Source organism: Ambystoma mexicanum, chromosome 5p (assembly GCF_040938575.1).
Source record: "Ambystoma mexicanum isolate Mex_15411 chromosome 5p, UKY_AmexF1_1, whole genome shotgun sequence".
Classification (NCBI taxonomy): domain Eukaryota; kingdom Metazoa; phylum Chordata; class Amphibia; order Caudata; family Ambystomatidae; genus Ambystoma; species Ambystoma mexicanum.
Genome location: NC_090930.1, coordinates 1283516365 through 1283588453, shown reverse-complemented (window position 1 = coordinate 1283588453; position 72089 = coordinate 1283516365).

Sequence of the window (72089 nt, the reverse complement as noted above, 5' to 3'; positions counted from 1 at the left end):
CCAGTAAAGGTGAGTGGAATGCGGAGCTGCAGCGATCGACGCGATGAGCTTTTAAATAAAAGTCTTCCTTTTCAGGATTGTCGGCGAGATGTCTCCGGGATGCGGATTTAGCAGGTAAGGACTTTTCCTTCTTCTGTTCTCTTCTTCTCTTCCTTTGCAGGTGATCCAGGATGCTGGCAGGCGTGGCAGAAGTCAGGACAGGAGCATGGTCTGCATCAGGTAAGTGCACCCAAGCACTTCCATAATGAGCCTGGCGCCTATGGCGCCAGGACTGATGTCTTTTATGAGCCTGGCGACATAGGCGCCAGGACACTGTCCAAAGGGCCCCTATATGGGGTTGCTGGGTCCTTCCTTGGGGACTGGATGTCTGCTTTCGGGGACGCAGGGCTTGAACCGGCTCCCCGGGAGCGGGCATCATGACAATGAGAGGCAGATTGAAGGCAAGGTGTGTGTCGGTGGAGGAAGAGACCAGGCATAGGATAGGCAGAGGAGTGGAGTGCTGAAGAGTTGGTAGCAGAGTTGGAGAAGCGTTTAGGTGAGGTATTTTCTGTGAGAGAGAGTGGTACAAGTTATATGGAGTGTAGTGTGGTGAAGAGTGTGTGCACACATTAAGTGAGAAAGAGAAACAGGCCCTCATTCCAACCCAGGTGGTAAGTTCCCTACTTTACCACCATAGTGTAAACTCCGTTTACACCATGGTGGATGGCGGATTTACCGCCCCATTCCAAGGTGAGTGGGGCGGTAAATCCCCAATCCCCATTTACCCTTCCCCATTCCCATTTTTGCCCCATAGGGCATAATGGGAGTGGGGAAGGCGCTAATTACGGCACCGTAAATTATGGGCAAAAATGGGAATGGGGAAGGGTAAATGGGTTATTGGGGACTTACCCCCCCACTCACCTCGGAATGGGGCGGTAAGTCCGCCAACCACCATGGCGTAAACGTAGTTTACGCCATGGTGGTAAAGGTACGACCCAGGCGGTAACTTACCGCCTGGGTCGTAATGAGGCCCAATAACACATATTAAGCCTGTCAAACCCTTCAAAGTATGGAAGACTAGTGGGAAGCAAAACTAAATTGCTTAGTTACTAAACAAATGCACAGATGGACTGAAGGAAACATGTGATACCCTAACTTTACTGTAGCCTCAATATATGTTCCTTCAACAATACAGATTACCAATATTAAGTCACCATAAAATGTACATCTCGGATGTAATTGAACAAAATGAAACAAATATCACACTAGGTATTTTGTGAAGATGAAGCAATAGGCCATAAATCATAATGAAAAAGAGAATCCAGACAACCTGCAAAATTCCTGTGTGAATATATGAAAAAAGACTCAGCTAACTCAGAGACCACACCATACCAAATGTCCATACCTAACATAAATGGGAACAACTATTTTGTACATCATACTTATATCAAAATAAAACTAAGGACGATCATGACAGGTTCTTGCTTCATCTGTTTTGAAAAACAGAAATCACTATTGAGGGAGGAACCCTAAAATGAAAACCAAGATAGAATGAACACACGATTGTCCCTCTTTTATTGCCTAAGCAGCTCAGGATGCAGCTATATTTGTAGGATAAACCACTAGACTGCTTTAACTGTACACCACCCGTACCTAATTGATTCTTAAAAACTGGTAGACCCTCTTTTGCTTCTCACAGCAGCACAGGAGATTGCCATATAGGAAGAATAAATGGCTAGGCCTATTTAATCACTTCTATTTAGATACATTACATTATGTTTAAAAAATAATAATTATGATCTATTTGTTTTTTTAACACTATTTCTCCTAAAATGTACAAAGCAAACATGTGTTAGGATCTTCCCAAATACAACAACAAGTGAGAACAAGAATATGCAACTCCACTCAATGTCAAAGGAACCACTATGTAATTCCCATAATCAGTAATAAAACATTCTTATTTTCTTGAAAACGAAATGGTTTATACCAATATTTTCCTACCCTACAAATGTTACCTCATGGGCTTGTGTATGTATCAGTTGTCGGAATACCTACCACATGTTCTCTAAATATCAAAAATGATCTCCCTTTGTAGAATGAAATACTCCTCTGTACATTCCACTGAAAATACATCAAAGTATTACAATATCTCACAGTGACTATTCCAGTTCATCAATAAAACCAATAATGTTTCTTTTAGTTTTAAAATTAACCTGTGTTTCCACTTCCTCAGGGTCTGTTTGATTTTTTCCATGGCTTCACATCCACAGTCAGCCATAGTACATCATCCTCATTGTGACCTGCTTTAATGCAATTCAATGTCAAAGATGCACTTGTGTTATTAGTGCATAAACAGATAATGTGTTCTCCAATTCTGATCATCACGGATTGTCTTGTCAATCTGATGTACTTCTTTTGGCATGGGTATGTGGTCATGTAGATGAACCTTTCTGAAGTGCTACTAGCAAGCTAATTCTGTCTCCATATTGTATCCAAACCAATATATATTTCCTCACTATTAGAAGTGCATTTACACACCACCGAAGACCCACATGGAAAATGACCTTACAGACCAGGCAATCCCCATATCTCGGACATTGTCTTCCCTCTTCGTTTCCTTTTACATTATTGAAATTTGTATTCCTTTTATACACAAAAATTGGTCCGCCATGATGATTAGGCCTTTTTCAGGAATTTTCCAATGGCATTACATAGGGTTCCTGATCTTAACACAAACATTGAAGAAGGTACTTGCTTTGAATGTTCTGTTGTGGTCTGCATCTCTAACCCTATTGTGTAAAAGGGCCTCTCTTTGATTATTCCTTTCCATTGTCTTTTCTTTAAACAATATGTGCCTGCTAGTGCAATTCCTTCTCAATCATAGAAATTGACCGTCTGTGAGACCCCCACCCCCAATGATTTAGGATAAAAGGGTTCAATTACAGAATTCTTGTCTATGGGCTTCTTCCTATACCCAACTTGTAGCACCCCCCTCCCCACTTGACATAGAGCAATATCCAAAACATTGGTCTCACTATGACTGCTATGTTTTGTAATCCTCAACTGAGGGCAGAGTTGAACCATCTACAAAACTCCACTGCCTCAGTTTTTCTACCTACTCAAATTATATTACCAGGATTTACTCAAAGAATCTCTTCCATATATTCTCATGATATGAGTCTCAGCAAAACATTCCATGCATAAGTTAGATGAACAAGTTACTTACCCCAGGTAACGTTCTTTCGGCTGGATGTTCCTCCCACATATTTCTTATCTTTTGATGTTTCCAATATCCAGCTTTGCAGCTCCAGCAGGGGGTGCTGTGCGTCGATGCCTGTCGACTCGATGTCCCTCGGAGGCCTCTGTCTCGATGTCGATGTCACCAAAGGTATATGTAGCACGCGCAGCACTGGCAGGCTTCAGTTCCATTTTTACAAATGAAAGATTTATCTTATACCCGACGGGGTAGGTTGTGAGGTGCGATAAGGTTTACGTGGGAGGAACATCGAGTCAAAAGAACATTACCTGGGGTAAGTCACTTGTTTTTCGAATTGATTGTGTCCTCCCACGTATTCCTTATCTTTTGATAGACTTCCAAAGCAGTTTCTAGTTTTACTGGATGAAGAGTCCGAATTCTATATGACAGTTTAATAGTTTTCATGGGTGTGTGTGCACAGAATGCAACACTGCTTCACCAAATACAGTTTCCTGACCTGAGGAAGAGTCTAAACTATAATGTTTGGTGAACGTATGGACAGAAGACCATGTGATAGCTGCACAGATTTCATTTATTGGTACTCCTCTCTGTAGAGCAGAGGAAGTTGCCATGCTTCTGGTCGAATGAACCCGTAGGCCTTCTGAAGGATCTTTTTCCATCAGTCTGTAGCATTCTGATATTGCCAATATAATCCATCTGAATAATGTCTGTATGGTGATATCCATACCAATTTGTGGCCCGAATAGCCCACAAATAATTGGTCATCATGTCTTAACTTTGCCATTCTAGTGATATAGAAGCTCAGTGCACATTTAGGGTGAAGCCTGTGAAGCCTCTCCTCTTCCTTCCCAGGGTGAGGTGGAGGGTAAAATGATGGTAAAGTTATCTTTTGTGTGATATGAAACTCAGAGACATTTTGGTAGAAAGGTGGGGTTTACCTTCAACACCACCTTATCGGGATAAAAATTAGTGTAAGGAGGCTTGCATGATAAAGCCTGAGACTCAATCACCCCTCAGGCAGATGTAATAGCTACTAAAAAAAGATGTTTTTTAGGGTTAGTAGCCTCAAATGACAGGAGTCTACAGGCTTGAAAAGAGTACACATCATAAACTTCAACACCAAGTTGAGATCCCAAACTGTGACTTGAAAAGGGATTTGAGGGAAAACATTTGTCAATCCCTTTAACAATTAGATTATTAGAGGTATCTTAAAGTAAGAAACTTCTTCTGAAGTGTGCTTAAATATAGAAAGTGCAGCCAGATATATTTTAATGGTACCAATCTGGAGCCCTAGATTATCCGGGTGTAACAAAAAGGATAACACCATTGGTCTATTCTTATCACTACACCAGCTGCAGAACTTGTTCTAACGGCAGCGGTACACAGATTTACTTGCTCCATTACGTCATCCGGGAGGTCCCAATCCTTGTATCTCAGTCTCTCAGAAACCATGCGTGAAGGTTAAGCGTGCTGATATCCGGATGGAGAACCCAACCCTCCTCTCGCTCTAGAGAAGGTCCTCTCTTTGTGGAAGACATATCGCAGGGCAGATGGACAAATCCAGAAGGTCCGGGTACCACATCCTCCTGACCCAATCCGGAGCAACTAGGATCATGGATTTCCTGAACATTTTCAACCTCCTGATTACGTGAGGAATGATGGGGACTGGAGGAAACACATATAGGAGTGGAAAATCCCAGTCCACTACAAATGCCTCTCCTAGAGCTCCTCTTGGGGGAAATTCCATTGAGCAGTACATCTTACACTTCCGGTTGGCACTAGTCATGAATAGATCCACTTGAGGGTTTCACCAAAGATCTCTTGAAGGACTTCCTGAGCTAGTTCCCACTCATGGGAGACTGTGGCCTGCCTGCTCAGAGCGTCCGCCATTGTGTTTTCCACTCCAGCTATGTGAACTGCCGATAGGGAGATTCCTTCTTGTATTGCCCAGAACGAGAGCTGCATTGCTTCTCTGCTCAGTGGTAGTGACCTGACGCCTCCTCTTTTGTTGAGGCAGTACATAGCCATTGTTTTTACCATCATTATTAGGACATTTTTTTCCCTGTACAGATGGCAGAAAGGCCTTCACTGCTAGTCTGACCACCCCCAAAAAGGTTCTTCTTTTCTAAATGTTCTCTTGGCAGGCCCAACACCGAAGGTCCTGTGAGATTCTGCTCGGATTTTGCAGAAGGTCCGACATCCTTCCTGGAAATTGGGAGCACTGAGCCCTGAAAGCCCATTGGAGGGATATCATTCTCAGCGAGCCTCAGGCACCAGAAAAATGCAGGATGCCATGAGGCTGAGCAACCTCAGAAAATTGAAGGCCGGTAGATGCTGGGCATTTTGGAATTTGGTTACCATCTGCAGAATGTCTTGAGCCCTCACCACTGGTGGCAAGGCTTTTACCAGGGATGCATCCTGGATTGCCCCAATGAAAGTCTTTGTGATGGCATCATGTGGAACTTCTTGAAGTTGAGGGAGAAGTCCAGTCTGTGAAGGGAGTGACAGGTATAGCTGAGATGTTCCAGGGCCTGTTTTGGGGAACTGGCCCTGATCAGCCAAACCTCATAAGGTAATCCCCCCCCCCAAGATTCCTGAGTCTCGCTGCCACAACCGCCATCAATTTGGTGAAAACCCTTTGGATGGAGGTAAACCCAAATGGCAAACACAAAACTGATAATGAGAACCACCAACGGCGAACCTTAGGTACTGTCTATGCTTGTGATGGATAGGCACATGAAAGTAAGCATCCTCAAGGTCCAATGTACCATCCACTCCTGAAGCTGGAGGGCCTGAAGGATCTGAGAAAGAGTTACCATCTTTAACTTGTCCTTCCTGAGGAACTTGTTCAAGTCTCTTAAATCCAAGATGGATCTCAATTCTCCGTCCTTCTGGGGGATTAGAAAGTAAGGGATTACCTACCCTTGTTCCTCTCTGCTACAGGTACTGTTTCTGTCGCACCTTTCTTTCTCTAGCACATTTCAAAAACCAATATTAAAATTATACTCAAACTTTTGCTTTGAGTTTGGGGCAATGAATACATGTCATACCTTTTACTCGCACATATCGCTATTAACATATTTTGGATTAACTTCTTATTTTTAGCATGACCCCACTTCTTCTAACCCAAAATACCCACTTCACCTAGGGTGCTCCAAATTAGAAGAAGCACCAGGTGTCAAGTGACTGTCCTTAGCGATAGGGACCAGTGGAACATACATATTAATAAACCTGGGATCTATACTCCAGAAGACCCAGTATTTAGAATATGATAGCCCAAATTGAAGGGCCCGTCTGAAATATATTCCTTTGAGAAAATCACAGAGGTACATTTAATGTTTGTTATGTATTTCCAAGGAAAATATAATAAATGCACGGACACTGTTAAGCATATCCTGCCATCTTCTTTATTCCTTTTCAACTGAACTCCCCTTTCCCTTCTTCTAGAATTTCCCTACCCTTATCATTCTACATTCTATCTAATCTAACACTACATTAACTTCAATACATAACAACCCCCTCCGTTACATATCATGTAGGTTCATATCCAAACACAGTAAATATTACATTTGCTCTATCAAATGATTCGGCTTAGGAACAACTCTTTGAGGCCTACATTGAAAGTACAATTCTGGTGAGTCTGGACTTATGCCATCACCTAGAGAATCCCTAGGCTCCAAAATTTCACCTCCCTCAATTAGACCACCGCTCCCCAATTGTCCAGCACTAAAATTAGCTACTTCCAAGTCTTCTTCATACAACATGCTTAAGTCAACATCAGTGTCATTTTACCCATTTGGTTTCCCCGAGACATTTATCTCACCATCCTCCCCCTCCTGTTTACTCTGAAACAGTCTTTTGAAAAAGGATACATTTCTGGTCAATTCAGGATCACCTCCTTCAGCAGTGACCATAGACCCTTTGACACTCTTGATCTTCAGTGGTATTGGCCAATATTTAGAATTCATCTTCCTTCTTTGTTTCTGGCGAACCACCACTGTGTCTCCAACCTGAAGATTGCTTTCCCCAGCCTTCCATTTACGATCTGTCAACTCTTTTATTTTCATTCTTTTCACTTGATCTCTTTCTCTGATAACACTGTCCTCTTCAGCCGTATAATCTTCCACACATGGGAGTCTTGTATGTGGCTTATATTTTATCATCAACTCTGAAGGAGAATGTCCAGTAATTTCATGAGGAGTATTTCGATAGCTTCTTAGTATCTGCGACACTGCCTGTGGTAATGGCACATTGTCCTCAATTGCTTTCTGCCGCGTTCTATTTAAGTTACTCATAAATATTTCGACCATCCCATTTGCTTGGGGCCATAACAGTGTTATCTTTTGATGTTTAAAACCCATGTGTAAAGCAAACCTGCTAAATTCATGACCCTGGAACGGCGCCCCCATTATCTGTTTTCACTACTTGAGGAACTCCCCACTCACTGAAAATCTCATCCAGGACCACTACCACCTGATGAAATGCGGTAGATCCTACATGTTTCACTAAAGGAAACCGCAAATACTCATCTATAGCCACCAATAAGTATCCTCCTTCATCTAGTGGCCCAAAGAAATCAATAGCAAAAACAAAGAGGTGATGGCTGGAAGGTTTAGACTGAATCTTAACCACTGGCATTGCTCGGGGCAACCCTCCAGACCATCGTTCTTCGCCTGCCAAGCCATTACAGAAGGGGAAAGACCATATGCAAATCAGGCTTGGCCCCACCCCCAAAAGGGGAAGTCCAGCCCGAACTGCTAGGTCACATCCCTTCTGCACGAGACCACAAGCATCCCCAAACATGTTTCACCCTTGTTGGGGCTCATCAGTGAGGAGTAGCTTGGGTCTCTAGGCCCAGCAGGCACGGGACCCACGTCTGGGCATACCCGTCCCACTCGGGGTGACAAAGCAAAAACAAAGAGGTGATGGCTGGAAGGTTTAGACTGAATCTTAACCACTGGCATTGCTCGGGGCAACCCTCCAGACCATCGTTCTTCGCCTGCCAAGCCATTACAGAAGGGGAAAGACCATATGCAAATCAGGCTTGGCCCCACCAAAGAAATCAATAGCCACCCGATTCCAAGGGCCAGAAGGAAGCGGTACCATTTGAAGAGTTGTTGCCTGAACACTGGATGTAGATAATTGGCAAGCCAGGCAATTTTGTAAAATGTCTTCCACAATGACATCCATGCAAGGGAACCATACTTTGTTCCTTAGAATTTTCTTTGTGTTCACAACTCCTCTGTCTGTGACCCTCATGTGCCAGCATCACTAAGGTACCATAGACTAGAATGTCATCACTGTAATTAAATGCATTCTGTACCGGCGCAATAACCTTCCTTATTGCTTCCTGAAATATTTCTGCTGCCGACGAGATCCTAAAACTGAGTCTCTTATATCTAAACAAACCTTCATGGGTGCTAAAGGTGGTTATGGGTCGAGGCTCTGGATCAATCACTAGCTGATGGTATCCATGATTTAGGTCCAGTTTGCTAAATCTGCTGGCCTGATTTAGCTGTATTATCATGTCCTCTATGTTAGGTCCTGGGTGCCTTTTTCTCATGATGGCCATGTTAGGAATTCTCATGTCTACACATAGACGAAGACGTCCATCCGCTTTGGGTACAACCACAAACGGGGATAGCCAGCGTGTTGGACCATTTTCAACCCTTTCAATGATATTATTGTCCCTCAGCTGTTTCAACTCCTGTGACACCCTTGCTTACAGGTGGAATCCTAAGCGTCTTGGATGCTGGGGAACAGGTTGAATTGTCTTGTCAATGTGTAAATGTACCATATTATTTTTCAGTTTCCCAACTCCTTGAAACAAGTTTGGAAATTTTACTTTCAACTTTTCCAAATCCAGCACTTCTCCTGATATGAATCTTAAATCATGATGTCCTGATGGAACACCATGTATTATTTCTGATTGTCTGTATCACACATGAATACGTTTTAGATCTGTGGCAGTCTTGCATCTAATGAGACATCTACCCACTACAGGACTTTTGATGACATGTATATTAGTTGGCACACAATGCCCTTCATGAATCTAATCAGATTGAAACTGACCTTTGTTCAGAAGTGGTTGTTCCGCACCCCAAGGAAAAATTTCAGCCTTTGATACATGTAATGGACATTGGTTAGCTATCTTTTTTTATGCTTCCTCACTCATGACGTTCACTGTTGATCCAGTATGTACCAAGAACGGTATTTCTTCTCCACATAAGTTCACTATCACTCTTATGGCAGTCTTACCACTTTCTTTGTCAGATATCAGTCTTACATATTCCTTACTGTATCTATCATATTCCTGATAATGATTCATTGTCATTTCTTCTACTTCACCATGTACAGGTGGGTTTTCATATGGATCTTCATATTTTATTTCTTCTTGGCTTTGAACTTGATGAAATGATGTTGCCCTCTGGTTCAGTTCTGGGTCACCCTGATCTGTTACTTCGATTTGTAAACTGTCCATGGCTCTAATGAATCCCGGTCGGGCTATTTGTTGATTAGGTCTTGAAATAAGGTTGGGCCTTGTTTCTCTCTCTGTATATATTCGCCCTCTTTGACTCCTCTCATTATCATATCTTTTATTAGATATCAGTTGATCGTTGTAATGACTCATTGGTGTTGTCATTCTTTCTCTACACATCATCTGGGAGTGATTCTCCTGTCCACATCGTAAACATAATTGACCCAAAGCAGGGCATGGGCCCTTGTGGAGAAACTTCAATCTGCATCTATAGCATTGCCTTTCCCCTGCACTTCTGTGCACTGATCCTGGTGATGCCATGCCAGGATATCTTCTCTGCCATTGTGCATTCTTATTCATGACAGCGATGGTATCCATCCTCTTTGGATTTTCCATGTTAGCTGCTTGTGTATCTATTCTTTCATATATTCTTGCAAGCTCTAACACTTCTTTCAGGGGTAAAGGTTTTTTAACAGATGTTTTCTGAATTGCGATGATAAACATCCCTCAATGACCCTCAGACGTATTGCTTTGTCATCATTAAAGTTGATGAATTCACAAAATGTTGCTCTTTTTTGCAGCCTCAGTACGAATTGGGCTATGGTCTCATGTGGGCTTTGTGAGCATTGATTGAATACATATCTTTCATAATCTCTGTTGAGCAGAATTATTATTTGGGCATTAATTGCTGCTATTAATGACTGATACGTTGCCCTGTCTTGTAATGGTATTGTTTTAATTATGGTCTTCACTTCCTTTCCCACTAAGTTTGTAAAAATATCCAATTTATTTGAGTCATTTTGAGGCCATATTGCTCTTAAAAATTCCTCGAATTCATCAGTCCACTCCTGCCATCTTGGGCCTTGGGTTTCCCCGTGGTTCCAAGCTGAAAGGATTTAGGCGTCGCAAATAATGTAATGGATTAGCTGCCATGAGTGTACTCGTGGTACTCTGAGATGTGCTTTGCTGTCCATTTACATCTCCACCTGCATTATCTGTGTACATGCTTATATGTATAGTCAAACCTTTCAATATCTCAAACTATGTGTTGCTTTGTTTCTTGTGAGTCCCACAAGTGATCCAATATCGAATTCAACTCCGTTTTAATGTGGCTCTTTTATTGTCCTTGTATTACTTGTCGACAGTGTATTTATAGTTTGCAAAAAAAAATCAATAGCACAATACTTCACACTTGTATCCTCTTGTATATATCAAACGTTTCATATTTTGTGCACTTAATATTATGGACTGATAGTCCGCTTTATTTTGTGTAATGTGCATTTAACATTCCTCAGATTCCGATTCAATTGTGCCTTTATTTCTTTTCCATCGTACGTGTCTGTGTTTGTTTATGTTTATATCAATTTGTTTCGTGTTTTCGTATGGTAACAATTTTTCTATACTCAAAATGGTGGCACGTCGATTGACGCTCGTATGTCCTTTTTGCTAATGCTTCAGACTACTTGTTTACTTCCACAATCATCACGTATTTACGTGACATAGGGTCCTTTTCTCTGTGCTTCCTGACAATGCGTACCAGCCTTCACGCGCTGCCGGTACGTTATTTACTATTTAAAAAATGCTTTGATGTTTAACCCCAGTTATAGTCAATACTACGTTATTTCTGTCCTTTCGCTGCGTGCGCCTACCTTACTTGTATTTTGGCACAAGATTCATTAATCCTTTCCTTGTGCTCTTTTTTTCTGCTACTATATGTTTATCTCCTTCCAATCGACCCGCTCTATTTCTCCAGACGTGCTCCAGCTTTGTGGACTTTGTTTCCTTCGTCGCCACTGTTATGTATTTCAAAGGCAAATATAATAAATGCACAGACATATTTATGCATATTGTAGTAGTATATAGCGATTTATAGTGCCTTGGAGTGTGCAGCACTTCACTGAATGCAAGAAATAGCGCTTCATAGTGCCTTGGAGTGTATAGCGCCTTATTGAATGTGATGGCATTTTGTTGCCAGCAATAATGTGGCATACACATATAGCCAGTCTATGTTGCCAGCATAACATGTGAGTATGTGGCTGGAGACAGGATTTATAATACAGCAAAAAGCAATGTGAAGCTGCAGGTTTAAAAGTGCACCAGAATTTTTTTTTTCTCTGTTCTTTGAAATACCTCATACATAGGAGAGTACATTATTCATCTAACTAACTGACTTAATTAATAATTACTAATTACTAGAGCTAACATTAACATTATAATGTAATCTCTATGTGCACAATGGGATGAAAATACATATTCTGAAATTTGTTTTTCAAACGTGTACTGAATTTTTTTCTCCCTTATTGTTCTGTGTTTGCAGTAAGCAGAGAGCCTGCATACCAGGAAATGATATTAGATACAGTTGCTCACTGTGTAACTGGCCTATTGTACTAAAGGAAGGGTGATGCTAACTTCAATTTGATTGGAGCAGTGTATCTGCAGTTGTGCTACATAAGCAAAATGGGAACAGGGGGAACAAGGGCAGAGGGAGAGTTAGTTTGTGGAATGACTGGGCTCCCAGACAGACGTGCCTAGTCTCACTTAGCGCTGGCTTGACAAACTCTATGTTTTAGCCACACACTTCAAACATTCGAGATAACAGAGAGAGGCAATCCATGCTGACTGGGCTTGTTCTTCTGAAGCGAGCGAAAGGAGGTCGTGTGAGGTTATTCTTGTGTGATTGTTTGATGAATGTGGTCTAAAAATAACAGGCAGTCAGAGTAGCAAAGCAAAAGAAAATCCATTGCATTTTTATTCGTCATGTGTTGAATCATATAATGTGATGCCTAGTTTGAAAAGGATTAATTTGCACTGTATCTGTGGTTTGGTTTTTCTCTTCTTAATTTGTTAAAGGTAGTGCTGAAATGTAAATGGTAAGAAGTGTATCATGACATTGTAAACGTTTGCAATATAAGATATATATATATATATATATATACAAATGCTTCTGAGTTTTCATTGTTTTGGGTTTGCCTATGCGGACGTGGGGAAGATTTGTGTTCTTTGGTAATACAGCTGCCAATTTGTTAATTCAGATAGAATAACAGATAGACTTAGCGGTGATAAATAGAGGTATGCGTTTGTTCCCCAGTGGATGTTGTCTGGGGTAATCTAATACAATATATAGATTACTGGTGGTCTATGAACCAGTAATGAGGCCTATGGACGCATAGTTCACTGGTATTAATAAATCAGTGATACCGGCCACAGGTTGTAGGTGGCACTCTATGTAAAAGTGTGGTGTCTCTGAAAGTACGTCCAAGGCCCTCTACAGATCACTAAGAGTATTATAATAGTAAGGAACGTTTTGTGTATGATGGGGCTACAATGTACGGAAGGAAAATGATGCTCACCACTAAGTAATTTACTACCACCAAATACCGCCATCAATAAATATTATTGAATTCACCAATATAATATAATAAGGTGTGGTCTCTACGATGAAGTGAGTACAAACCCAATCTAAACGCGAGGATAAGTATTTCTAAACTACCACTCTTCTTTTGGCAGTAAGAAAATACCACCAGACCCCAAATTTACACAAAATATCCTACAATATCCTGCTATCTTCTTTATTCCTTTTCGACTGAACTCCCCCTTCCATTCCTCTAGAATTCCCCTACCCTTATCATTCTACATTCTATCTAGTCTAACACTACATTAACTTCAATACATAACAATGTTGATGTCAGATTGGTGTTTATCAGCAAAATACGTATTTAATCTCAAGTCTAACATAAGCTGTTGAAATGCATTCCTAAAGCTCATGGGATCATGTTTATTAGTGGCTACAAAGCACATATCATAGTAAGTGATAGAAAGATGCAACGCATGACAGGGTAATTTCTGATGCTGCCATGCATTTTTACAGTACAAAACCACTGCTGTCACCCTTGAATTTCCATCTCCATACAGGGATAGAAATGTTTTTTCTTTCATTTACATTTCACAATGATGGGCCCTTTAATGGCCCATCACTGTGAAAGGTACTCCCAGAACCCACGTGGGCACTAGTAACCAGTTATACATTGGCATCGGGAGAGAGCTCTCAACACTACTGGATGAAAGTGGACTATCAGGTGCATCATTTGCATGGAAGTGCACAAGGCTGGAAATGTGCAGGTGAAATTTGAGTGCATTTCTGAAAATGTGGCATCTAAAATGGAGGCATCATCTGCAATATTTTTAAATACCCCATTTTCTGGGAATCTGTCCAATATGCATGAATAGTTTAAAATGCCCGCTAAACTGCTTTACATATATCAAAAGGAGAAGACTCTCTTGCCTTACATGTTTCAGTTCTACCAGCTGGACGTTCTTCAGAAACTTGAGATGAAGAGGAGTTGGGACTATACAGGTATTGAGTGCTAACCTTCCAATATAACCTCCTTTTATGACCAGTGACAAGTGTTAAAAAGAGCTCCACATGTGATTATTGCATGTAATATTACCTTAATGGCACAGAATGCATTATTCAACCAAAAGAAATATACATATTAATCACACCAATTCTTTAAAAGCTGGGGAGAACTGTGGGAAGGAAAGCCAAAGTAATTAATCATGAAACAAATATATAGCTGGGCTGAAGGACACATGGAATACAACAACGTTACTATAGCGTAGCCTTATGTTCCTTCAAATATATGCATTCCTGATATTCGGTGAACAATTTAAACTTTTGGATGCACTTGAAGTGGATTTAAAAAAAGTCTCATTTCAGGTATTCTGTGATGGTGAAACAATAGGTGATATCTCAGAATTAAAAAGGGCACTCGGAACGAACAGGCTCTGCATGCAGGTCCACAACATACCTGTGTAAATGTATGAACAAAAAAGCTCACCTAGCTCAAGGAGGACATCATACAAGGTGTCTCTACCTCACATACATGTGTGCAACTCTTTAGTGCATCATTTGTATATCGAAATAAACACTAAGGTGGATCTTGACAGGTTCATCCCAAATCTGTTCTGCAAATAACAATCACTACTGAGCGAGGATCGTTACCCTAAATTCATGCATATTCTGTGTATTAGCAGCTGAAATATATGATGATCGTGGGATGAGACGCTGCTGAAAAATGAACGCTGAGAGAAAATTAACACACTATAGTCCTTTTTCTATATCTTAGAAGCTAGGGTGGTCATAATGTTCTTAGAATAAACAACTAGACGGTTTCATAAGTTATTAGACATTCGTTTTTTTGTAGTCTTTTTATCATCAGATCTGATAACAATGATGTCAAAGTTTGTGTGGGTGCTTAGTTCTGAACGGGCTTTCACCTCTGATACTATTACCATCCAACCATCAGGTAATAGAGAAAGGTACCCAGAGAAATATGTTGTCCAGTGGTGGGGTGGCTCTTGGAAATTAAGCAACAGCAGAATGCTCAGAAGCAACTTTTGGAATGGCAGGTGGGGGTGATCAGCAATACATGAGGCTGCATTCAGCATAGCAATGAAAGGTAATCAATGAGTATGCAGCTGTCCAGAAGGGTGTTGTTTGTGCAGGGTGGAAAGATTGTGTTTGAGTATTTTCATGTGTAAGGGTGGTGTAGAGAGGGCAGAGAAGTCATTGGGAAGAGGGTCACAAAGGGTATTACATTGCCTCATCATCATTATCATCATCGTCATCATTATCACTATCATCACCACCATTATCATCTTCCAGGAAGTCAACTTGTGTTGGCATTGGCACATGACACCTGATACGTAGTTTTTTTTAGCATGCAGCATACACCAATTTCCCCCATCTTTTTATAAGGCATTACTGTACATGAGGTTCTGTGAGAGACAACGCAATCTTACCTTCAGTGTCTCCTCTCCTGGTGGACCTGTAGCCCTTGTCTAAAAAAGAACATCCTTAGAAACTGCATATGTTGGTTTCATGCTCCTCTGGCTGCATTGTGATCTGTGATTTGTTGCATTCTGGATGCCTTTGTTCACTTTTCAGGGGATGGACTAAGCATGAGCCTAATTAACCCTCACCTGCCATCCAGTACCCCAGCCTTTTACATGGGGGTATATTTGTCAGATATTTTGGGAGGATTCCGTGTGGATTTCCAAACAACCAGCAAATGCTGAAACATAAATACAGTAATCAGTATTTACCACATGTGTCAACACATATATTTATTGTTTACTTTATTCCCTTATGTGATAATTATCTCATATGTGGATGTGGAAATCATTTGGCCAGTGAAAAAAGGTGCTATCCAATATTTCAACAGTTTTACCATTACCACTTTCCTCCTAATCAGACTCTGAATAGGTTGCACTATTATGTTGAAATTCGACTTAGTAAGCAACTTTAGAGTTATGTTTGTGATCGTCCAAACATCCTGACCTTTCATGGTGATGGATCTTTTCGTCTGAATAGGCAAGGTTTTGTTGAGTATTTTGTCAATGCATACCTACATAATACTGCTTGACTAGAATTATATGTACATACTATGTATAACCTACATACATAGTATATAGGTGATCTCGGGAGGATAGCTCAATGGCAACGTGCTTTACTTGAAAGCAAAATGACCCAGAGCAGCACAGGTTTGATCCCCTGGTCAGCGCTTAGAAACTTCTGGGTATTAAGCGCATTATAAATAACCTATCATATCATATCATATATGTTGGGCTCATTTTCCAACATAGAGGTTTGTACATTCCAGACTGTATGATATCCGTAATTCCCATGTGAAAAAGCTTGCATAACAGAAATAGAGATTACTGCTCGTTTAGAGACATGCAGATATTTGTATTACCTTTATATATTTAACCAAAACATTGTTTTATCACTAGTCTATGATTATTCATGTTGGGTCCACTATATTTATTTTACTTGTGTTTTGTACTACACAACATGTAAACCTAAGGATGCTTCAGAGTGCTCAGGCTGAATTGATCAACCTACTCATTAGGGATGGGTAGGAGATTGATTGGAAGGGGAGGGCATGGTTCAAGGAAAGGGAACAAGGAGTGGGGATGGAGGATGGAAGGAATGAATGTGAGCTCAGAGGTCTGCCAGTAGAGCATGAGAAAGATCAGAGGTATGAGCTGCATTAAAAAAGGAAGATGGAGGCAGTGTAGTCCCACAGCTGTGCTGAAAATAGAAATATTACAACTGTGTCCAATAGACCCTGCCATTGGAGAGGCAGAAAACCGATAAAAGCTTTTAAAATTGAACAAAGAATAGTACACTTATGATTTGGAAAAAAAGGTTAATCTTGTAGGTATTACACGCACATCACTCATGAGATCAATTGCTTTGCAAATTATATTAATCGATAATCCCTCAAAATTGTCTTCTAATCAAAGAATGTTATAGTGGCTTCATTTCAGTGAACGTAAAACTAGACGACATTATCGCAACCATACGATCACTTAAATCCAAGTTAGAAAAGGAGAGCAGCCATATCAAGAAAGCTGAGACAAGAATTGGTGAGGTAGAAAACAAGGTGGGACAATACGACCGCAATATCTCCAGCTTAAAGATGGAACTCAACAAAGTGAAAACTCCACGAAGATTTAGAGTCACGCTTCAGGAGAAATAATGTGCGCATAGTAGGGGTATGGAGGCAGCATGCAAGGGTCTAATGGAACCATTCATTGAAACAATCCTGAAAACCCTATGTCATCGGGCACTTTTTGTACACACTTCCTATTTGACCAGGCTCACCGCATCCTTGTCCATGTGCCGAGACCAGGCGCCCCTCTGTGTACAATCATCGCCAAAAGTCTCAATTACAGAGACAGAGACCTCACCCTGAAGCTATCAAGAGAGCAAGGGACACTTTGTCACAAAGCAAACAACATACACAATTACCCAGACTTTGCAGCCGGGATACAAGCACAAAGAAGAACATATGATCCAGTGAAATGATTGTTGAGAGCACTGCAAGTCGCATATGCTTTAATGGTCCCAGCAAAACTTCGAAACCAACACGGAGTGGGGCACACTTATTTGAAAATCCAACAGACGCTATGAATTACATGGATGCATCCATCCGATCCACAACTGGACCGCGGCGGAGACCAGAGCCAGGCCCCAAGACAGGAAGGGAGACTAGAGGATGTGGGGGGTTGAGCCAGAGACACTATCCTATACTTATTGCAATGGTTTCTGACTGTAACAAATGTACAGGCACAAAAAATGGTTTAGTTGAAGCCTGACGGTGATAGTCGACTGGCCGGCCAAGCCATGGCAGCTGCTACCAACGTACACCAGGGAGATGCCATGGTTAGACAAAGGGTCATCTTGATGGGGTAGATGTGAGGGTGTAGGGAGGGGGGGTTACAAAGTTGGTGATTCAGGAGGGGGTGGAACCCCGATTGGGCACTTGGAAATGGCCCTCAGGTGCAAAGGAAAACAGGAGTGTTGTATAAAAGTTGGTGGACAGGTTGTCAGACGGCTACGGGACCGCACCGCGGTCATCAGAATGCGGGTACACTTGAAAGCAGAAACAAGAAACAAATGGGTGAACCACCAGAGCTGATCTTGTGGAGCGGGCGGGGTATTAATAAGCCTATTAAAGCCAGAATGGTCCTAGCGTACATTGAAAGGCACTCGCCTAAAATTGTAATGCTACAGGTAACACATGTGTTGGGCTCTAGACACGACGGGTTTGTACCTATGTGGGGGCAAATGAGGTACTACACCTCCTACTCATCTCAAGTGAGGGGAGTACTCACATTGATACATAATCACCAGAGTTCAGTGCTGATGATGTCCAGGTAGACCCTGAAGAGAGATATGTCATTGTCAGAGATGAACTCGCTGGGGAACAAATTATGTTGGTAAATACATATGGCCCAAAGATCGACAACCTTTTAAATCTTTTACACTCAAATCTTGAGTGTACTGGGGAAAATGCAAGACGTCCCCATAATATGGGGAGGATATTTCAACAAGATTCTCGATGTTACTAAAAATAGATCTAGCACAAAACAATGCAAGACCACGGCCATTGCCCAGATGGTTAGACAATAATGACTTTATATGGGCTGGTAGATGTGTGAAGGGAGGAACACCTGGAAGAAACCAAATTCACATATTACTCATTGGTTCACGATGCAATGTCACATGTTGACTACTGGTTGATGTCAGCAACATGGATGCATAGACTGCACAGCAGCAAGATTCTGCCATGAACTCTGTCAGACCATTCCCTGGTAGTAATGTGCATTTCACTGAACACAATGCCAAAGTCCCAACCACTATGGAGGATGTCACTGATGTCTCTTTCAGATGCCACACTGGTGTCAGCCCCACATAAAGAGAACTAGCTGTTTTTAAAATTAACGAGGGCACGGTCCCACAATACATAACAATACGGTAAACATTCAAAGTATGATTAAGGGGCACAGCGGTTTTGGTCACAACAGGGATCCTAAAGAACACTGGGGGATTTTAACATCCATCTTGACTCTTCAGACTCTTCCGGACTCCTTAGGACCTTTCCGCAACCTGTGTGACTCCCTTGCTCTTTCCATTCTACCCTCTAGTCCAATGCACACTGTTGGCCACATCTTGGATGCGCTCATCTCCACAGACATCCCACTCTCTATTCCTCTCACTACCCCACTCTCATGGACTGATCATTCTCTTCTCTCTTCTTACTTGAAGCTCTCTTCTCATTTTGAAATGGCACACCCTACACCACCTCCTGCCTTCAAGGTCATCCGTTCCATAAAAAGAGTGTCAGTGGCTGCCTTTGCCTCCAACTACTCTTCTCCATCTACTTCTGTGGCTGACTCCCACCATGAAACAGCCCTCTCTAAATTTCACCGTCCCATCTCCAACACTCTTAACATTCGTGCCCCTGTCATGAGGGTCTGACTGATTCCTGCGAAAAAGTCAAATTCTTGGTTCGACTCCGATCTGGCTTCCCTTAAATGCAAGTGCAGAGCAGTGTAACAGAAATGGGGATCTTCAGGTACACCCTTGGACAAACTCCCCTGCCGCCGTCTTCAAAGGAAATGTACTCTATGCATCCGCTCCAAGAAAAGAGTCTACATTGAAGCCTGCATCTCTGTGGCATCTAACAATATGGCCAAACTTTTTAAAGTCTGCAGGGAGCTGGTGAACCCTACTGCAGCTACATGCTGTACTGCACCCAACCAGGCACTTTTCTCAGCGCTGGCCGCACATTTCACCACCAAAACACAGTAAATCCTGTCCTCACTCTCTTCCGCTCCCCCTCCTACACCAACATCCGTTGGGCCCCATTTGGCCACCCCCATCCTTACCCCTTTTCTCTCCTCACTCTCCCCAGTCACACCCGAAGTGGTCGCTAGACAAGTCCGTGTTATGAAAGCCTCTTCCAAACTGGTGGACCCCTGCCCCTCCAAAACCATCAAAAACAATATTGATACTCTCACTCCAGCCTTGTTTGACCTCTGCAACCTTTCTTTCACCACTGGAGTTCTCCCCTCCCCTCTCAAGCACTCTCTTGTACTCTCTTGTGCACCCTCTGCTAAAATAAAACCTCCACCGACCCGTCCATTCCAGCAAACTATCGCCCCATGTCCATCAGCTCTTTCCTAGGAAAACTTCTGAAGAAGCTGGCTATCACTTAACTTTCCCTCCATATTGAATCTGTTGGTTGTCTCCATGACCATTAGTCTGGCTATAGAGAATCCAGAGGCATGGAAACTGCTCTTCTGAGCACCCGTGAAACCCTGCTCTCACATCTTGACAATAACTCTCTCTCTGTCCTCATTCTTCTCGATCTTTCTTCTGCTTTCGATATGGAAAACCACAACATCCTGATCACCAGTCTCTGTGATACCCTGGGCATCTCAGATCAGGCCCTGGCATAGCTTGCCTCCTTTCTCTCTGACCAGGGCTCCCAGTTGGACTTCAGGCCTTTTCTCTCTTCTACCATGTTCTCTACTTGTGGTGTTCCCCAGGGATCTAACCTTTCTCCCTGGTTTTTTAACATCTACATGGCTCCCTTGGCCCACATGACTTTGACCTTTACCTCTAACTTTCAGTGTCAGGCAGGTGACATGCAGCCCTCTTTCAGTCTACTGTCGGCCTCATCCTCCGCCTTGCTTATGCCAGATTGTCTATCCGCAATTCAGGCTTTGTGTGCTGCTAATGATCTCTGCCTGAATGCCAATAAGACAGAGATTGTACTCATTGGGATCCCTGCTCCCGCTTTCTCACTCTCTCACTGGCCTGCCTCCCTTGGCCCTGCGGCCTTGCCTGCCAATGAGTCAAGAAAATGTAGACTCATCATTCGACTCCACTCTCTCCTTCTCATCTCACATCTCGGACATTTCCAAAAAGCCCAACTACCAATTGCACCTTCTCAAAGGTATTCTACATTTTCTCACTTTCCCCCAGAGGCTCCTCATCTCGAGAGCCCTGGTTCTCTCTAGGCTGGACTATTGCAACACCCTCTTTCTCAATCTTCCTACTTCTACTCTCCGTCCTCTACAACTCACCCAGAACAGACAACTCTCCCAGAACAGAACTGCATAATCCACAAGGCTTTCTGGGGCTGGGGCAATCACTATCTACAACACTCTCTTCCTAAATACTCTCCCTCTATAGCCCTCGGATCGTCCTCCTCCAACTCTCTGTGGGTGAGCGGCTTTCACAAACAGAGATTTGGGGGTAGATCTGTATCCTCTGCAGGTGCATCCCTCTGGAACAGCCTCCCTGCCTCTCTCTGTCTTGAGCCGGAACACCTTAAGTTCCGGAAACTCCTCAAACCTTCCTTTTCTCTTCTTCCTTCTCTCTCCCTCTCCCTTGCTAACCTCCTTTCCTTTCTCTCCTTACTCCTTCCCCCTCTAACTCTGCTCAATTTTTGCTGACTGATTGCCTGGTTCACCTCCAGAGCCTAACAGTTCCCAGGCTCCCCCACCAGTCTTTTGCACTTCTCTGGGCCGCTTCACTTTGTTCAGCTTTACTGCACTTTCAGTTTATGCTCCATGAGCTGGGCAACCTCTCTGCACTTTGCCCAGGGACTGGACTTGTTTTGTTCCCCCCTCCCCTCACCATCCCCACACCTCTGTATCTATGTATGCATCACATAAATGTTATAGGACCAGTTCATTTTCTGTCCTGCCCCATCCCCCAACCGTTTCTCATCTCCCCCTCTCCATCTTGGTCACAACTATAACACTTCATGAACTTACACAAGGAGAAATGTCGTCAGGCCTAGTATTCTAGTTTTCTTTCTCTGTTTTGATCATTCGGAATCTTCAATGCCTAAGAATGATTACTGTATTCCCTTGTTCCCTTCCCACCGTGAAGCACTTTGAAGCACTTCACCTGTGTATAAGCTCTGTATAAATAAACTATAAATACATAAATAAATAAACACCAGGAGGGAACTGGGGGAATTAGAGCAAGAACTGCGTAGGCTCGAAAATTAATATGGGACAACTGGAGACAGGGCCCTCCTGGGAATTATCAAAGGAAATCTGCTGAAGTTCTGCAAATTGGTTGATCAAGAGAAACATCTCATGGCGAAATCAGTCCAAGCTTGTAGATATGGGGAAGAAGATCGGCCTGGATGATACCTCGCTCAGGTGGTGCACGGTGAGATGGGCACACAGATTACCACAAGCATAAAAGATGAGGAGGGACAATTCTTAACAAGAACAAAATATATTAACAAAGTGTTTGAGAAGTAAAATAAGGAACTATATGCTAGGGCAGACACCTGCAATAAGGAAGAGTTAGACCAATATTTAGCTGGAATAGCACTCATCAACATTGGCGAAGACGCTGCAAGGCTCTTGACGAGCCTTCGACACTAAAACAAATAGAAGAGGCCATCTCTTCACTGGCCTCAGGCAAAACACTGGGCCCAGATGGGTTGGTAATGGAATTTTATGAGACATATAAAGATATCCTTGCCCCACATTTACTAAAGGTATGGGAAGAATCCTGCACAAATGGCAACCTCCCACCGACAATGACCAAGGTGATTATAACAGTGCTGTTAAAGCCGAGTAGACCACCGAGGGAAGTGGCCTCATATCGCCCAATATCATAGATTAACTTCTTCCATATATGTCCCTTCTCGTGCACCCCAAACAATCAGGCTTTATTCCTTGCAGGTCCATGGCTTTCAACCTGCAGCGATTATTCAGGATTATCTCACAAATAGACCCCTAAGCATCAGCATTGGCGGCCTCGCTAGATGCTGAAAAAGCTTTTGACTCTGTGTCCTGAAACTTTTTATTCAATGTACTTGAGAGGTTCGGACTGGGGACTCATTTCAGAGTGTACGTGAGAATACTATAGACTAACCTGACAGACAAAGTCTGTACCAACTGGCTTATATCAGGTCCACTTCCACTGGCCTGCGTAAGCCGGTAAGCCTGTCCTTTCTCGCCCCTCCAGTTCGCACCAACAATCGAACCGTTTGTGTGACAGATGAGAGACAGACATGGACACAGAGGGATACATATAGCTGGGCCCCCATAGATTATTTCCCTGTACACAAACAATGCCTTACTATATTTGTGGAACCCTTGGTCAAATATCAAACCAGTTATGGGAGGGGTAGCCAGGTTCACACATCACTCAGGGTACAAGATCAACACTGCAAAGTCAGAGGTATTCCCATTAACAGATGACACTGATGAGCTGGAAGACCTATGCAGATTCTGATGGACTCAAACCAGCCTTAAATACCTAGGAGTTACGATATCATGAACACAGATACTGCTATACGAAAAGAATCATGAAATGTACCTTAACACACTTGCAGTGAAATAAGATGTATGGTCCAAGTTCCCAATATCCCTATACGGTAGGGTCTCACTGCTTAAGATGGTGGTGATGCCCAAGTTACTAAACTACTGCAATATCCTCCCAATATGGACAGGATGCAAATTCTTCACGAACATCTGATCACTAGCAACACAATTTGTTTGGAGGGGTGACAAAGCCCGTATGAGCTGGGGATCATTGACCGAACCATATGACCGGGGGGACTAGTCATCCCGGATTTCGAACTGTACTATCTGGTGGCACAGGGGAGGAATGGAGGGGAATGGTCTCACGACTATATGGGGTAATACAGGACAATATTACACAACGCAAAACACAGTCAAGGGTAAATGGGAGAGGGACATTGTAACAAGCATAGATGAAGTTAAGTGGCAAAGATTCTGCTGCCAAACCATGGATGTCTCACTTAACTCTCGCTTGAGACTTATACAATTCAAAGTATTGAATAGGCTGCATTATACCCCTGCGAAGGTAGCACAATTTTCCTAGGACGTAGCAGAAAAATGTATGAAATGTGGGGCAGAGGGAGCAGATACGATTCACATGTTTTGGAGTTGCCCCAAAGTGAAATTATTCTGGAAAGAAGTGGCCAGGGCACGCCATGAGATGACAGCGATCTCCCCTACCCTACGTCCCCTCAAATACCTGTTGGGAGATATTGGAAAGGTTAATCTTGAAATTTGTAAGCTGCTTAACATGGAATGTGTTATAGCAAAAAAGTGTATATTGCTACAGTGGAAATCTAAATCAGCCCCAACAATACATGAATGGCTCAGAGAATTGACTTATGTGCCCGAGAGGGAGGAGGGATAAATCAGGATGGTAGCAGCAATGAGTAAACCCAAGGACATTTGAGGACCATTTCGGCAATACATTAGAGGAACACAGCTGTAAAATGTGATAAGATATAATTCAATAACAGAAATCATAAATATAAATCTTACACCCATAAGAAAGTTAATAATTGTATTAATGCAAGAGAATGTACGTCATATGCAACCTGCCTATTACCTACAAAAAAGTTTTAAAAAAAACAAAACAATGTTTCACATATCAATCAGTGTGTTTTAATTGTGGGGCAGTTTATGACATAAGCTATTTACACAAAAGTAAATTACTGACACAGAGGTGTGAACTCAGCTCCCATCAAAGCTCCCTTTTTGTACTTCCATTAATAAACCTATGTGTTATATTTATGTATATTGTGTTTACTCAGCCATCCTTAAAAAAGCAAGATCAAACATTTCAATCCAGTAAAATATTTTAATTGTAGACAATTTCAATTCATAACTGGTTATGTAAAAAATGAGTAGAGCATTGCTGAAGATATTCAAATCCTCCATTGACAGCCCCTTGCTTCTAAATCCTGATTAGTTCCTCGAAATGACTAATGTTCTGGTTATGGAGCTCGTACAAGGGCAAATGAGTTTAAACATAGCAGGTACCTCACTATTTGCTAATGATGGCATTCAGTGCCTGCAACAGCAGGGCAGTAGATAATGTAACATCTAGGTCTGGCTATACCTTGTGCATGTACAGTGCAGTGTTCATTTAGTCATTTAGTCCAACACCGTGGAGAGAGGGGATACAGGTAGATATCATGTTTTGCATATCAGAATATTGGGAAAAGGAACAAATGCATGGGAGGTGGCTCACTGAGATTCAAGGAATCATATAACGGAGCACATTGCGCTTTGCCCGAGATTGCGAATGTTGATGACAAGTACTATATGCCCAGGTAAAGCCATCATATAGCAATGGATAGCATCAGATGAACAAGAGCTGCCATCGTATTGTAGGTGCAGACTCATATGAACAGGTGCTGCCATCATATGGCATGCACAGTGCCAATTGCCCAAGTACAGCCATGTGTACCAACCTGCATTCAACGTTTCAGCAGGTCCAGGCTTATTTACTAGATAATGGTCATACTACCAGGATCTGATAATATGACAAATACAACCTCACATGTTAGGATGCCAAGATATACCTATAACATGCTACATTATGCCATTATATGAGTATTTCCCAAAATACATGGCAGAAACTACATAATTAAACTCACCAGAATGATCGCTCCTCATTCAGTGTAGAAGTACAGACATGTCCTAGAATGCACCATGCCTTACTCTGTACAAATAACCCTAAAGTTAATACATTTCCTACATTGTATTCAGACTAATCAGGTGCAGAAGCAACAGAGTACTTCATGCTCCAAAATGAGCTCGGCATCACTCAGTACTGATTTCAGGGCAATTCTGAGGGGTAAGGATATTTCTGGTGACCAGATATACTTCATCAAGTTACTGTATATTAAACATTCAGTACAATAGTATATATAGAAACATCTATTAGTCAAGGCTGTGTTCTCACAACATCCCTATTCTGTTTATTCATTAATGGTGGAGCAGCTGATTTGATAGTGACCAAGGCTGATGTCCCTATCATCAATAATTCCCCTGGCCTCTCCTTTCACTAAAGCAAGTTCAAAAGTCAGCTTTTGGTAGCTGGTTACTGTCTTGAAGAAGTCTAGTATTATGACTATTTGGGAATTAAAATTGTTGCTAGTGCCTTATGGAAATAACTAATTGACTACTCAAAAGCTTCTCCTTCCCATGTATCATTTGTTATTTAGCAAAACAAAAGACATGATGGCTGGAAGGTTTAGAATTAACCTCAACCAATTGCTCTGGTCAACCCTCCAGACCATTGTTCTTTGCCTGCCAAACCACTGCAGAAAGAGCATTTGCATATGGTCTTTTACCTTTTGTAATGGCTTGGCTGGTGAAGAACGGTGGTCTAGAGGGTTGTCCAGAGCAATGGCAGAAGTTCAGATTAATTCAAAAGCTTCCAGCCATCGTCTCTTTTGTTTTGCTTTCTCACGAGTGGGGCGGATATGCCCAGACATGGGTCCCGTGTCGGATGGGCCTAGAGATCCAAGCTCCTCCTCACTGATGATGCCCAAAAAGGCTGAAACGTGTTTGGGTATGCTTGTGGTATCGTGCAGAAGGGATGGTAAAAAGCAGTTTGTGCTAGATTACCCCTTTTGAGGTGGGACCACTCCTGATTTGCACATGATCTTTCCCCTTTTGTAATGGCTTGGCAGGTGAAGAACAATGGTCTGGAGGGTTGCCCAGAGCAATACCAGAGGTTTAGATTAATTCAAAACCTTCCAGCCATCACCTCTTTTGTTATATGCCATTTATACTCTTCAGAATAATGTGGGGATGCAGTTAATTGCAGCAAAACAGTAGCAGTGATATCTTATGAAGCTGAACAATGGCCACTCTGTAACATCTCATACCTCGTGGTGGCTGAGAATGCTAACTTTAAAACGCTGATATTAGCCCCAAATTCTACTATTATGATTCATTTTTAACAACATTTGCTGTGATAGTTATAAGGGCCCTCAAGCCACTTTTCATCTGAGTGAGGATAAGGGTCAGGGACTCTATCAATATATGTGTGTAACTGATTGGTGAGGTATAACAGATGAAAGGCAAACCTAAAGTTCCTTTGTTATGACTCAGTGGATTCTGTCTAAATGGTCATGAGCCGCCCTTATTTTGGACTTGTCCTTATTATATATATCCATTAGATAAGACTGGTAAATATGGCTTAATGGGACCTGGTAGATGGATTTACCTTACAGTGCCTCCTCTCATTAAGATTAACAAGGCTTTTGGATTTGCAAGCTCTTCAGGCTGGAAGCCCTCCGAAGTTACCTTATGAACTGATGGCACTAAACTAACTAAGTGTAGGCTTGTTATCATTTGTTTACAGTTTACATTTTCTATTGAAGACCTGTCTATAAAGAAGACCTGTCCATAAAGAGGTACATGTGCTAGAAGTTACTTAGCCTATGTCATTACAGATGACCTCCGCAATCTCTCTAAAATCCTCAGTGCACATTTACTCCCAGATTTAAGTTTTTGCCAAATATTTCCAACCAAACTCCCTATTGTTCTCTACAAATCTCTCTGACACGTTCTGCAAATCTCACATAGTTGCTCCTCAACTCTACCTGATGTTTTCTCTGAATGAACCTGTGGCTTAATGCAAATCGCCCTCATGCTAAATCCAAACCGCTGCAACATCCTCTATCTAACGTCTTTTGCAAATCCCTATGATGTTGAATGTAAATCTCCCTGTTATTTCATGGAAATCTCCCTGAAAATCCACAACAAATGTCCACGCAAATGTCCCTGACATTGCATGCAAATGTTTCTTGAGTGTCTATGTGAATGGCTTTGTGCACGTCCAGCCGAGCAATTCCTGCAGGTGTCTGATGAAGTTTAATATGGGCAGGTCCCAGAAGGCTGAAGACTAAAAGATTGGACCAATACAGTACATTTTCTGCAAAATTAAATCATGCATCACTGTCTAAAAAAAGTTCAAAAGTGCCAATCTATGTTGTAAGACTTTAAGTAGAGCATAAATGTGCTTTGAGGACAATCTAGTGCCTATAGTCTCCTTAGTCATGTGAGAATCCAACAAAACAAATGGAAATTCAGAAAAGACAGAATAACCCACCTCCACTCCCAAGCTTACAAGGCAGGATACATTTGAGTAACAACACGAGATAATTGAGCTAGACTCTTTCCTAAAACCTGAGCATCCATGGACCCACTTCTGCAATCACTTGGACCAATAGTAGGGGAGACTCTGGATGCTAGTCTCCCCTACTATTTCCCCCTCCCTGTGTCTGTTCCCCTTCCCATATGCATCTCACATATTTTGAAGATGCTGTCTTGCAGTGTAGGATATTGAACTCCAATATAATAAACATTGAAAAACAAAGAAGACAAATTGTTTGAGCTTTTTCAAGAAACCAGCATAGTGTTTTAGATGGTGTGCTAAAAAATTTGTCTACAGCGTGGAGATTTTGGTTCAATTAGACCGGCACAGTCTATTACATGTGTTGTAGCCATGGAAAGTAGAGGTGTGCAGTGCATTTTAGGAGATGCAGTACATTTATATTGAGTGTTACAAAAACACAGCTTATTGAAGATACCTTAATATTCCAGTGTTCAACTCCCCTACTAATCTACCCTCACCTTGCCACAGACCACAAAACACATGCCTACATATACCAAAACCAAATATGCCTCAATAAGAAAGCAAATGCTACATAGCTTGAAGTCTCATACTAACCTGGTTTAGAGGGACGTTAGGTGACTAGTCCCTTTCTGAGCTAGGCTGCATTTCCCTACCCTGCTTGCCCAATGGTCCTTGATTCAATTGGCCTTCTATTGCCCTCCCATGTGTCACTTTGGTGAGCCAATTGAGAGCCCCCTCTTTGAGGATTATATACTGGAATGCAAAGGAAGCAACACCAGCTTCAGAAGGCCAGATTTCCCTAGAGGCAGCTCCTGACCATTAGAGGTGCCTTCTTGGAGAGAAGAAAGGGACCTGAAAAACTACACTATCCTCCTTCTTGCAGGATGGTGGCACTTTCGCTGTCATTGCTAGGAGAGGTAGCCGCTGGTTAGGGCTTGGTGTCACAGAGGAAATTACAGGCTTTCTTGCCTTTTATCTTTACTGCTCGATCTGCTATTTCCTCTATGACATCTGGACCCATAAATCTGGGTTTGAACCAGGTTCTGAGGAAGAACCGGAGGAGTACAGTGTCCCCATGGGAGAGTGTGGTAGTTTCAGTCATTTTTCATTTGTTTCTGTATCATTATCTCCTTTTTTCCATTTGGGCCTCTCCCGTTGTGCCTGCAGTTGGCGAGAAATAAAAGAGGCACTAGCCATCAAGGCAGTGTAGTGTAATCATACATTTCCTGTCCCAATATATTAGATATTGTTTCTGCATCTGTCAGTGACCTAGTGGGAGGACCCAGGGGAAGTCACATGCACTGACTGGTTACCACCTCATGTGGGGCTAGGTGGTGGTTGGACCCTGCTTTGTTGCGCAATGTGAATAATGCTAAAGGCAGACAGTGGAGCCAACTTTTTTCAAAGTCACTTTTATCTTGCTGATGCACTCTTTGAATAGCCCGTTGAGGTGCTTGCATATCCTATTCATATGAGCGTGTTATGCACAGGAGAATTTGTGTTGAATTCCTAGCAAAACATTAATGTGATGCAACATCAAGTTGGCGAAGTGAGAGCCATTTTCAGACTGCAGGACCTCACATAGGCCCCACCTTGGGAACATTTCTCTAACCAGGAATTTTGCTGCCAGAAAGGCATCTGGATGGGAAAAGGGACCGGCTTTGATCCATCAAGGGAACAGGCCAACATCCACTATCATGTGGTGGTAGCCCTGACATACTTGGAGCATGTCTACATAATTGTCATGGAGATATTAGAATGACCCAGTGGCGAGGTATTGCTCCTCTAAACTACCCTTTGTGTATGGCCTGCTGTGAATTGCCTGCAGAAAGTTAGTAAGTCATAGATTATGACAAGTGCTCAGCCAGGTTGGGACAGAACCAATCTTCTTCAATGTGATCAGCAAATACATCCTTCCCCATATGGACAGGATGATGTAGTTGTGTCAGTGCTGTGTGTAATAAGGATAGGGGAATTACTACCTTACCCATTTTGTCTTGCTACCATAGGGTGTATAAAGGTGATATGGAACACCTCCTTTTTACCCATAATTCCTTCTCCTCTCTCTGCACTTCCCTGTAATTTCATTATTTGTGTCACCAGTATTGTATTATAGCCTTCCTTCAAGACCATTGTTTGTACATAAATATGCACTTGAGAAGGGGTTTCCATGCCTAAGTTGTTCTTGAAATATGCTGCGTGTTTTGCTTCTGCATCTGCTGCCTCATTGACCCTAGAGACAGGATCCTCCCCCCTCATGTGGACCTGGCATTTCGCAACCGCTATGCATATTGGGAATTAGAGTGCTTCTATCAATCTGCCCAATAAGAGAGCATGCTGTACTGGCGACCCATCAGCACATTGTAAACCCCTCCTTAGCCAGCGTGACAGTCCAGAATGGACTATAGATATCACATAGGCTGAATCTAAATATACTGTCACTTCCCTGTTCTTACTGTGTTCCAGTTCCAGTATTAGAGATATTAGCTCTGCAGCTTATGCTGAAAAATGCGACGGCAAGCATTCGCTTACTAACGCCTTGCTTGTCCCATCCTCCTTTAACCTCACTACTGCCGTCCCAGGATGTCTGTTCCCTGTGGTCTTGTCTATGGTTGATGAACCATCAATGTAAAGTACTCCCCCCCTCAAGTGCATTCTCTATCACTTTCTGGATGTCGTCATAGCTTTCTATATTTGTAGTGCAGCCGTGTACACAATCTTTCTCCTCTATGGGCTCAGCGACGAATGACACTGGGTTCACCAGTCAGAATCTTACTACTTTGAAGGCTGGATTTGATATTACCAGCTCATATGCCAAAGCCCTTCTGTAGTCAGTGTAATTTTGGGTCGTTTAAGTATTGCAAAGAGAACATGGTCCACAAAAAGAGTGGTGCTGCATCCCATCGTAATACTTGCTGATTCTTCCACTGCAAATTTGACAGCAGCTAGTGCCTGATCGCAAGAGTAGGGACCTCCCATCACTGTGGCTAGTTTCCCACTGTATAAGCCAAATGGTTTGTGACCGATGGTTGTCTTCTGTGTCAGTACTGTGGTCATTACTACGCCGTTGGACTGTGAAAATAAGTAAAACTCGTCCAGATAGTCTGGGATTCCTAACACTGGAGCTGTGCATATTGTATTTTCAGTTCCTCAAATGCGTTAGAAATCAAAAATCCAAAAATCTTACGCGCTGTGCTCAGAAAAGCCTATGTGCGGTCCTAGATCCAAAAACGTCGAGAGGCGAAGAAGTTGTGTTGATTACAGCTATGCAGCAGCACTTCTACTTCCCCTCTCCTCTAGCTCCATGGCTACAATTATACAGCATGGGATTAAACATCTGTGTGCTGGCCACATTATGATATCTGCTGGTTTAAATAAAAAGCGTTTGACCAAAACCAACAGCGACAGAGATATAATTGACTGATATACGCAAACTTGTGGCCACTTTGAGAACTATTTTGAATTTGAAAGACAGACTCTATTAACAAACATCTCATACAAAGCGGAAGAAAAATGATACATGCCCATTTCGCGAATGTGTTAAAAAATCCTGTTTTCACAAAAATGAAATTAAAACAGAATATCCTTACCCCTATTTAGATACCCAAGTGTTTCCCGTGACACGCCACGTACCATGGAAGATTACGAACAGGAATACGCTATTTGGGGGTGAGTCTATGAAATTCTGGCTTAATGAGAGACACTATCAACATATATCAAGAGATGTATTTTGAAATACATAGTTACTCAGACACATACACCAACAGGTCAAAGAGCACAATATATGGCTTGAAAAGATCTCTGATACCACAGAATAAGAGACCGACTAGACACATATAGGATACCCAGAGAGGTAAGCCTTATGTTGTAACACTGGGATCATGGTATACATACACCAGATATGAAACACAACTCTGATATGCCCCTTTTGTATATATTTTTTTCTTTTCCACATTTTAGGAATTGAAAAAAAGCTTTGGAACATCCCAGACTTCATTCAAGGCACACCCTTCCAACCAAAGAAATGGAGTGCAAGACAAGGAATCAGAAGATTGTCTTTTCAAATAAATCACTAACTGTGATTAGACTTACCACAGTTAGAGTCCTGAAGAAAGAAAGTGGAGTATTGGAACCATTCCGCTGAATCCGGTTGACCAATAGCGGGTTGGGCTGATTACTCGACTCCCATGGCTCAACACACTCAAAAGTTGAGCTTCTTCAAACCAGATTGAATTTTTAGTTTCTAGCTTTGAGTTTGCATTGTGCAACGTCAACGCAAATCTAGATGATACATATGGAATGATTAACTCAACTTTCCATTTGAACCATTTTTAAACAATTTGGTAAGTCACACCAATGGAAGCAATATGAATAAAAATAGACAAATGTGACTTCCAGAAGCGTGCACTAATTTTTAGTGATTTAGGAAAGTAGTGAGAGAGGTTAGGGCATGATTTCTCCTCTATCCCTGCACCCTGATAGACGGCATACCAGCGCATTACCAGGGCTAGCTAGATGCATTCAGGGATATGAAGAGCTCCATCATAGGGACTTTAAGTAAGTGGTAGGGAACTAAGTTTGAGGAATAATTTGTGTAATTAATTGTTCTGTCTATGATGTGTTATAATATATAGGAATGCAGTCAAATCTTGTGAATCTGGATGGAGTGGTGTAGAGAAGAAGGCATTCTTCAAGTCTATAACCGTGAAGTAGATAGCTTCTGTAGGAATGCTACACAAAATTGTTGCTGTATTTGGAACTAGGGGAAATTCTACCTCAACAATGTGGTTCAAAGGGCCTAAATCCTGTATAAAATGCCACAATCCCCTGTTGCGTTTATCACATGGTACACTGCTGTGTTTCACAATGATGCTGAAGGAATTAAAATGCCTTGTTTAACTACGGCTGCAATGGTCTCATAAATGCCCTCATCTGCCTCCCTCGATAAAGGGTATTCATTTACTCTCTCTAAGATTGCTCCTGGGTTAAGCTTTATCTTCACTGCTCCTATTCCTTTCAAAAGCCCCACATCATAGGGACTTGTGGTCCATATGACAATGGGGGACTGTGGCCAAGTCTTCCTCGAGAAATGATGGCGGTGCTTGTAGCATCATCACCATTCTCTGCGGTACCTCTTTGTAGTGTATTTCCACCAATTATGTAATGCTAATGTCGAGAACACTCTCTTGTGATCCGATTGGTTGTCTATGAACAATTCTTTGTCAGTCACGGTAGTTAGTCTGTACACTTATCCCAGTACAATCACTGTCCTCCATGCTCGTCCTGTGTCATCTGTCCCATGCACTGTTATCCTGCCTTCCCCCACTATTACTGCTTATAGTTCTAGCAGGATCACAGTCCCTCTGGCTCATCCAATGGTATCTCTGGTCTGAATATGTATTAATTTGGAAGTCATCACAATTTTCCCTGAATCCCCACGAGCCATTCTATTATTACTGCAACTCCATATTGGAACAACTCTTTATCTGCTGGTAACCCCCTCTGTACTGTACGTCCGCAGTAGACTTGAATAATTTCCCTCACATTTAGACGGTGAATCCCAGGAGTGGAACACACTATCTCTTGATCAGTGAATGAGACGGTCAGGTTGAGTTTGCTCATAATATCTCTCCCCATTATGTTTACTGGTATCTGTCAGGAATATAACTATGGAAGAAAAGCACCACAAGATTGATTGCCCCTTTCTTTATCCCAAAATGTTCAACAGAAACAGTGCACAATTTCTGATCTTCTTTAGTTGAGCAAAAGACAGAATCTCCACAAGGGTTTGAATCTCAAAAAAATAATCCATTTATTAATACATGAAATACATTTAAAAATGATTGATCAAAAACACAGTAAAACAGTAGACCATTTATGCAACAGTGGGGTTAGTAAGTGACTTGAGTCCATTTCCTATAGATCAAAATCAGTGTGTCAATTTTGTTTCACAAAAATTCATTTTGGACACTGGTAGACACAATATAACAAACAATTATTGTTGTCCGTTCTTTTATCATAACAATTATCGATCTTGAGAAAACACAACCAGATATAAGTCACATGTTGTTTTATGGAACACCTATAGTGGGGTTTTCCAATAAAGGATACATGAAGCTTGATATTACGCTTCATAAAAAGTTGACATATGTTTCAGCCTTTATTTTCCATACTGTACTATCCCTAGTGCTGTTGATTTGATGTTTTTTAGGCCTTTTCAGGACGTAAAATAGCTTTTTTCAGAAATTCAATTACAACCCATTTGATAATATGGTCATTTCCACACTACAAAAGATAAAAGACAAAGGGCCTCATTACTGGTGCGACGGTAAGGGGTTAACAGCACCGGGAAGGATGCCAGTGCCGTTAACCCCCACCGCATTCCAAGGTCCCTTAGCGGGTCCCACTAAGGCTGGCTGGTTTTACCAGCCGCCCTTAGTGGGAGCCGCTAAAGGACCAGGGAGCTCATAACGGGGCCGCTATTTGCGGGCCCGTTATTAGATCCTTTCCCATTCCCATTGGGCCCTATGGGGGCTCGAATGGGAATGGGGAATGGTTTTCAGAATGGTGATTTACCGGGTCCTCCAAGGTTGGAATGACCCGGTTACTCCCCATTCCGACTACCTGGACACGACTTTGGAGGGTGCCATGGTGCTAACAGCACCATGGCTACCTCCAAAGTCGTAATGACCCCCAAAGTGTCAAAAATTGTAATTTAAAAAACCTTTTAGTAGATAATGGGCCTCGTTATAAGTTGGCCAGTCTGGTAGCAACGGCGCCGGTAAGCTACCGGCGCCGTTACTACTGGACTGGCAAACTACGTCTTCCTGCTCCTGGGTGCCTTTTCACCTGCCAAGTCAGACCTGGCGGGCGTACGGCACCCGCAAGCAGAGCATGTTGGATGCACCGGCACCATTCACAAATGGTGCTGGTGCATCCGGCTTCCCCATTCCCATTGAGACCTATGGGGTTGGGTCCGGCAAGGCCCTAATGACCCGGTAATTGCCCATTTGCGGGAATTCGGAAAAAAAATTATACCAGCGACAGCCGTGCCGGTTATACCTTCGCAGCTGATGTCAGTATCATAATGAGGCCCAATGTCTAGACATGTTTATACTTTGTCCATTTGATGCACTGAACTGTGAAACAAAACCGAAGTTCTGGGAATTGAGCTTATTACGTCCAACACGTTTACTAGTGTCTGGAATTCTCAGGGGCCTTGTGGCTACCTATAATAGAAAGGTATTTCATATTTTCGTTGCTATCCTATCAGATATAAATGTCATATTATTATTAGCTACATTTAATTCAGTTGTTAGCAATTACTAACCTGAAGTTTTATGTGACAAGTATGGCGCTGTATTTTCTTGAGTTATCATTTGTTGTAAGGGGGACGTTCTTTATTGCACCTTGATTTCCCAAGTATGCCTTGTTGTTTGAGGAGAATTATTACATGATCGGTATATCCAAATCAATCTGTGATTGAGGCAAAAAAGATGTACCACTGCATCTAATGTTAGCAGTGTCCCAACTTTTTTATTTTAATGTTATGTCATATTTATTAAAATTGGTTTTCAAAAAATATATTATTTTCTCAGAGTCATTTCATACTCGAAACAATAGTTATTATATCATCTTTGGAGAGCTACACTTATCCTCACACTCTCTGGCCCTCGTTTTATTTATGCCTCTATCTTTTGATAGTTGAATGTTCCCGAGACCCTTTTCTACTGGTGTGTTGCATTTGCTTGTGCGTGCAAGAACAGCTGTTTCTGCACCTCTACACACATACATGTATCTTGGGCCACCCCATAGCCCGTCTTTGATGCGCTTGGTATCTTATAGTTACTTACTGTTGTTTCCGAAGGGATCAGCTTCTTCCTCGGTGGCCGTTCACGTCTGACCAATTCTGCTCTTCTACGTCCGAGAGTTTCCGTCTTGTTTCATAGGACTCTCGCGGTCACGTGATCCACTATATTCGTATCACATGATCGTTGCTGCCATAATATAAATTTTGGCTCATTTTTCTTTTTACTGTATTAGTAGGAACTGCCTCAACTAATAATCAGTATTACAGTTTATGTTTGGAAGTTCTATTTCCTTTACAATCGCGTCATTCTGCACTACATATGTTTTTTTGTATTACTGCCAAAAACTTTCTTTCATTCCTGTATACCCGTATCCTGTATACCACGCTATACAGCGACAGCCACTCTTAACAATGCCCAATGTTATGTTATGGGTCAATTCTTTACCTTATCCATTACAGATCATGCATAGACTCACCATGGCTGTGTTGAACTGTATTATATCTCCAAAAATAGAAACAGAAAATGAGGGGCCATTTACTTGGCTCCACCGAGACTTATTTATGTTCCTGATATCTGATACAACATACACTGCTTCTTTGTTAAATGGATCAGTTGCTGTTAAATTGGGTCAATACAATAACACAGGTCACACAAGAGATTATGACAGCTACAAAGTATCTTCCATACATGGGATACATTGGTTCACCCAGTAGTAGGCCAAATAGTGAGTGGCATCTCTCATTTCTCATCCTTCAGGTTGACATTCACAGAGGGGATATGAAGGACATTCCAGGGACCCTCTCTTCAGTAAACTCCAGTATAGTATCCTCCTGGGCAGGCTGAGATGCCACTGGCCGTGCACAATTTTTCCCAAAAGTGAATTACCACCTACAGAGCACCCTCAGGTGTTCCTGCATCTAGGTCTTCTGCAGACTTGTCCCTCTTCTAATCCATCATCCCACGTTGCAATCACTGATTCATCCCGTTTTGATATTTGTACCCACTCTATGCTACTGCCTAGCACCTCACTCTAATTTCTCTTCCAAAACATTTTCGAGTGATCACTAAACCTCAACTACAATACCTCTAGCAAACATTAACTTAATGAAACCAGGAAAGTTTAATGGCTGTTCAGATTGTCTTCTACTGTAGCATCTCTGTTCATGGAATGTCTCAGGTTGTTTCATATATTCCCCATATGCCCCGCTTCCCTTAATGGCTCATTATCATGAGACTGCTGCTTATCATACCATTACCAGGGAGCAAACAGGTATGGGCATAATCTGAAGCCCCAAGGTAAGGCCCCATAACAGAGGAAAAATAGATATGTTAAAACAGTAGCCAACTGGGATGTTACATGACCATATCAGGTAATGTTTCTTTGCTTGTGCATATGTATCAAACATTAGATGTACAGAATCCTTGAAAATTCGTACTACCTCAGACGAAGGAACTCTTGTTCTATGCATTGGATGGATGACTACTATAACAGAAAGTGTCATGCTTTCATTTAACCAATGATTTGATTACAGCAGCCGAAGCCAATGTTGAGCTAGTCCCAGCCCTACAGATAAGGGGTGTTTTGGACAATTTTACTCCCTAAAATTAGGCAAATGCTCCCAAAAAATAAAATTTGAGAATAAACATACTCTCAACTAAAAATAGGAAACCGACATGTAGATCCTTGTGCCCCTGCTTTCACCCACAAAGCTCAATGGTTTTGTTTGGCCCACTGGTACACGTAGTACCACATAAAGAAACTGGTATTATCGCTGCCTTTTCAGAAGAAGTAAACAGCTATCTTTTAATGTGCATGAATAATTATGTGGGAAAAAAATAATTACAAAACTATTTCAATTGCTCAGTTAATGTTTGCAGTCAATTTTATTTATTTTTTTATTTGCATATAATTGATTTTTTTTTTAGCAAAAAAGAAATTACATTCCTACATGATGTCTACGCCTCGCAGGCTAAACGTTCCATGACTATTAGATCTGTTAAAAAAAAGGAAGGAAAAAAGTATTCTTTCATGTTTCCGCATAAAATAAACAAGGGCTCCAGAAATGTGTCCATTGCGATCACATAACGTGTCTTGCTCTCTTGAATCAAAAGAGACCACCATGCGTCCATCTCTTGTTTTCGAAAGTCAGATAGTAGATGTCTGAAGTATTTGGTGTGGCTCTCCACAAGAGCTGGGCAAGAAGTGACCAGGTGCTTTAATGTTTCCATGACAGAAATGTTTTTACAAAAACAACACTTGTTACTTTCTGACAATCCATGGATTGCTTGGATCTCATTTGTAGGCTGAAGGTTAAGGTGAATCCGCCGGAATTGTTTTCTGAATATCCGATCTGGGAATTATTTTAGGTATTCACCGAAGACGTCCAGTTTTCGTGGCTCCAGTGAGATGTGTGCAACCGTTTGGTATCTGCCTGCTGAATCCAAGGTGTTTATCCAGTCTAGCTCTCTCAATTTGATCTTAATCCACACAGAGTTGGTAGGTAAGACCTTAATTGAGCCCCCAATTTCTTTCAAAATGAAACACATTTTCCTTCTCCAGTTTTGCAGCATGGAGTTTTGGGATGCCGTCATTTCTTTGTGTAACATTTCCAAGATTTCAGGTCACGCAGGTGTAAAGCATTTCCTGAAAAGAGCAAGGCTATTCTAGTCAACAGTTAATTTTAATGATGAAAGGCCTAGCTCCTGCTGTATGATTTGAATTGGTGTGAACAGCAGGAGTCCCAGAACCTTTTTCCAGAATAGGCTTTCTAGTTGAGGCCAAATCATTTCTGGGATGCTGGGCATTTCCTCCGATCCATAGGTTATTGTTGGTACGACCTTGGACTTGTAGAAGGTAAGGACCGGCAAGATGGAAAAATGCCTGTACGTTTAATTCAGGGCAATTGCTTGACTGGAAAGAGCCTTGGTTGTGGCTCTTAAGTCAGAAACCATTGGGGCCTCTGATAATGTGTCACCGAGCCAGGTACTTGAACAAGTTCACTTGATTGATCCACTAACTGTCCATGGACCGTGAATGGCGATTCTGCTCTCTGTTGGAGTAACCAAAACTCAGGATCTTGGTTTTTGACATGTTAATCTCCAGGCCGTTAGACTTGATGAAGGTCTGCAAGATGTTGAGTTGCAGTTGGAGTCCTACTGGTGTTTGGTCTATCAAAACCACATTGACCTAGAGTATGCAAGGTACCTGGACTCCACCAACCGTTGGCGGGAAGATTCTTATTTTGAGATCCGTGTCCTTCATATTGGCCAAGAAGAAATTAAACAGGGCGGGAGCCATTGGGCATTCCTGCTTAACTCCCTTGGCTGTTGGATAGAAGGCCAGATTTATCCAATCACACTCTTTGGGTAGTAGCCCAATGCATAGCTTTTATAGGCTCCAAAAGATATTCTGGGCAATTCTTCGCCTCAAGTTTATCCCATAGCTTCTGATGGTCGATTTGGTCAAATGCCTGGACCAGATCAACAAAGCCATAAGGATCTTCGGTTTCCAATCTTAGACTCGACCCTTTAGCATGTTGAGGGTAAAGATGTTCACAGAGGTCCCAATACCCCTTACAATTCCTTTTTGCAGTGGGTCATTGGAACCTGAGTGTGCGCACCAAGCACGGAAGTGATCCAAGATTATTGCACAGTACAGTTTTCCAATTACATCCAGGAGAGCAATGGCCTGAAGTTTTTCAGATTATCGCGTTCCCTTTTTTAAAAAAATGGGGACCACAATCGCTCTCCTCCAGAAACTCGGCATTCTGTATGATGTAGAAATCTGGGTTAACAAGGCGTGTACACAAATTGCACACTCTTCCGGGTGTTCCTTCAACATGAGATTTGTTAACCCGTCGGGTCCAGGTGCCTGTGAGTTGTTTAGCTGGGAAATGCATTTTTGAATGTCATTAATGTTAGATGGGAAAACCCAAGGATCTGCCCGTCAGGAGAGCTGTTATTCATAACCTAAAGATTCTGAAGATATAGAGCTAGAACTACTGTATAGGCATGATTTTACTATTTTGAATAGAGAAACTACTCATAATCGAAGAAATGTGCTTGGCTGGATAGCAGTCAAATATCTAAAAGCACAATATATCTCTACAAACCTGTGCATCTGGTCAAATCACCATGCAGTAAATTTTGAACTTACACTTCCTGTAAAATGCAGATACCAAACAAAACACAACCAGTGAAGAATAGGAATTATAACAAACTCTCACATGAGAAGTTACAGAGATTTATCCAAGATTTAATGATCTCTACTTCAGATCTTGATACACTGACCACACTTGTTTCAGCATACACTAACAACATGAGTAAACTAATAGATCAAGTGGCTCCACTAACAGAGAGGAAAATGAGACCAAAGGAAAACAACCAAAAATGGTACATCACCCAACTTACTCTGTTGAAACAAGAAAGGAGAAAAGCTGAACGGGTATAGATCAAATCTCAGTAGCTAGTAGATAAGGAGAAATGGGAAATCTAGAAAAAAACGATCAACTGCAAATTGTCAAAGCCAAAATATACTTCTATGACGTTCAAATTGCTAACTCCATGAATTATGTTAAAAAATTGTTGGAGATTGTTAAAACCTTAGAAAAACCATTAGCTCAAAAACAACAGTTCAATCCTACTGATACAGACTGTGAAATAAGTACTCACAGACAAAATACTTTCTGCACAGTCCTCCATTGCCTTGGCAAAGGAGATACAGACTACCTGTGATGACCAGAGACATGTATTACTCAACCTGTGACTTTTACTGTCCTTTTTCTTTTAAATCTATAACCAGTGACTCCTTGATCAAGACTTTGAAAAAGATGCGTTCAACATCCTGTCAAATGGATATTTTACCTTCTAGGATTGTTTTACAACACCTGGAGATTTTTGAACCGTTTTGACTTATTTTTATAAATGCTTCTTTTCTGCACAATGATGTACCAGATCTGTTGGAAAATGGCACTGTAACACCTCTGCTAAAAAAATCTAATCTTGATCCAACAGTGCTCTCTAACTACAGGCCTATTACTAATAGACAATACTTACTTAAGATTGTTGATAAAAATCGCTGCGAGTCCGTTCCAACAACACATTGAGAAAGCTAACATCTTACATTGTCGACAGTCCGGCTTTAGGACTGCACATGGAACTGAAACCGCCATGGTAGACCTGCAATCGGAAATATTGGAAATAGTTGAAGACAGTAAAGCCGGCCTTTTGATGCTTTTAGATCTTTCATCAGCGTTAGATCTTGTTGATCACGCTAAACTCTCAAAATGTATACAGGTACATGGAAACTGCTCTCCAGACACTGTTAAGTGGTTCCAATCTTTTCTGAGTAACAGGAAATCTAAAATCATTTGGCAAAATGTGTCCTCTATCCTAGAACAGATTAAATGCAATGTTTCCTGGGGAGCATGCTTGTCTCCTACTTTGTTTAATGCTTTTTGCAGATCCCTCTGTGCCCTTTTGAAGTCCATGGTTTCTACTTCACGAATTACGCTGATGATACTCAGCTTGTGTTCAGGTTAAGTGGAAATTATGAAAAGATGCTAGCATGGTCCCATCAGTCTATGAAAGTATTTATATCTGGATGATGAATAATGGAATAAATAAGAGAATAATTAGGAACAGCATATAACAAATTATATATCGACCATCATGAAATTGCCATAGTTGATAAAGTTAAAACACTAGGAGAGACTATTGAAGCATCACTTAAGGCTAATGCTCAGGTTGCCAGTGTGACTAAGAGCATTTATTATCATCTCAGGCTAATTCACCTGTTGAACCTTTTATTTCAACTGAAAATTGTGTCAGGGCCTTGGTTCTATCAAGACTGGACTATTGTAATGCACTACTAGGTGGAGCTAGTAAAAGCTGCATGAAGAAGTTACAGATCCTACAGAACGGCGTTGTCAGAGTAGCAGTGAAAAATGTGCCAAAATACAAACACATTTCGCAGCACAGGAGAGACCTTCACTGGCTTCAAGTGCAAACAAGAATAGAATCTAAAATTAATGTTCTGACACATAAATGTCTGTTTGGAGATGCACCTGGCTATTTTAAAAACCGCATTAAGGTCCAAACTTGCACTTGGAGTACTAGATCTAAGGATACCATGCGTCAACAATGCCCGAAATCTCGCTGAGTCAGTGGGAAGGAAAGTTTGTTCCCTGTGAGAGTGGCTGCTATCTGGAACAAACTGCCACTAGACCTACGATATGAAAGAAATTTCCCTACGTTTAAAAGAACTCTGAAAACTACTCTATTTTCATTACTCAGTTTAGTGACAACTTTGTTTACATCATTTGCTATCCATGACTTCTCTCCCCGCCGTGATTCCCGTCGGGCTTTGGTGCGTTAAAAATAGATGCATTAATAAATAAATAAATACATAAATAATGGTGTTCAGTTCCGCAGCATTTTTTTTTTAAATGCTGGATCCAAGTGAATTCACTAATAGGGTTTGTCTGGTTGCCATTTAGCTGTGTTTCCACCGATTTTATGAGCGCCCAGAAATCCCTTGTTTTTTTACCTGCCAGGGCCCTAAGCATTGTTTCTGAGTCATGCTGGTATAATGACAATCTGATAGAGTAAAGCCAGTTCCTGAAATTCGTTTTCCACAGTCAGAGATTTTCCTGATCTTTGGCTGCTTGTGATTTCTGTCCCACTCTAGCAAGCCTTCTCACCACCTTTCTGCGGGCAACCAATTCTGGATTAAAGCCTTGAAGATGGTTCATGGGTGGTCGCAGTCTCTTGTTAGGTTTACAGAAATAAAGTTCCAAAAGTGGGGTCTACTCCACCATTAAACCCCCTAATCTGAAATCCGCAGAAAGTTTCTTGACGATATTGTTTATCAACTTTAGTTGAAGTCCACCATTACAAACAGATAGTTTGAGGGGCATCCTTTAGCGGGGGTTGGACACAAAACCTGTACATTCATGCTTAACATATGATGGTTACTGTTCTTTGTTTTTATTACTTTAAATAATGTCACTAGTGGAAAAAATTGACGAGAGACAAAAATATAGTCTATCCCCGAAGAGCGGCCCATGCTCTCCCATTTCGCCTGAGACAGGAGATCTTGTTTAGTGTTACTATTGAACATGTGCATGTCTTTTGTAGCCATAAATACATTTGCCATAGTATCTCTGATGTTTCGAGAAGTCCTGTGAGCCATATTTTGAAAATGGGAGTTACTGCTAAGGCATGAAGTGTTTAAGTCACCACATACAATCAAGTTCTGCGTTTGCTGGATTATATAAGCGTCATCAATCAAGTCAGAAATGTGGTTGATGAAACCTTCATTTGATGTTAATACTGGGTCCCCATAGGCGATGATTACGAGCAGTTTGGATAGTGCCTCTGGGCCTTGTTTGTTATCCTTGCTCTCCCAACCAATCAAACGTTCCTGTGACAGTGGGCGCGCCAGGACAGATTTGATTAAAGTCAGATATTTTCCAGATTTGATAGCCGTTAAGAGGTCAGAAGAAGGGCACCCCTTTTTGCCCTTTGTGGTGACACTCAGTGAAGTCTCAAAGCCATGCAAAGTCAGATTCTCACAGAGCCAGGTCTCTTGTAGGTATAAGTCAAAGTGCCCCAAGTTTGTCTCGCTGACTTTGGCAAGATTGCTGAAACTTTGCGTATTCCACAAAGCCACTTTTAATCGTGGATACTTCAAGATGGTCATGCAGTTCGATTGGGTCTCAGTCGATGTTAATGGCTTGGGTTGCTAGAGCACATCGTGTAGACTCAGTGCTCTTGGCAACCTAGACCAATCCTGTTTTTTTTATCGACTGGAAGTGTAGGTGGCAGTTGGCTAATACTGCTGACTTGTCGGGAGGAAGTCTTCGTTTGGAACATAACATTTAGCTTCGGTCCCAAACCAACCAGGGCCCAACCTGTCTGTAGAGGGTCCAGGTACTTTGTCCCCTGGCTACTGCCCTGGACTTAGAGACTACTTCGACCGTTGATCTCTCATGCTCGGAGTTAAGGATAGGGGACACTTCATGAGGCGTTAGCTTATCCTCCCTCTCTGAGTGCTTAAGTGTTGTCAATTCGAAACTCAGCATCAGAAAACTTTCTGCGGCATCGATCAGCATGTTCTTAATCACTGGGGAGGTGAGGTGCAAGTAGATTTGGTCCGTTCTATGCTCGTCCACAAACTGAATTATTCTGAAATCTTTAGATGAAAGTTGTCTCAGGTTCGGAATACAGGGAAAGAGGTCTAACACTGTTCTCCAATTGAGAATTAAGTTGTCCTTATCCAGGATTATTTTGCGTTTCAGCGAACAGTATTTCGGATTTTGGAGTAAAGACCCCCAAGCCCTTCTGTTTGATTCAACCGTGCCATTTGGCCTGCTCGCTCTGTTTTCTATAGGGCTCTTGGATCTGTTTACTTGTGAGTGATGTGGAACAAAATCTGCCCTTGTGGTCTGGATACATGCAGACTTATCTACCCCTGATTTAGTTGCTAGGCACAGGTCAGTTGAAGCTTGAATTGCTTTCACTTCAAAAGATTTTTTTTTTCAGTAAGTAGTTCCGTGTTTAAATTAGACCCCATAGAGATGCTTGGATCAGTTCACCCCTTTTGGATTTGGCCAAAGAGGGATCTTTTTCTTTTTTCCGACATAGTAGAAAAGGAGGTGTGGTATGAATAAACAGAGGAGATCCTGGTTCTGAATCTACCTCCGCTTGAACAAGAGGAAGGCCGGGTGGCCCACCCACTTCCCGATGGCCACTAGATAGGTAATCTATAGAGTATGTTGAAAGGTCCAACAAGATCTGAAGTGTCGGACTCACTTCATTAGCGAGTCTCTCCCTAGAGTGTGGCAGCCCCTTGTTTGGTGTACCCAAGGGAGCGCTATTGTTCATCAGGTTTTTTACCTTTGTGGGGGTCTTCCTGGGGGCCGGTTTTGTGATTCTTCTCTTAAGCTTCTGATGATGAGTAGGACGGACTGGGTCCCTTGTATGTTGAGGACCGCAAGGCCGCGACTTAACCAGGGAGTCCTTATCAGTCACGCTTACTTTTTTCGAATCAAAGATAGCAAAGGCTGGATTTGCCAAATCGCCAGAACAGGCCGTTTCAGTCTGTATTTCCTCGTTGTCATGGTCGGGAAAGCTGCAGGGCCCTTGCTTTTGCATAGATACTAGATAGGATGGTGCCTTTGATGGTGCCTGTGCACGGGTGCGTAGCCGACCCTCGACGTCTATCGTTGGGTCCACCACCATTCACACATAAAATACTCCCATTGAGAATTTGACTTATATTTTTACTCCCATAAAAAATAATTTGCTCTCAACTTTAAAAAATAGGGGGAAAAATACTCCCACTTCCAAATCTTATCTAGAGCACTGGCTAGCACCAGAAAATGCTTTTGAGAAGCAACTGCAGAGTGTTGTGATATCTAGCACCAAACAATGGTTGGTCAGAATCAGAGCAGGATCAATAGGCAAGACACTGGTGGATAAGGTTGAAAAATGGGCATTCATCTCTAGAAGATATAGAAGTTGGAGGGTGCTCTGCAGGTGAGCAGATAGGAATATGACATTGTGGCCAAAGCCTGAGAGAGGGAAAGGGCTATGTTCACAGGCATATATGATTGAGTGTGTGACCAGTAACACCCCTCCACCAAATAACGACTCTGGGTCACCTGGCAATTTAATTCTAGACAGTGCATCAGAATCTCACGATGATAATGTGTAACATCGGAGGTCATGGTGGGGGGAAAAAGGGTGCCAGGAAGTGATCTATGGCATGGACTCAGGAAACAAGGAATGCTATGCAGATAGCTTTGTTAATACAATAGCGCATGCAGATAATCAAAATCCAGCCACTTTGCTCAGGCATAATGGGAGTGAGGATGAAGAAGATGATGGAGAAGATAGAAGCAGACAGGCAGAGTGTTGGTGTGGCCTTTCATGAGGCAAGTGTTGATGCCACAGGATACTGTGGTTTGTGGGACACTCTGGCCATTCATATATGGGTGTTAGCTTTTAATGCAAGTCCACCTGGGAAGGGGATATGGATCACCAGTTGCACTAGGAGCTCTGTTACCCAGTCCCTGAAAACTTTTGCTACGGTCATCACAAGCACCAGGTTTGCGGTGTGCCTTTCCCTCAAACCCTCCCACCCTACTGTACATTTTCAAATCCTACCTAGCATGGTAACTGTTGGATGGTGGCCTAATATACATTGCTCTCCCTGTCACCATTGTATTAAAATGAGTTGCAAGTTGCCTTGCTCCCTGTGGGGTCACAGCACGGAATACCAGGCCTTCCTTCTCCCCTTATGCAGTTTTGCTTACGAAACACAGTCTCTTCTAGGATGTGGCTGGTCATCCCATACACTCACCAGCGCTGCTATTCCACGCCCTCTACCTGTGTTTTATGCTATGGGTAGACCAGACCTAGTTAGACGGTCTATGTAAATCTTAAGGAGGACATCTCTCTCTGGGATTAACTGAGCTGGAAAATGGCATAGTTGAAATCTAACAACAGAGATTGGGCTTGTAGGACAGTTACCTTCATTCCACTTTTCAGGAGAAACGCTCTGCAAGCAGGAAGTGGGACCGGATAGTATATGGAGAAGGTGCAGTGTTCGAAGTGAAGCTTGAAGGCCTCACCGGTGTAGATCTTCTGGGTTGGAGCTGGTTAAGGTTCCTGGTGAAGGACTGGCATCCTTAGACCAGCTCAGTTGTTTTCCCTTAAAACGTATTGTCATAGCACAACATTCCCTGCCATACATCAGCTGGTTCAGAGGACAAACAAACAAGATTCACATTCCTAGGGTTTTCTTCGCAATCTCTCATTTTCAGCTCCTATATTTTGGATTTGGATACGGGAATGCATTTGTATTACTGTAGAGGTTTTGTCCATAGATTGTTTTGCTGTTTTATGCACATCCATTATGAAATACGGTTTAATTTAGAATTTGTTCTAAGGCCCTCAAATATTTTTGAGCATCTTACCATACAGTGATCTCAAGGTCCCTGAATAATTAAGAATGTATCTTCCACTAGCAGGGAAAACTCAGGGGAAATATGCAGATGTGGTAAGATGCTGAATGCATTATTTCAGAAAGTCTGCATGTTATTTCTTCTAATGCATTTACAATACATTTCCATCTCTTGTTGGGGGACAAATGGATTAGGTACAGTAGTGGATAATACTGCTGCTGTATCATTTACAATAATGCCAAGAGGGGGTCAGTTTTGACCCTTCTGTACGTTACATTGCATAGGTGCTGAGATGGTGGGCATATGAGATGGACACTATTTCATATCCTCCAGGGGTTTCCCTGCTTACATTTTTCGATTATGCACTGGAGGAGCTAGAACATCCCTCCACCCTCCACACACGGAAAATGTTTTTTTACAGGTTGAGTTGTTCAAATTTTCTTCCCGCCATTTGGGTATAAGGTAAACATGGTAAGACTTGTTTGGAGGTCTTGCAATCAGAGTACCCCATGAGGTAAATAACTCATGACTTTGAAATGGGCGAGCACCAGGAAAAAGCAGTATTTGAAAAACCTCCTTTTTACTTAGGGCTTTTACGTGCCACCAATAAGCCGAAACTATTGCATAAGAGTACAGATAGAGAGAAATGGCATATGAGGAGGGACCCAAACCTGTAAGTATTGTTTGTTTATTTGCCCACTCATTGTCTGACCGTGGCCATGCTAATCCCTATGGCCATTCCCACACAGTTTCTGCCCCAGTCTGCCAAAACACCTCCTCATGGGAACTCTTTGGGCTCGCTTAATCTAGCCTTACCATCAGAATTTGCACTCAAAGTGCCTGCCAATGTTTTATCAAAGCAGTCTTTTGTCAGTTAATGACTTAATTGGAGTTGTGAATGTGCATGTGCTATTGGTGTAATAAAACTGTCTTAACCAGGTCTGCCTTCAGCCACTAGATTATTAAGCACTATGAGTGTCCTTCACTGAAGTCCGATTAAAAACAAGCATTTTCAAACCAACCATTTTGACTTGTGTATAAGTACTAGGCAGAAGCCAGGTACTGCTATTAAATGTTGAGATACTCGGGCCCTGGTGCACCAGCTACTATCAATAGCGAGTTAATATCATTACAGGAGTGCCTGGCAAGGGCCTTCCACATGCCTACACAAAAGACCAAACTGATGGCATTGCCAATGCTTGTTTGTATAACCTTGATGGGACATTTAATTTATTTTGCAACCACAATGCTATTGTTGTTTGGATGCGTCCTTGATGGCTCAGACCCATTTTGAAGAGTACAGCCTGCCCTTAGCCCATGCTACCTTAAAGAGGTGATGCAGTTATACCATTCATGTTGTACCTGTTACTTTTATAAATGGAATCTTTGCTGGTTTCGTTTTAGTGTGGGGCTGAGTAGAAGAGCAAGTTTAATTTTGTCCCGCCCACATAATAACGACCAACCCTATATTTTGTATGGACACGATTAATGTTTATGTAACTCAATCTCAGAAATGACCTGATTTTTATTGTTTATTTTCTTATATTACAATCAATACCCATTTCATTTGTGGCTATTAGGAGGCACTTGTGTACCACCTATAAACCAAAACTAGTTGAATAACAAATAGCAGGAATTTGTTATATATAGAAGAACATGCAGCCTTTTAGTGTTGTGTGGCTATTCACCAACCCATTGACTGTCCATGGCTATGCTAATCCCTGTGGACATGTGCCTTCGTGCTCAAAACACACCCTCCTGAGACCTCTGTGTGCTAGCTGTCCCATGGAGTTATATCAAACCGTGTGCTTTATAGGGCCAAGCATTGTTATTTATAGGCAGTGTTTTGAGGGTTTGTGGGCCTCATTACGACCCTGGCGGTAAGGGGTTTACGCCAGCGTTAGCTGCGCCGACCCCTTACCGCCAATTACGAGGTCCCCTAGCGCCATGGTGCTTTTAACACCTGCTTTTAGCAGGTGTTAAAATCCATGGCGCTAAGGGACCATGGAGTTAATTACGCCACCGTAATTTACGGTGGCGTAATTAACGCCTTCCCCACTCCCATTATGCCCTATGGGGCAAAAATGGGAATGGGGAAGGGTAAATGGGGATTGGGGACTTACCGCCCCGCCAAGGTCGGAATGGGGCGGTAAGTCCGCCAACCACCGTGGCGTAAACGTAGTTTACGCCATGGTGGTAAAGTCACGGCCCAGGCGGTAACTTACCGCCTGGGTCGTAATGAGGCCCTATGTCTTAATTGCCTCTGGTGTAATAACAATGTCCTTCATCCCCTTCATTTAAAAGCAATGTGCGTGTCCTCACATCTATACCTTGCATTGAAGCCTTTGGCAAAGCCAACAGTTTTAGCTTCTGTGCAAGTATTAGATAGACAGTTCCCTCACACTGACATTGTTTGCTGAGGTAGTCACCGTCTAGCTATTCATTCTCATGTATGGCCAGGTAGTAGAATTATGAAGGTACCTTGCAAATTCCTCTCCTGTGCTTACACAAAAGCCAACATTGCTGGCTTTACTATTGCTTCTTTTTACCCTTCGGGAATTAGAGTGTAAGAGGAGTGATGAGCTTGACTTCTGAATTATAAAACCACAGTGGCTGTCTAACACCACAAATGTGCTTTAAAAAATGTAGATGGTGGTTCTTTTGGAAAAAAAGACAGAGGAATTGCCATGTGTTTTTCACTGTTGCATCCCATTGACCTTATCCACACAAATATATTTGTCTCACTTATTTAAATGTTAGATTTAAACAGAAGGATATTGTTGGCCAGGTTTGTTCGTGCAAACTCTTTGATTGAGGTAAAATGCATATTTCTCCAGCATTGGATCTGTCATAGATTCACATGCTTGAATATTCCCCATCGGCAGACGGGGAATCCTCAGTGATTTAAAAATAATTATTTATATACATTATTTCCCATAGGAAAAGGCAATGAGAGCTGCCCATTATGACTAATGAGACATTGGGCCTCATTACACGGTAGGAGGTAAGGGTTTACCGGTACCAGTATTTTACCGGTACCGGTAAATCCTTACCGCCTTACTACGAGGTCCCTTTGCGGGTTTGGTGATTTTTACGCCTGCTTTTTGCAAAGGGACCCAGGGAGCTAATTGCGGTACCGCAATTTGCGGTGCCGTAATTAGCGCCTTCCCCATTCCCATAATGCCCTATGGGGCAAAAATGGGAATGGGGAAGGGCAATGGTGTAAGGGGGAATTACCGCCCCTCCAACCTTGGAATGGGGCGGTAATTCCCCTTTCCACCAAGGCAGTGCCGGTATTTTACGCCATCTAATTGCGCCATGGTTCACCGCTTACCGTGTAATGAGGCCCATTCACTTGTGTAGTCCTTCCACCTCACTTTGGCCCTTTATGACCCCAACCAATGAGGTGGCAGGGCATAGGCTCCACCCCAGGCAGCCATCTTCAGATTTTTCACTGCAGTCTTCCAGACAGGGGGAATTCTCTTACCTCTCTGAGCTTTCATCGTTTTTCCTAACATAAGCGGTTGAAGCTACAACTGGAAATTCATCTTTTTTTTCATCTAGTCAAGAACTACCATTTGTGACTTTCAGGGCTCAGAAAGCACAATTTGTTGACCTTTTTTCGTCAAGTGAAGATCAACTTGACACCATGGCTGAGGAGACATCACCAACAAAACTTCACAAGACAGGCACAGAAGGCTGCTGTTACATCAGGAGTCCAAGTGCCACTCCTCAGATAAAGAATCTGCTAAAACAGTCCTGTTACTTCTCACAAGACAATTGAGAGACAAACTTTAAAAAGAAGGGCCTCTTCAGTGTAATGGGGAATCTCCCCCCCTAACAAGAGCAAGAAAAAGGTTGAGAAATGCTCCCTTACACCTTTGGTAAGCTCTGTGCAACGGAAAATGTGTCATAACGAAGAAAAAACTACTTCAAAAGCTAAGGAGGCAAGTTCTAAACTTTCTTCTGGGGACCACTGTCTACGAGCGTTAGTAACAATAAGACTTTGTCAACGTCTAAATCGTCCATGAAGGAAAAAACATCTACAACCACGTTTCAAACGTCCTCGTCGATGAGCAAATCCTCTTCATCCTAATCATCGTCGACGAAAGAATCGTCAACGAAGGCGAGGGCGAAGGAAATACACCATTAAGTCAACTCCACAGCATTCGTCCACAAAATATTTGTCGACAGAGGCAACAATACATCACTTGTCATCGACTAAGCCACCAACACTTGTCATCATGAAAGAACAGGCCAGAAAAGCCATTCATGAGAATTCTGTCCATGGAGTAGAGTGCAAATAAAGCTAAAGATACTATTCCCTCCACCCCAGGAGGACAGGAAGAACCTGTAACAATACAATTATCACCAATTAAGGAGATGGTGGAGTTACCAGATATTAGTCTACAAGAAGAATTCTCTGACATTGAAGTCATGGGTGAGCAACCTATTCATACTCCGAAAGAGAATAGTCCACCATTGCATCCTACCAATGAGGACATCACAAACCCATATGATCCTACACTGATTGACTCCATGCAACGATTCATGGAGGAGTTCAATAGACGGCAAAGAACTCAGCACTTGGTGCCCTATGCTCCGAGACATGGAAATACATCTACAAGCTCAATGGGCTCAAGGTTTCCATAAAGAGACAAGTCACTGCATTATATTACGCTGAGGGGCTCTCGCACTAGTAGTAGAACCTGTAAATACCCACGCTCCCCTGAACCGTCACACAGGCCCAGGGACAGACCTCTGTCACACAGTGCTTCACCAACAAGAGTCTCACCTCCAAGATCCTCACCTAGACTAAGGAGAATCTCGCCATCAAGGGATCCAACTATGGTACCCTCAACTGTGTAAGTTTCAGATTGGCAGGAAGACCCATTCAGGGACTTCACAGACACAGAAGAACCAGAGGAACGAGAGATCACACACAACCCAGACACACATAGTGAATGGGGTGACTATGTGTTAGAAAAACCAAGAAAACGTGATTCCCCAGCGGAAACATCACCACCTGATGACTTGGTATCCTTCCACACCATAATTGCCAAGGCAGAAGACCTTTTCAAAATACAGGTAACTTCAGAGGGGAAGAAATCAGTACTCTACGAACACAGGGATAAGCGAAGAAGTATTGTCACAACTAACCCACTGTTAGACACAATCTGCGATGCAGGGGTGAGAATTTTCACTACACCTCTATCTACACCTGCCTTGGTATCACAACCAGAAAAAAATATATAAGGCTCCAGATACGGCCCCTCTATGCTTAAGAGGACACTCAAAACCTGACTCATTCATCACAGTTGTGGCAAGAAAGTAGCTGGCAAACCCCTCATCACCAATGACAGCCGCACCATACAAAGAAGGCCAAAAACTAGAAGCCATGGGCAGAAAGGTCTCGTCATCGGCATCTCCAACCATCAGAGCAGCTAATGCTTTTGCTATGACAGCTCAATTTGACAGAGAACCTTGTCTATGTATGTCAACACCAGCCAAACATCTACCTGTAGAGTTTCAAGAGGAAGCAAAACAATAATAACCGATGGGGAAGCCACCTCTGATCACATGATCGATGCAGCTGAAGACGTTGCCAAAACAGGGTTTCGACAATGGCCCACGGAACAGTCCTCAGAAGACAGGCTTGGATGAAGGCAACCAATTTTAGGCCAGAAGTTCAAGCACAAATTCTAGATATGCCCTTCAACGGACATGACCTTTTTGGTAAGAAAATCGATGACCATTTGAAAGGCATTGATCAGATACAGACACAGCTAGAGCTATTAGCTCGCTGATAGACAAAGATAAATACTGCTGCTACTTTCTGTCTTTTCGGGGCTCATCCTCAAGATATGAAGGTTACAACAGACCGTCCTATGGTCAAAGAACGCAAAGCAGCACCTTTCAGGACAAGAAATACCACCAATCCACGGCCAGATTCAACACCCTAAGAGGCAGATGTGGCTCGGGCCACTCGAAAACACAATCGAAACAGAACTGACAATCCATATGCACCCCTTGCCGCCACACCCCAGTGGGAGGAAGGATAAGCCAACATTTCCCCCATTGGTGAAAAATTACATCAGACAAGTGGGTGTTACAAGTCATTTGCGAGGGACACACATTCAAATGTATAGACCAACCTCTCTCCCTTCCACCTTTACCACACAAAATCCATTTGAAAATGGAAATTCTCAAATTGTTCCAAAAAGCAGCTATAGACCCAGTTCCAGTAAACCAAAGGGGAAGAGGTTTCTACTCCCAGTTCTTCTGATCAGGAAAACGAACGGCCAGTGGTGACCAATATTGAACCTAGGGGCGCTAAACAAGTTAGTCAAGCGCATCAAATTCAAAATCATCTCCTTACAAAATGTGCTACCATGGCTAAACAAGAATGACTATCTAGTACCATTAGATTTGCTAGACGTGTACTACCAAATCCCCATCCACCCATCACGCAGATGATTCCTCAGCTTCTCAGTGGGAGATGCACATTTTCAATTCCGAGTTCTCCCCTGTGGCCTAAGATTCGCACCAAGGGTCTTCACCAAATGCCTAGCATCAGTGGCAGCAAACCTCAGACGCACAGGAACAGAGGTGTTTCCCTACTTAAGCGATTGGTTTATAAAGGCATGTTTGTACAACCTCAGAACCACTGCGGTTGCAAAGACAATGAACCTACTAAGAAACCTAGGGTTTTCCATCAATGAAGTCAAGTCCTGCCCAGTACCGGCCAAGCCAGCCCTCTTCCTGGGAGCAGAGTTAAACACCTGCATCCCCAGAGTATGACCCTCTGCAGACAGAGTATCCAGGATGCTGAAACTAATCTCATGGTTTCTCGACAGTACAACAACCATGGTACATTCCTTCAAGTCACTCCTGGGCATGATGTCCTCGTGTATATTCCCTTTACCCAATTGCAGAATAAGGATGTGACCAAAACAAGAGACCCTGGACCACCAATGGGCTGAAGCCTACGGGTTATGAGAAGATGTCATCCAAATTCCACCAGCCATTCACAAAGAACTTCAATGGTGGGTGACCCCACAAAATCTGACACAAGGGATGACATTTCAAGCTCCCATGTCTACGCTTCTTTTCAGGACCGACGCATCCCTATCAGGCTGGGCAGCACACTTAGCAGAACTACAGACACATGGCACATGGTCAACCCAAGAGTCTCGACTACACATCAACATCCTGGAGCTCAGGGCAATCCGCTGGGCACTGATGGCCTTCTTACCTGTTCTAACAGGACAAGTAGTCACACAAGTAGTCACATTACAGACGGACAACAAGCAAGGAGGTACAAGATCAGAGATGCTATGCAGAGAAGCACAGAAACTACGGACATGGGGGTTACAGCACAGGGTACAGTTGAAAGCAAAACACCTGCCAGGAGTAGACAATGTCCTAGTGGACAAATTAAGCATAGATTACATGAGCTAGATAAAGAAGCAACTCGATTATTCTGCATTTGGGGACAAGCAGAGATTGATCTCTTCGCACCAGTGACAACAAGAAATGCCTCCTCTTTGCCTTGAGATACCCAGCGGCTCTATCACTGGGGGATGCATTCTCAATAACCTGGATGGGCTGGTTCCTGTATGCATTTCCTCCAACCCTGTTGATAGCACGGGTGCTTCGCAGAGTGAAGGAGCAACTGTGCAAGATGATACTCATCGCTCCGGAATGGGCACCAAAGGTTTGGTACCCGACCCACCGGCTCCTCTCATAAGTATCACCCATTCTCCTCAGAGCACATCAGAGTTTGCTGGCACTGCAGAACAACAAGGCTCTCCACCACGACCCAGCAAGCCTGTCGCTCAAAGCATGATTCCTGAATAGCGAAAATTAGTGAACCTTACACTACCTTCCGAATGTTGGGACATCATGAGAGCGTCTAGGGCACCATCCACACGGACCACATACGTCAAAAAGTGAACCTGTTTCACTATATGGTGTGAAGCCTCACACATAGATCTGCTCACTACATCAGTGGAACAAGTGTTACCATATTTACTACATCTGGCAAGAGCGGGACTCTCTTTGTCCTCCATTAAAGTACACCTATCCGCCATATCAACTTATACTACAAACCCTAGTCAAGCATCATTAGTTACCAATCCAGTGGTCAACATTTTCCTCGAAGGATTATTACATACCTTTCCACCAATGCCGGAACCGGTTGCTGCTTGGAGCCTAAACACAGTTTTGTCGGCACTCATGGAGGCACCCTATGAGCCCATCCATAGATGTGACCTTAAGTTCCTATCCTGGAAAGTTGCCTTTCTGGTAGCCATCACATCCGCAAGAAGAATCAGTGAACTCCACATTCTCTCATCGGAAACCTCCTTTCACTCTATTCTAGAAGGACTGCGTCATCCTCAGGTCACATCCTCACTGCTTACCTAAAGTAGTCTCATAAATGACACTCTCAGAGCGTATTGTACTCCCTACCATTTTCGGCAACCACACTTCAAAGGCAGAAAGAGCGCTACACTCTGTAGATGTTGCGTGTGTCCTCACATTCTACATTCAAAGAACCAAGGAGTTCTGTGCATCCACAAGGCTTTTTGTGGCATTCTCAGGTCGCACTAAAGAACATTGCATCTCTAAACAAGACCTCTCACGCTGGGTGAAAAATTGCATCAGCCATTGCCATAAGCCCAAATGTGACCCGCTCACTGGACCTCCAACAGCTCACTCCACCAGAGGTAGAGCAGCATCAGTCACTTTCCACGCAGGAGTAGCAATAAAAGTCATATGTAGAGCGGCTACCTGGAGCACGCTACACACATTCGCCAAGCATTACTGCTTAACAGAAGACAACAACAAGGAATCAGCGGTTGGACAGGTGGTCCTCCGCCATCTATTTGTTTAAGGTGGGAGCAGACTTTTCTCCCGCATTCCCTAGTATATGTGGCTTAAGTAAGTTGCTATTGAATAGGGATACTGAAGTTTAATCTTCAAATTAGTAACCAACTTTGGACATGCTTAACTGCTTGGAATTCTATTCAAGCATGTGAATCTATGAAAGATCCAATGCTGGAGAAGTCTTAGTTATCTATAACTGTATTTCTCCAGCATTGGTATCTTTCGTAGGTTCACATGCGCCCACCCGCCTCCCCTAGAGGCTGCACCAAGGCCCGGCAGTCATCATATACATAGTCTAGTTACGGCTCAAAATATGAAGATGGCTGCCTGGGGAGGAGCCTATGCCCTGCCACTTCATTGGTTGTGGTAATAAAGGACCAAAGTGAGGTGGAGGGACTACACAAGTGAATGTCTCATTAGACATACTGGGCAACTCTCATTGCCTTTTCCTGTGGGAAATAATGTATATAAATAATTATGTTTAAATTAACAACGATTCTCGGTCTGACGACGGGGAAAATAAGCATGTGAATCTATGAAAGACACAAATGCTAGAGAAATTCAGTTACATGTAAGTAACTAAGACTTCTTTTGAATGGAACGTTTTCAAAATACAAAATGTTACACTTCTGCCGAGGCTAAGCTAAAAGCTCTTTTGAAACATTTATAAATTTGAAAAATATACTTTGCATCTTCAACGAAATATAATATACATTGTCTTCAGTTAATCCAAACACAGTTACACTTATTTATGTCATTTACATGAACACAAAAAAACGAGGAAAAAAACAATATTTGCAATAAACATGTTTTACTACATTTTAAATGCATCCAGCATTTTGTCGCTAAGTACCAAAGCACTGGCTTTAAGCTACTGGAATAAAGTTAAGCTTCTGTGTTGGCTAGCCGAGATATCAGCTATAAGCTGACAAGTAATTAAACCAGCATATCTATAACAACTGTCATCTCTTATTTCTGTGCAACTTGGATATAAACCAAAGGCAAGGAAGGTACAAAAAAGATAGACTTCACATTACCCGGCAACTGCTGAGCATCTCCTGCTGAACAGTTTAGCAGACCTGAGCATTTAGAGGATTGTAACCGAGATCAAAAGGGTCAGGGATCGCTTTACCAATTAACAGCAGGGAGAAGAACATCAAATAAGGTGTACATTTTTAGCTCTGCAGTTTTGAGTAAGCCAAGCATGAAATGCATTCTAATGCTCTCGAGTAGCTGGGGCTTTGAGCTGCCTGTGATGTCACTGCTGCACTAAAGGAAAGGGAGGCTTAATCACACTAAAGTGGCATCTAGCAATCCAGCTCAGCGAGGTGCTAAAACCCGCTGCTTCTTGTCTCTTCCGACAACGGATGGGAATTGCCTTTCCTCTCGCTGATGTCAAGAAAAAATAAAAAGAAGAATAAAGCACTCCAGACAAAAAGAAATAGAAACTTTTTTTTTTATTTTGGCACAAATGTGTTTATCGCTAAAGTCCTTGAAAACGCAACTCGACATTTTTTTCAATTAATAGGAAGAAAACATGATACAAATCAGTAAAATGTGTGTGCATATCAATGATAAAAGGGAACTTCATTTTTATTTAGGTCAGCAGATTCATCATCATTTACACAGGTGGACCTTTAATCAAATGATTGACAGTAAGATTGCCTGCTTTAACAGTACAGTGTTAAATATTTTACGGTATTCATTATTTTCTGAATTTATAATGTTTTGAGGGGATGTGTGTATGGCAATAATTACATATGGGGTGGCTCCTAACATTGGGCTTCATTATAAGTTTGGTGGTTCCGTAAAATGCAGCGATAATGCCATATGCCGCCACATTAACCCACTGCCCAACTAAGAGTTGGAAGGTAAGGTGGAAAAACCTCCTGCAAGAAGTTGGAGGTATTTCCTCCACCCTACCGCTCAAAATGGGCAATTCAGTGTTATTACCGCTGGAGGTAATACTGTCAAAATCCCCCATGGAGTCCTATGGACAATGCTACTGCCACTTGTAATCTGGCGGTAATACTGCTGGCCCAAGTGGTCTAATGGTAATACAGTTTGGAGATATATCAGCGAATTTACTGCTGACATATCACCAAATTCGTAATGAGGCACATTATCCAGTGTCATGCTGTGTAACAGGTGTGCCATTGATGCGGTTTGGTAACAAAGGCAAGTTTGGAATACCCAGGCTGGATTTTTGGAATATGGTTGAGTTGGCCATGTATGTCTTTGTTTGACTGATGTAGCTGTTGACACCCAGTTAATGTCCTCTGTGTGATATAGCAGTGGTGGCTTCCTCGCAAAGATAGGGAGGTAAGAGTCTATTCTCCTGTAATAGTTAGATACCTAACACTAAAATGTGTTACTCGTCTCCCAACTACTGCCCTACATTTCATTCACAGCACCTAAGGTTCATCCCCAAATCCCCTCGCTAATCAAATGTCTTAGATGGCTTTGTCCCTGGAGGATCAAGACAATCTCTTCCTCCCCCTCTCACTTTCAGCTTGTGTTAGGAATTTGACCATCCACATCATGGGTGTGGGAATGGACCCACCTGGGCTTTTTTGAAGTTTTTAAATAAATGGATGATGGTAGACCTATCTCAGGAAAATGTGTGGGGATAATCCATTCACATTATCATATGCTCACACCACAACAAATCATAGACCTGTTTACTCTGGCATGGACAAAGCCTACAGGCAGAGTCCGCCGCTGTCATATTTTATTTGAATGTGACAGCAGAGGAGGGCACAATGTCATCACAAGAAGGGGGAGGACAAGCTTCACCCTGCCATAGTCAGTCTGATTAACTGACAAAGGCTCCATGGAACCGCCCTGCTCTTTTTTTTAGGCCCTGAGGCTGGTGACATAGCGTAACATACCAACAGGGGGTACTTCAAACAGGCGCACATGAGGCCTGGCTGCAGAGGATAATAAAAGAGAAAGTAAAACCAACAACCATTCATATGTAACTGTGTCAAGCTGAAGTCAGCACCCGCCCTCAGTATCAATGACAGTGAATTGAAATGTCTTGGTCGATTAGGGCAGTAGGCCACCACCGCTAGGGGGACACCCATTCATAGGTAAGAGAATGAGGTTTGCAAAAGCCAGAGTGTCTGGTCTTTCAGCATATTAAAGGGAGATCTGCTGCTTTAATCAGAAACCACACAGGGAGGACCATTAACACGAGAGATTCTTTGATCAAAGCAGAAAAGGAAGATGGGTTAAATTTAGTAGCATAAGGGAGTGAGCGCAGAGCTCTTTCTGTTGAGAGAAGGGTTCTGGAATATTAATTCTGGGACACCCCTTGTTCCTGTTTCACCCCTTACCTGTATCTGTTGCAAAGCACTCTGTTTGTGACCTCACACAAACAGAAGATTGTTGGTAGGAACCCCAGGATTGGTTCACTAAATAAGGCTCTGCCTACAGCAATCACTGTGGCCAACTTGGCTTTAAAAGAGAACTGGAGCCCCTCTTTAAGCACACCATCTGAAGACTTCACAAGAAGTAGCAAGAATAACTCTTCCTTCGACTCTGAAGGTGCAGTCTGCCGTACAGCTTCTACAAGTGAAGGAAGGTCAGGCATATGCAAAGAGGGAAGCAGGATCTCTTCCCTTAACTTCTCCCAAGGAACAGAGGAAGAAAATAACTCAGAAGACCCTTCTGCTTCAAAACCGGTACCCAGCTAGCACACAGTGTGCCCTGCTAGGCTCTGCAACAAGCTCTCTGGACAGGGAGTGCCAGAAGGTCTCTGAACCTGAAACCAAGGAAAAGGCCGCTGCCTGCAACACACTCCCTAGCTTTGGGTCATCTGCCTTAAAGGACAATGCAAGACCATTGAAGAAGTGGGGAGAAGTGCAACAAAAAGTATCCACTGTTGTCCGCCTTAAAGGATATTCTCGAGCAAGTTGAGTACCTCGATCCACAACCGACTGCAACGCTGACCGACGTCAAGCCGCATTCACTGAAAGAAACCTGATACATCTCGACCAGTGCTTCAGATCCACAGACCAGCACTGATACAATGATTCCTGACCATTAGTCGCCATGAAGGCCAGCTTGCAGCCGTTTGTCAAGCTTCGACCCCTGAAGCAGGTTTCCACTCGTTACCCACCACTGACTCCTGTTTCGAACTCTGTTGCAGCAGCCTGCAAAGTGCTCCGAATCCGAATTGACCCTGTCGAGCACCAAGAACAGCTACAGCAATAGGTACATTGTGGTTCTGTTCCCTTGGTCGTTCCCAGAAGTCCCCTTGATAGATTTTAAGAATCTATTTTCCTTTCTGCTGAAGCCAAGAAGCCTTAAGAATGGATTGTGGTTATTAACCGTACCAACTACCCTCCTGTCAGTATCCAGAGTGCTTCCCTTTCCCTTCTTAGAAACTATCTGTCCTCTGCATTCCTATACAGGATGGGCTGTATTCCATAGTGTTATTAGACTGTCTGTTGTAATAATAATAAAGTTGCTAATTTTATACAACCTTGACTGGACACTCCTATTATCATTGGGTAATAATTGTATTTTCGCAGTTGCAAGTAACCAACAATCCACAACCTTTATAGGAGATAAGCCTGCCATTCCATCCACGCTACAAAAATTGGAAAAGAAGGTTTATATTTTAATTGTAAGCATGTTTATTCCAATCTGTTCAAATCCATTCTGGTGTATTAGTGGTGTTGGGCTGATTGACGGTGTACAAACCGATATTCTTCCGTGGACCACTGGTACCCCAAAATTTGATTTGCCACATTGGTAGTAGCTGTGGGATCTAGTTGGAGCCTTGTGCACAGCGTGTTCACCCAATAATAGAATTAATGTTGCATGCAATGTTTAGAACAGAGAAATATGTAACACTACTTTCTCTACTGCCGAACTCTTGACTACCAAGCTTAATATCTCTGGCACATCCACAGAAATAAACATCTGCCTGGTTTACCGGTCCCTATCCTCTCCTTCAAAGAGGACATCCATCACCTTCTCTCTTACTCTAAACTCTAAATTGACATCCAAGTCCCTTCTCCTTGGTAATCTTAACCTTGGCTTTAACAACCAACAGGACTTGCATGTGCTCTCCTTAGCTAGCTCTCTCAATAAGCTTGGCTTCACACCATATATCCTCAATTCCACACACTCCAAAGGCTGAATCCTCGACTGCCTTGCTGACATGAATTGTAACATCACAGTTACTGCCAAACAGACTTGCCCATGTATTGACCACAATATAATTTCATTTACATTACCTTCCACCAACCTCCACCCGCAGCGGCTCCACCTCTTTCTTCCATAGCTACACAAAGTACTAGAAACATCACCAAAGCCTGCATCCTGCCATTGCTGGATGACATAGTCCACGTACCAACCCTTGTCAATGACGCAGCCATCTTGGTACACAACTACAACACTATCCTCACTCCTGCCACCAACACTGTGGCTCTGCTCACTCTAAAGGGGGGTGGCACCATAACTCATGGTTTTCACCAGAACAAAAAAAACCTCTACCTTCTTAAACGTCAGATGGAATCCAGGTGGAATCACAACCCCACTGAGCAGGACAAAGCCTACTTCCCTCTGACAGCCAGTACCTATACTTCTAGAAAAGAACTGCCTATAACACTAGGATTGAGAAGGCGAAAGCCAGCAGTAGGGGACTTTTCACCATCAACTTGACTCACCTGTGTCCCAGAACTCATTGGGACCCTGGCTGAAAGTTCAGTCTGCCTTACAGCTTCTGCCAGGGAAGGAAGGCCAGGATTCCCAAAGAGGGAAGCAAGATCCCTCCCCTATAGCTCTTCAAGGGAACAGAGGGAGAAACTGAACCCAGAGAAGCTTCCAGCAGCTCCAGAACTGGTACCTAGCCATCACACAGCATGCCATGCTAAACTCTGCAAGAAAGCTTTCTAGGTGGGAAGTACCAGAGAGTCTCTGAACCAAACCAAGGACAGGGCTGTTTCTTGCAAAACTCTCCTCAGCTTTGGACTTTCCACCTTAAAGGATGACACAAGCCCAATGAAGAAGGTAGAAGGAGTGCACGGACAAACATCCACCTTAAAGGACATTTTTGAGGCAGTTGAGCCCCTTGAGCTGCAACCGACTGCACCGCTGACTGTTGTCAAACTGCAGTCTCTCACATGATCCAAGACACCTCGACCAGTGCTTCATACCTGCCAACCAGCACTGAGACACCCATTCCTGACCCTGAGTCACCATGTGGCCAACCTGCAGCCGTCAGTCCAGCCTCACTCGCCAAACTGCCTGCCGCCTGGTAACCTCAGCTGTCTCCCATCTTGAACTTCATCAAAGAAGCCGCAATGAGCACTGGAACCAACTCGATGCTGTCAAGAACCAAGAACATCTACAAGCACAAGGTACATTGTGGTCCTGTCCCTCAAGTCCTTCTCTGAAGGCCCCTAGTTACATTTTACTACCCATTGCTCCCTGTGTGCTGAACCAAGTATACTTGAACTATTGTGATTAATTACTTTACCGACTACCCTCCTGTCAATATCCAGAGTGCACCCCCTTTCCTTCTTGAAACTGTCAGTCCTCTGCATTTCTTTACAGGGTGGGTTGTATTTTGTAGTGTGCTAGAACTATCTGTTGGAATAATAATTAAGTAGATATTTGTATACAACCTTCACTGGACTGGCCCTTTTATCATTGGGTAATAATAGTATTTTCGTTGGGCTGCAACTAACCAACGATCCACAACCTTGCGGATAGAAGCCTGCTGTTCCATCCACAATACCTACATTGGACAAGGAGGTTTATAATTTACTTGTGTTTCCAATCTTTTCTGATCCCTTCTGGTGTGGGACTGATCGATGATTTAGAAACCAATATTCATCCCTGGACCACTGGTGCCCTGGAAGTTTATTCGTCACATCTACATGAACTACGCGGATGACATGCAGATCCTGCCCCCTCTTACTGGAAACTATGCAATCAAATCGTTCAATCTTCACTCAGTCTATCACACTATCCAGGCATCAATGGTATCCAACCATATTTGTCTTAAGGACGAAAAGATCGAAATGTTATTGGTTGGCTCAAACACTTCCCTCAACAAGCTTAGCCAATCCTATAAATCCTTCTTCATCGAGGGCATCAACATCCAGGTGTCCATCAGCGTCAAGACCTTGGTTGTCTACCTCTATGCTACTCTGTCTCTTTCAAGGCTGGTCAACGTGATCACCTTTTCTGCAACTCACACCTCTTAACTAATCAATGTGTGCAGACCCTTCCTGACCTCCGAAAGCTGTGTCAGCATTGCTAAAGCCCTCATAGGTTCGAGATTGGATTACTGCAATGCCCTATTTGCAGGGACTTCATTGCGCAATATCAACAAACTGCAAATCTTTCAGAATAACACTCTCAGACGGCACTCAACATCCCAAAGCACGAACATATGTCAGCAGCACACAGAAGTGCTCATTGGCTACCTATCCACGTGTGCATTATCTTTAAATCCTTAGCCATCACACAAAAATGTTTATCTAATATAGTGCCAAGGTATCTCTCACAAAAACTTTCCAAACCTCAATCCACCAGACCCATCCTTTCTGTGTATTTTTACCAGTTGACTATCCCAAGATTCCGGAGAAAGAGATATGGTGGGGGGCAGCTTCCCTGTAACTGCCACTAAGAACTGTAATTCTTCACCTTTGCAACTGAGATATGAGCAATCATACTGAAACTTCAGGAAACATCTCAAGACATTACTCCTCGCCTCAAGCTTGCCGCTTGCTCGTCTCAGCCATTTGAATATCTTAGGCTCTCTTGATTTGTTCTAAATACCTTTACTATGAGCCTACTGTTTGCCACAAGTTCCCTTGATATGTATATAGATTCCTGTCAACATAACATGAAACCAGCGCCTTGATGCCTCTCGGTTTAGTGCACTTAACAAATGCAAAATGAAATAAATAAAATAAACACTGCGAGGTATTTTTAATAATCATGGATCATGACATAGCAACTGTGAAAGGCATGAGTAAAGATGTCCTATGCATCCTATGTTAAGAGAGGGGACTTCCCCATGTGGAAATCAAAATAATATTGTACCTCCCATCGCATTGTTTGAATGTATGTTGGCCTACGCCAAGTTGTCTAAAAACATTGTGTACATAGATTCCGCGGCAAGGTCTTGACCTTAATGTATTGTGCAAATCGCCATCTTGGATTAAGCCGCCATTTTAGGTACTCTTGCAGTGTGGAAGTGACCCTGAACAACAAAATGGAGGCCGAATGACATTTCGAGTGGGATTCTGGCCGTTGTGACCTCCGCACACATGAATAAGTAATATGCCCGCAGGCCACTTGTTGGGGTCACGAACTGAGACCTTGTCCTATCCCTGACCTATGTGTAAATGAACAACTGTATCAGCGGAACTGATCAAATTGCATACATTATGGGATTGACCTGGCAACGAACCCTAGGCCTGGTCCAAAGAATGGTTAACCCGCGAGGCGTTGGCCAAGGCTGGATAAAAAGTATAAAAACCCGAGTATCCCAATGTACGGTCTCTCACACTAACACGGCGAACTACCGTTGATGGTTTGTTCTGTTACTCTGAGGGCCGAATAGCTATCCTTATGTCAATTGACTTTTGGTAATTGTTGTAACTTTGAATAAAGCGCTTTGTATGTCCTTTGTAACCTGTGTTGGTGTGTTTACTTTGGGCTTCCCGGCCTCATATCAATTTTTCTGTTTCCACACCCACAGCACTACGGTTAAGCAAACCTGAGCTGTTGATCAACCTCCAATCTTCGGTACAAGCTATGGCGGCTGGGGAAGAGACCACAGGGGATGGGCTAGGCCCGTGTAAACGAATGGAGAAGACCTTCCATGAGGGGTGGTAGAAGATGGTGACGAAGAGAACCTGAGTAGTGTTTCTCACCAATTATCCCTCAGGGAGGCAAGTCTGGTTTCCCAATACTCCAGAGTGTCAGCAGGGTGAGGGGCTAGTGCTGTATCCCGCAGATCCTGGGCCTTGACACAGCCTCTAAGTGGCCCAGAAATTGTTCTGGCTTTAAACGATGTAGCGGCTAAAAAACTCCTGTTGGATGAGAGGAGAATTGCCATGGAGGAACAAAAACAGACGGACAGGGTCACCATAGAGCGGGATAAGGTCATCATAAAGCTGTGCAAGCTGGCACTCGAATAGAAGAACAAGGCCAACAGTAGTGGCTCGAACCAAGGTGCACGGAACAAGCTCAGGCATCACATCTCCAAAGATTTAGTACAGGCTTATGAAGTGGAGAAGGACATTTTTTTTGATTGAAGTGCTTGAGCTTGCTTTTCAGCTTCAGGAAGTGGAGGAGGTACTGTGGGGTGCAACCCTGATGAGTCGCTTTACAGACAGAGGGGACTGATGCAATTCTTCATTTATCTTCTGAAGAAAGGCACGTTTCTGAGAATCTTAAGGTGGGCCTTCTCATGAAGTTCTGTAAAACCCAAGAACAGTATCTCAAGAGCTTCAGAGAGTTTGGAAAGAAAAGTGGGCACACATTTGAAGCAATCACACACTTGCCATTGAAATATCTGAGCGGGTGGGTGTCTGGTAACAAAGTTGACACATCTAATTGGATGTACAATTTGATTGCATGTGAGCATGTCTTGAAGAATTGTGAGGTGGACCTACACCAGCATCTTGTGGACAAGATTATTAAAGACCCAAGGGATCTTTGCAAGGCAGCCAACAGATTTGTCTGTACCTGAGTTTAGAAAAAGGCTCAGGTGAGCACACCCAAACAAGAAGAGAAATCCTCTGACAAAAAAAATGTAACAAGGATGGGAAGGACAAAGGTCTAAACCACTTCTCTTCTGAGTCAAGTCCCCAAAAGCATGTATAGAAATCCCACAACTTTAGTTTAGCCCTCCACCTAGAAAAGAAGCGTGCAGGCACTCTTAGCACTGGGACACCTCCGTTCTTACATCCCAAAGGTTGTTTTGAGTGTAAGGAGCTGGGCCTAAGGATAGGGGATCCTGCTTGTGAGGGCTTACCCAAGCATTCATAGTGAAAGTTGCACTCATTTGGTCTGGAGTGTGTGATATTTTGACCCACTCAGGTGCCTCACTACATCACTTTACTGCATTGGTGAAAACACAGCACAAAATGGTTGCACTGACTCCTGTGCGCACCAAGATCTCTAAACTGTGTTTTTGTTGTGAAAACAAAATCAAAATATCGAGGCTGAGTACCCCAAAAGGAAATACACCGAACACGGGTTACAAAGAAGCATACAGAGTACTTTATTTTATACTGAATCAGTTACAAAAACAGAGCAAAATCAGATAGCTATCGGCCCTCAATACAACACAACAAACTGCAGCATGGTTCAATGTGTTCTGTGAAAGACGGTGTACATTAGAATGCACTGGCTTTTTATACATTTTGTGAGCACGATGGCCAGCACCATATTCCATTAATGCATCATCGATCTAGGGTTCATGCCAGGTCTCGAACAACCGCATATAACTGGTTTGCTTTTAATACATGTATCAACAAGCCTATACAGCAAATGTGTATTCTGGGATTTTCCATGTTAGTCTTCTTAAACATTAATACAATGTGGTTAAACAAGTGTTCTATGTTCAGTATTTGAATACATTGTCTTTACAGTATACTCGTGGATTCGTTTCTTTACACGAGTAATCCCTTACACACAGGTCAACGAAGGACAAGGTCTCAGTTCACGACCTCAACAAGTGGCCTGCAAGCAAGTTACATATTAGCTATGTACAGAGGTCAAGACGGCCATGTTGTATTTTGGAATGACATCGTCCACCATTTTAACTCACAGGGTGACTTTTACAAAGCAAATCCTAAAATGGCAGATTGACCTAAAATGGCGGCTTACATTGATTTTAAGGTCAGGACCTTGCAACACGGATTTTTTCGCAAACGACTTTCGAGCAGCTTGGCGTAGGCCAATATACATAATTTTATTGCAATAGGAGGCACGATTTAATTTCTCTTTTGACAAACCCTCCTTTAGGCCTATGCCAAGTGCTAGAACTACTTTGGATCTCCTTGCAAATAACTCCATGCATCATCGTCCATGCACCCTGAATCACTGTCGGAAATATCTATTGCCATTGGGTCATTTGCTAAAATTTCTTTCAACACATATTCTTTGAAGTTTTATCTGGGGCATACACTTTATGTCCTATTGAACCTATCGCTTATGCGCAACATCCCCCTAGCATCGAACACATACCAGGTAGACACTGAATACAGCAACAAAGAAACAACAGGATTCCCAAAATAATCAGCAAGACCGAAAGTACCTTCCAACACCAAGATCGCAAGAATTCCCAGAACCAAGCGCTAAGATCCCAGTTTCCCTCGGGAACATGCACTTCTGAACTAAGGACATGCAGATTCTGTATTGCCTTGAAGATGGTTGGGGAGGAATCTGGTGTGAAAACACAGCAAGCGGACCCCACTAATTTACACACTTCACCACGTTCAGCCAGAATGACATATAATGCCATCAGGTATTGAATCGCTACTAGTTTTATTGCCTTCTGTTCTAACGTCATATTATAGAGTATGTCCATGGTCCGGTTGATGGTTCTGTCCAGTACTCTCGCTAGTTTTCTAATATCTTCTGAATTCGCTATCTGCCCCTAAAATGGCACAACTGATTTAGCTATATCTCCCAAGAGTTGTGCTGGGGTGTCACCATTCTCGTCCCGCGGCGTGGACGAGCCTTTGAAACTTCTTTTATACCAGCTATAAACACCCCAGGTAACAGGATCCCTAAATAACAGGTTCCCTGCCAATCCCTGGCCAACCATGGGAATGCTACATTACCGCAGACAAAGTAGACAGGTTTGCCTACATACAAAGGTCTGTTTTCCCCAGTCAAATTTGCAACGTTGGCACAACCTAGAAAATCTCCCATTGACTGAGTTCCATTCCTCTGTATGCAAAAAGAAACTGAATCGGGGCTATGCTTAACAGAGTAAGAAGGAGGCATGGCATCCTTATTGCCTATTGGATCCATCTTAAAGCAAATCAAAGATTGGAAAGGACAAGGCAGTTTATCAGAAGGCCTAATAGAAGCAACGTTAGGTTTACTCCTGTTTGCGTAAAGCGAGCATCCCAGGGGAGTCAAAACACGTTTCTCAAAACTATTCAAATTGGTGCCATCAAAGTTCCCTGAGATGCTATCATTCCAACGGCCAAAGAACAGTGCTCTAAGAGAGGCATAGCAAAAAGTTGTCAAAGGTAAAGGATGAATATATCAACCTAGCCCCTTATCCCCGTGTTGCAGTAAATGTGAGCAGACCCAACAGTTAGACTTATAAAAAATGGCATGCGTAGCATTCATGATAAGTAGTAGAGTATTATTGTGGTACCTTTGTCTATGCTGGGAGTCCCTAGGGGACAGAGTATGCAAATGTACAAAGGTAGTAGGAACAGCAGGAATACTTTCAGTGGGCAACAAGGATTCTAAAGGATGCGTTTCCTCAAGGTACCACAATCCTAAAACAGTGACTATTATAAAACCAAATATCATTATAAAAACACAGCAATACAATTTCGGGGCCCAGGCATTTTGTCCATTGTCCCGGTTGGTCACCCCCTAATTTACAAGTCCCATACGAGCGGTAGCAGTAGCAGGCATTGTAGTCTTCAAACCGATACCCCAATGTTCGTTGCTGGCTACCTCCCGGTCGAGCAACTTCTTAGTCCTTCCACAACCCTAGCCAACAGAATCCCCTTTCTCAAATTTGGGCAAAAACAAGACCTCGATGATCCTTTTCTTCTTCAAATGCACAGCCGACCGTGCCATAAGTCTATCAGATGCACAGCAAAACCGTGCCATAAGTCTATTTTCTTTGACGCAGATTGTACCTAACTTTTCCCGGTACTGATTGATCCGGAAACAATATGTCGTCACTTCCTGTTGGAAGCAACGTATCGGAAACAAGTGAAGATGCCAAATTTGAAATAGCAGTTTCCGGATGGAAAGCTTTTGGAGTGTGTGGAGAAAAAAGGGCAGCTTCCCCAAGCCTCACGGGCTCAGAGAGATTCTCCGACACACTCTCAGTAATACTTACTGCTTTGGGATTGTTGGTTGCAGTATCAGTGAGAGGTTCTGTTTCTTCTGTAACGTGTGGCACAGGGTGAGGAAGTTTCTTGACGTGGGACGCGTGGATCCAGTTCTTTCTCCCAGAGACCCGCACCGCTGTTTGGGTGACCAACAGAACTTGGAACGGCCCACGCCAGCGAGGCGCAAGGCAGGAAGAGCGCTCGAATACTTTGATGAGCAACCAGCTTCCAGGCCGTATGCTGTGGCCTGGGCCCTCGTATCGCGCAGGAAAAGCTTCTCTTACCTGGTGATAAATCAAATACAGGTTTTTAGTCAACTGGCTGCAATAATCTGAAAGTAATACATTTTCAACATTTCTCAATGATTTGCATTTAGGAAGGTTCCAAATATTGGCAGGTCTCCCCATTACCACCTCAAATGGAGAGAACCCAGTCTTAGTTTGAGGGGTTGTACGCATAGATAATAATACGATTGGTAAGGCGTCCAGCCATTTTAGTTTGGTGCCGGCACACGTCTTAGCGAACTTGTTCTGAATGATACCGTTGTGTCTTTCTGCTAGTCCGGCGCTCTGAGCATGTCTGGCCGAATGGAACTGTTTGTCAATTTGTAATACCACACATATCTGCAGAAATACAGCAGCGACAAAATGTGGACCATTGTCCGACCAGATAACTCTTGGTAACCCGAACTGCGGGAAGTATTCCCTTAACATGTTTTTTGCAGTAGTCATGGCTGTAGTATCTTTAACAGGGAAAGCCTCAACCCATTTACTAAAAGTGCAGATAACCACCAGCACATATTTTTTATTATCACATCGTTCCATTTCAATAAAGTCAAAGTGGATAACTTCGAAGGGGACAGAGGGTGGCCCAAAACTTCCGCTTGGAGTTACTGTCCCCTTTGCCGCATTGTGTTGTAGGCAAATCATGCAATCCTGGACGTGGCGCTGGGCAATTTTTGAAATGTTGTCATTTACCCAAACATTCTCTAACATTTTTGTCATCTTCTGGGCACATACATGCGTAGGACCATGGGCCATGATGACCATCATCATTACATACGTGTCAGGGGGTAGCCATTTCCCTTCCGCTATATCCACCCAACACCCGTCATCATCAAGTTTCCCCAAGCCTTCAGCCCACCTTTTAGATTCTTCTAACATGGCATCAGCTTGGATATCCCGTACGGACCCAACACCCTCATCCATTGCATGAGCATTTACAGTCTCCCTTGAAACATACATCTCCGTAAGGGGATCGGTAGCAGTTTGTCTAGCTATCTGATGAGCGAAAGCATTCCCTTTCCCTATGTCATCTGTAACCTTTTGATGTGCTGCACATTTCATAACTGCTAACTGAGTAGGGAGCGCAAGCGCTGATTGTAGTTGTACTATTAGGGAGCCGTGTTGGATTTTAGTGCCATGTGAAGTTAGGAACCCTCTTTCTGACCAAAGTCTCCCAAAGTTGTGAACCACCCCAAAGGCATACTGACTGTCAGTATATATATTTACTGCAAGCCCTTCGGAAAGTTCACAAGCTCGGATCAATGCTATAATCTCTGCAGCCTGTGCAGAATTAGGCGTGATTCTCTTAGTTTCCACAACCGTGCTTAATGTGGTGATTGCATAAGCAGCTGCGGATTTACCATCCGGAAGTTTGAAGCAGGAGCATCATAAAACAGTTCTCCTTGCGGATTATCCAAAGGGGTGTCTTTCAAATCATTTCTACCCTTTGTCTCTTATTCGGTAGTATACAAACAATCATGTGACTCTTCATCGTCGCAAGTAGTATCTTGCGGGAAAGGTAGGAGTTCAGCCGGATTAGAACACAACACCTCTTAATTTGAATGTGAGGAGCAAACAAGATCAATTCATATCTTGTCAATCGTGCAGAAGTGAGGTGTTGTGTTTGAGGTCAGTTCAGTAGAACATCTACAGAGTGAGGCTCCATCAGGGTTAGATCATGGCCTAGGACCATTCCCTCACTCTGTTTTACAGACGCAGCAGCAGCAGCGACAGCTCGCAAACATCTTGGCAAAGCGTATGCTACAGGATCAAGGGCGGAAGAAAAGTAACCGCACTGCCTATTCTTCCCTCCATGTTCCTGTGTTAATACAGCCAAAGCACATCCATCACATTCATGAACAAACAACACAAAGGTCTTTTCATAGTTTGGTGTGCCCAAAACTGGTGCAGAGCATAATGCAGTCTTAAGCAAGTGAAACGATTGCTGGTGTTCCGTGTTCCATGGCAATGGCGAAGAAATGCCCTTTTTTGTCAAAGCCAACATTGGTTTGATCACTAGTGAAAAATGTGGGATCCACAACCTACAGTAAGAAGACATCCTATCAAGGCTCTAACTTCCTTCTGTGTATTTGGGACAGACATGCCAGAAATGTGTTTTATTCTTTCAGGTGTCAATCTTCTTCCCTCCTTTGACAGGAGATAGCCTAAATAGGTGACCTCCTGGTAACAATATTGAAATGTTTTAAGCGAAGCTCTGTGACCATGCTTAGCTAGATGGATAAGCAATAACACAGTGCCCTCCTTATAGGAGCTCTCAGAGTCAGCAGCTAAAAGCAAGTCATCAACGTACTGAAGCAATGTACAGGTAGAGGGCAATTCAAGGGCATCAAGTTGTTCTTTCAAAGCCCTACTATAAATGCTAGGACTCTCTGTGTACCGATGAGGTGCACGAGTAAATGTGAACAAGCGTCCCCCTAAGGTGAATGCGAACAAGTATCTACTATCCTTGTGTATAGGAATACTAAAGAAAGCATTCTTTAGATCCACCACACTAAAGTAAATAGCTGTAGTTGGTTTCATGGTTAGGATTGTCGTTACATCAGGCACAATTGGAAATTGTGGAGCCACGACTTCATTAATGGCACGTAAATCAATTATGAAACGGAATGGAATTGCATTATCGCCTTTCTTGTACACGGGTAAAATTGGACTATCACACAAACTTCCTGAAATTTCTTCAATCACCCCGCGATGCATAAAATCGGAAACAATGCATTTCAAAGCTTGCTCGCCCTCAACTGAAATCTTATACTGGGGAATGCGTGGCAGCTCAATTCCATGTTTCAAAGCTATCTTAACAGGTTCAATCTGTAAAACACCAACATCATTGTCGTCAACAGCCCACAAGCTCTCTGGTACATTAATGAATTCTGGCGGCAAAAGTCTAGTCAAGAATTGCGAGACAGAAAATTACTGTGGTGAAATCGTCAAGCGCACTCCATCAGAAGAACAATAAATCACTGCATTTAATTCTTTTAACAGATTCAACCCCATCAAGATCTCTCCACAATTCGAAGTCAACAGAAATGGACAGTGGTCCGTAAAGGGACCCAAAGAAAT